Raw genomic sequence first — 71,062 nt, 5'->3', positions numbered from 1 at the left:
CCCCAGAGTCGGCCGCGACTGGACCTAATGGTCAGGGGTCCCTTTACCTTTATCTATTCTTGACCCCAAGAACAGGCAAGTTCAGTGAATCTGATTGTCCTTTTGCAAATGATCTAGATCCACACTTCTCACTGGTCTGCAGGGAAAATAGTGTTTTGTACCTCTGCCATCAGCGCCGGCCTACAACGTTTTGCTGCGTGTGAGCAAAACTGAGCTGGAATCTACATACATTGGCTTTTCCATAAAGCTCACCATCCCAATCTATTAAATAAATAAATAAATAAATAAATAAATAAATAATAAATTTTTATTTGTACCCCGGCCGGAGCCAGTCTAGCTGCCGCATTCTGGATTAGTTGTAGTTTCCGGGTCACCTTCAAAGGTAGCCTCAGGTAGAGCACATGGCAGTAGTCCAAGGCGCAGTAACAACAACAACAACAACAACATTTTATTTATATCCCACCCTCCACAACCAAAGCTGGGTTCAGAGCGGCTAACAACAGCAAAATAATACAGCATTCTAAAATCAATTCATTATAAAATCAGTTCAAATCAAATTGATGGCAACCATTGGGCTAGAGTTCTGTGAAGAATTACCAAAGGAGGGGGTCAGGCTGTGCCCTGGCCAAAGGCCTGGTGGAACAGCTCTGTCTTGCAGGCCCTGCGGAAAGATGTCAAGTCCTGCACGGCCCTAGTCTCTTGTGGCAGAGCGTTCCACCAGATCAGGGCCATGGCCGAAAAAGCCCTGGCTCTGGTTGAGGCCAGCCTAACCTCCCTGTGGCCCGGGATCTCCAAGATGTTTTTGTTTGACGACTATAAGGTCCTCCGTGGGACATACCAGGAGAGGCGGTCCTGTAGGTACGAGGATCCTAGGCCGTATAGGGCTTTAAAGGTTAAAACCAGCACCTTAAACCTGATCCTGTACTCCATTGGGAGCCAGTGCAGCTGGTATAGCGCCGGGTGAATGTGATCCCGCAGCGAGGACCCCGTAAGGAGTCTCACCGCGGCATTCTGCACCTGCTGGAGTTTCTGGGTGAGTCTCAAGGGCAGCCCCAAGTAGAGCGAGTTACAATAATCCAATCTGGAGGTGACCATCGTGTGGATCACAGTGGCTAGGTCAGGGTGAGAGAGGTAAGGAGCCAACTGCTTAGCTTGGCGGAGATGGAAAAATGCCGCCTTTGTCGTAGCTGCAATCTGCGCCTCCATGGAAAGGGAAGTGTCAAAGATTACACCCAAACTCTTAACGGATGGTGCTGGAACTAATTGTGCCCCCACAAGAGATGGGAGTTGTCCTCCCCAATCCCATATCAAACGTATTCATTCTTAAGGAAATCAGCCCTGAGTGCTCACTGGAAGGACAGATCGTGAAGCTGAGGCTCCAATACTTTGTCCACCTCATGAGAAGAGAAGACTCCCTGGAAAAGACCCTGAGGTTGGGAAAGATGGAGGGCACAAGAAGAAGGGGACGACAGAGGACGAGATGGTGGGACAGTGTTCTCGAAGCTACAAACATGAGTCTGACCAAACTGCGGGAGGCAGTGGAAGACAGGAGTGCCTGGCGTGCTCTGGTCCAAGGGGTCACGAAGAGTCGGACACGACTAAACGACAACAACAAACAACAATCCCATATCGTCCTGACCTAGCCAAAGGATCTAAGGATCTAAGAGCCAGCATGGTGTAGTGGTTAAGAGTGGCAGACTCGTAATCTGGTGAACCGGGTTCGCTTCCCCGCTCCTCCACATGCAGCTGCTGGGTGACCTTGGGCCAGTCACACTTCTCTGAAGTCTCTCAGCCTCACTCACCTCACAGAGTGTTTGTTGTGGGGGAGGAAGGGAAAGGAGATTGTTAGCCGCTTTGAGACTCCTTAGGGTAGTGATAAAGCGGGATATCAAATCCAAACTCTTCTTCTTCTACTGCGCCTGCCTGTCCTGACACAAGCTGGGATTTGGGCAGACCAGCCTGGAAGCTGAGAAGCGAATGTCCCCTGCTCCGCCGTGCCCCTGTCAGTCATGCTTTACTAACGCAGCCAGATGTCTGCCCTGCCCTGTGGAGTTATTCAATATGCTTCCTGGTGTTAAAAGTATCAGTTGAACAAAGACCCCCTGTTATTGATCATCTCCAACCTCTTTGGATCCAATTACTTCTGCTTTTCTCTCGTAGCTGGGAGGCCTCGGAAGGATGTGCCAAGAAATATTCCCCGAGAAAATCGATGACGCGACGAGGGAGGCAGGAAAAACTTGATTATTTGCAAATTGCTCATATTGTTAATCCAGCGCCCCACTTCTCCTAGCAGAGAGGGGCTCCCAGGGAGCAGCAACGCTTACCCAGCTTCGGAAGGAAGCCGCCAGGGGTTCATTGGCATTTTGTAATATCAGAGTTTATTTGCAAATACACAGATTGAGTGTTGGTGGAGAGGCACAGCTTGGCAGGCCAACAAACAGCCAAATCAAGGACCCCTCCAGACAGCAAAGGATTTGCAGTCTGTGGGGTCCTGTTGACAGTCCTTTGGGCCGGGGGGGTTGCTCGTGCACCTCCATAAATGTAACCATGTCCATAAATACAGTGGAGTTAAATGCATAAGAATGAGAGTCAGGGTGGTATAGTGGTTAGAGTCCATGCTGGCATAGGACCTGAGAGACCAGGGACTCGGCTGCACTGGCAAAGAAAAAACAAAGGTCCGTATAGTTGTTGTTTTTTGCCAACAAAGGTCCGTATAGTTAAAGCTATGGTTTTCCCAGTAGTGATGTATGGAACTGAGAGCTGGACCATCAAGAAGGCTGATCGCCGAAGAATTGATGCTTTTGAATTATGGTGCTGGAGGAGACTCTTGAGAGTCCCATGGACTGCAAGAAGATCAAACCTCTCCATTCTGAAGGAAATCAGCCCTGAGTGCTCACTGGAAGGACAGATCCTGAAGCTGAGGCTCCAAGACTTTGGCCACCTCATGAGAAGAGAAGACTCCCTGAAAAAAACCCTGATGTTGGGAAAGATGGAGGGCACAAGGAGAAGGGGATGACAGAGGACGAGATGGTTGGACAGTGTTCTCAAAGCTACCAGCATGAGTTTGACCAAACTGCGGGAGGCAGTGGAAGAGAGGAGTGCCTGGCGTGCTTTGGTCCATCGGGTCACGAAGAGTCAGACACGACTAAACGACTAAACAACAACAATTTTCATCAGAGAAATATTGCAGGGTATGGAGTTATGTCACACATACACACCCCGAGCCAAAGAGATAAGGAACTATACAACCTTTAGAAGACATCTGAAAGCAGCCCTGTATAGGGAAACCTTTTAATGTTTAATGTTTTATTATGTTTTTACATGTGTTGGAGGCAGCCTAGAGTGGCTGGGGCAATCCAGCCAGATGGGCAGGATATTATTATTATTATTATTATTATTATTATTATTATTATTAGATGTTGTTGTTGTTGAAACCCCATGGACAAAGGCAACAGGCATATTATTAGATAGGACATCCCTATTTTCATCAGAGAAATGTTGGAGGATATGACTTAGATGGCAGGCCACAAGCCACACACTTGTTCTCTAACAACTCACTGCCACTTCCACCCACCCTGCCCGCATCCAAACCGTCCCTATTTTCACTGGAGAAATGTCGGACATAACTAAACAACTAAACAACAACAATGCGTTGCTTGTGCATTCTAACACTGTGGCACCAGATGGCGCCATGGAGTTCTGTTTTTGCTAACCTGATCTCCCATGCAAAGTTTGCAACAAGTTTAAGTGAAATGCTTCTTTGATGTGTCGAGATCGAGCCCAGGGTTCAAATCCCCATTTGGGCATGAAACTCACTGGGGGACCTTGGAGCCATCAACTGCCTCTTGGCCTACCTCACAGGGTTACTGTGGGGATTAAATGAGGAGAGAGAGAATCACGTACAGCACCTTGACGTTCCAGCAGGGGAGGGGGAGAGTTCAGGCATAAATACAATCAATCAATCAATCAATCAATCAATAAAGGGGCTATATTTAATGCTATTACACTACTAAACAGCACTCCTCAAAGTTCAGTGCCCTGCAAGGATGCTACTAGCCCAAAGATGGAAATAACCAAAAGTCCCATAGGCCAAGCCAAACCACTGGGCTATGCTGAAATGGCAAAACTGACCGGGAAACCCGGGAATCAAGAAGATAAAGACTTTAAAAAAGAATGGGGGAAATTCATAACTTACTTTGACTATTGTAAACAAATAAAAATGTTAGCTGGACTTTAAAAATACCTTGTAAGGAAACGAAAGACATGAACAGTTTAGAGAAATGAAAACTGTGGACAATGTAATGATATGTAGTTTTAGGGAAATTATTTTAAGGACCCATGTAAGAGATGGGGGCAAGTCACAAGATTCAGAGAATCTCATGTAGGGATATGTTAAAAGTTTTTTTCTTCTTCACTATTTTAAATTTGTTCTTGTAAAAACCAATAAAAAGAAGAAGTTCAGGACCCAGCTCATTAGAGTACTTTTTGGTGAAGACCCCCGTTATGTGGAACTCCTTCATCCAAGTGGTGCGTCTGGTTCCATCTTCTGACAGATGCTGACAAGGCTTCACTTTACCCTGCCCTTTGCAAACCGAAGAATCTATTTTTGTGTCTTCCCTGAAATGTATTGAGGCTTGGTTTTGTGGCTATCGATGGGACTGTCCTTCACGGTTTTAATTGTGTTTCTGTCTGCTGCAACGTGCCCTGAGACTTTCCGGTGAAGAGCAGGGAAGAAATACAATGAATAAATTCCTACAAAGATGCTTACATGCTCCATGTTCTAGTGCACACCCTTTCAAAAAGCACAGAACATTTCCCCATGCTAAAGCCTTCCTGTGGCACTCCTGAATGCACATCAACCCTGGCTCTGTGCTCCTATTACAGTACCGGGGAGCGGGTGGCGCTGTGATCTAAACCACTGAGCCTCTTGGGCTTGCTGATAGGAAGGTCAGCAGTTTAAATCCCCATGACGGAATGAGCTCCCGTCACTCTGTCCCAGCTCCTGCCAACCTAGCAGTTCGAAAGCATGCCAGTACAAGTAGATAAATAGGTACCGCTGTGGCAGGAAGATAAATGGCATTTCTGTGCACTCTGGCACTGATCACAGTGTTCTGTTGCACCAGAAGCGGTTTAGTCCTGCTGGCCACATGACACGGAAAGCTGTCTGTGGACAAACGCCGGCTCCCTCGGCCTGAAAGCAATATTAGCACCACACCCCATAGTTGCCTTTGACTGGACTTAAGCGTCCAGGGGTCCTTTACCTTACCATTCTTACAGTACCACAAACAAACTTGGCAGACGTATTGGGCATAACTGGGCCTATTAACATTCACTGGGTTGGAGTGGGTGAACTTTAGGTGCCCCCTGTTAGAATTCCTGCTCCGTGATTGTAGTCATGGGATTGGTGTCTATCACACGGCGGTGTATGTTTTGACTCCACAGTGTGGGAAGTGACGGAGACAGGATGTTTGTGTTACTTTGTTCCGTGAAGTGGGACTATTGTCCTTTGTTCTTTCTCTTTGCTGTCTGGTGCTAGAGAGAGAGGGAGCCATGTTGCAGTGCTCCGTGTGTGTTTATATGTAAATAAAGTAGATTAGCCAAAATGCTAAGTGTGCTGATGTCTGTTGGCATCGGTCGCTGGGATGTTCGGGCTGAAGAAAGCTTTTGAAGCTCCCAAACGATCAACCTGGAGGGAGGGAACATGCCAGTCGGGCATGTGTCTCTGCCAGGGTCCTACTCAAGAGTAGGACGAGCTCCTGACACCCTCCAGCTGAAACTCATCCCAACTCAATGCATGGCATGGCACTGCAAGAGCTGTGAGCCTCTCCTTGGCTATCCATCAGCATTTCCATGCATTCAGTTGTTCCAGTGATATATGCATTTACCAGAGCTTATTCTCCTGATGTATGCATTTACCAGAGCTTATTCTCCTTATGAGATGGAGAGATCAATTACTGGAATTCAGATGAGTCTGTAAGGCCATTAGCTCTTCTGATTTTCAGTGACTTCTCTAACTTGTGCTTCTCCTTCTGCATCAACTGCGCAGCCTTCAAATCTCTAGATCCTTCAGCCTCGACCGGATGTCTGCTGAGGCATTCCACACATTTTATGCAAGCTGGTTGAGATGGAGTCGAACAAAACCCCTTTTTGCGTTTCCCTGACCCCATTACATTTCCCTGTGACCAGTTCTGGGCACCACAATTTGAGAAGGATGTTGACAAGCTGGAATGTGTGCAACCAAGATGATCAAGGGTCCAGAAACCAAGCCTTATGAGGAACGGTTGAAGGAGGTGTCAGGAGCTTGGCCTAAACTCGAGTAGTACCCTGGCAGAGACACATGCCTGACTGGCATGTTCTCACCCTCCTGGTCGTTCATTCAGGAGCTTCAAAAGCTTTCTTCTGCCCGAACATCACAGCGACCGATGCCAACAGACACCAGCACACTTAGGGATCTGCAGATCCCTAAGTTCGAAAGCACGTCAAAGTGCAAGTAGATAAATAGGTACCGCTCCGGCGGGAAGGTAAACGGCGTTTCCGTGCGCTGCTCTGGTTTGCCAGAAGCGGCTTAGTCATGCTGGCCACATGACCCAGAAGCTGTATGCCGGCTCCCTCGACCAGCACCGCAACCCCAGAGTCAACCACGACTGGACCTAATGGTCAGGGGTCCCTTTACCTTTACTATAGTATATAAAGAGCAGCAAGTAGCTCTCTCAGTACCCTGGCGGACGGGTCCTGCTTATTAATATATTGTAATTTAGTGTAAAATGATTTTTTGTTATTGTTATTTAAACCTAGCAAAAATTATTTTGCATTTCTTGAATGTGTGGTCTCCCCAGCACACCTTCTGTAGCGCAACTAATCTGAAAATAACCAACACAGAGACCCCTGGTGGATAGCAGGCAGAAAAGAATGGAGAGCTGGGGACAGAGCCCTCCAGAATGTGGCTGGTCGGCAGTGGTGGCAGCCCCCTAACAGGCTGCTCTGCCCCCTTCACCGGGGTGGGCAGGGATCCCCATGGAAGCTGGGCTCTGGTTGTGCCCCCTCAGAAATTGCAGCCGGGACCACGGCACCCCCCACGCTGTCTGTCGAGCACCAGGCCAGGGAAGTGTTGAGATGCTTCGGGGAGACGGGGGCATTTGGCAGGTCCCCAGCTGGCTCCAGCCCACTGGCCGGTAGCCGGGCGAAGTCCGGTTCTTGGAACAGCATCAAAAACTGTGACTCAAGCCTCAGAAGCCTTCAGAAGCTTAGCACACAAGCCAGCAGAGATAAGAACTCTTTGCAACGGAAGAGGCGGACAGAGGCAGATGTAAGCATATTCACAAGCGTTTTTTGCAGCATCAGGACAAAAGAAAAACATGTCTGCTTCCCTTCGTGTCCAAGCAAACAGCAGAGGCAAAAGCTATATTGAAATATACTCGGAGTCGAGAGTGGATTTCATGCTCTTTATTCAGCTCATAGTGGTGAGGAGGAATGGAAGTTCCCCCAGAATATCTGCTTTATATACATTATTTACACAATGGGCCCCACGTGATTGGCCAATTCCGAGACTCACCTATAGGCCAATCAGGTTGTGGATTCACTTCCACCTGGAGCTGGATTGGGTGGCGCCTGTGGACCAATCAGACTGCTGCATTCTGAATCCTATTCTAGGACCAATCAGACTGCTGCATTCTGAATCCTATTGTTCTAGGACCAATCAGACTGCTGCATTCTGAATCCTATTGTTCTAGGACCAATCAGACTGCTGCCTTTTGGATCCTATTCAACTCAGTACATAACATATATACAACGGAAGTTCCCAGCCGACTGTGCTGGAAGTAAACAGACATGTGACATACAACAACTCCACATGCCTGTCTTAAAGGTGGGATGGAACTATATCCTAACAGGAAGAAGGAGTGGGTGAAGATTGACATCATGAACAAGGGGGAAATAATTATTATCTATATTTATTTATTTATACCCCACCCTCCCCAGCCAGAGCCGGCCTCAGGGAGGCTAACACCAATAAAATTTCAGTAAAAACATAAGGAAAAAAAGGGGGGACAATTTAAAATACAGGTTAAAGTGCAATTTAAATTGCAGCCTCGTTTTATTTTTGCAGAAATAATTCCTGCATTGGGAACAAGGGGTGGAGGGAGACCAGCAGCACCTCCTGTTCAGCAAGAGACCATTGTAGAGGCATTGATTGATGGCTGCCAAGGAGCTGGCATTTCTGACTTCCAGTGTTTGCCGTAGCTTTTGCTGCTAGCAAGGTAGCAGCAGCAGCAGGTGATGAATTCCTCCGAAGACAGGTCTTCTGCCCCTGTGGATCTTGCCGCCTGAGGCAGTGACCTCATCTTGCTTCACAGGTATGCCAGCCCTGGGCAGCAGCCTCTTCTGGCTGGGGCTGATGGGATTTGTAGTCCAAAACTTCTAGAGAGCATCAGTTTGGTGGCGGCAGCTGCAGACCTTTAACTTATCAAGTTTGCATTTCCCCCGTGTTTCCTTAAAGAGAGCATGTCTGCTTTGCAACGAGAGTATATTAAAAGAAAAAGATGCAAATATCACAGGGGCATGCCTAGCAGAGGCTGGCTGAGATCCTGCAAACAGATTCTCCCCACCTCCTTCCTCCCTTTCTTTTGGCAACCGAAAGGAGCGCAGCTAATTAGCAAAACAGCAAAAAAATGTCAAATGTCTTTTTGATGCGCTGTTGCTGCCAGGGCTTTAAGAAAACCCGTTTTGCTGTTCTGGATCGCAGCTGGCCCAGGAAGGGGTCTGAGGGGGCAGGTGAAAGTGCAACAGCACCACCTTTTGGGGAAGCACCGATCCTGCACCCTTCTCTCTGGATCGACAGAAGGATGGTTGTCACCGCAAGGTGCGAATGCAAAAATCATGAGTTCTTAAGATCAAAAGTCACCAAATTAAAGGGCTCCCAAAGTGTGTCATAATGAGCCTTCCCACATCAAGGAGGGAGAAAAATGAGATTGAACCTGCAAAGTGTAAGGGATATATCATGTTAATGACATGGGAGGAGGGGGGAAATTCAATTCAGGTCACATTTAAAGGCAAATCTAACTAATGGGCACTTGACAAAAAAACAGGCAACTCAAAAGACAGTCATCCTCCCAAATTTGCACTTCCTCAAATTTTGCAATGGCAAGCAAGGTGTACAACAGTGCATACACTAAAGTGTGCATAAAATTGCATATAATCGTGCATATCACTTACAAAAATGCATGATGTTTAGGGGGGTAATTGCTTTGCAAAGATGTGTATATTATGCAAAATTGTATACTCAGCCTGTCAATAGCAAAGGAGAAATCTAACACCAAAATGCTGATGAAATTTTGGGAGGCTGAAATTTTTTGCAACAAAAAAAATTAAATGGAGGCAGAGGGTGGAACTTAAAACTTGAAAAATAACTGAGAGTAGCCAAAACTGACACCATCATTTGCAAAAAGGACACCTTGCCCAGCTTGAACTGGGGCATTGTGCAGTGCAAAGCAGAAAAGAGACAAAGGAGACCTGCAAGGAAAACAAACAGCACCTTAATTTTGGGAGGACCACATCTTCATCTTAAGAGTTCATGAGTCATAAATTAAAAGAGAAATCTTCATTGTCTGCATTAAGTCTGGTCCCTGCTTGCAGGAGTTGATAGCCAGATCTTCCTGGCAAATACAAGAACGAGTGCTCTGATCTTTTCTGTAACTGTTAGGGTCAGGATGTTAGCTCTTCCTTCCAGGTCACTTGTGAAATAACAGCTGTACCAGAGTACAAATAGCTCATCAGGGGGTATAAAAAGGTAAAGGGTAAAGGGACCCCTGACCATTAGGTCCAGTCGTGACCAACTCTGGGCTTGCGGTGCTCATCTCGCTTTATTGGCTGAGGGAGCCGGCGTACAGCTTCCGGGTCATGTGGCCAGCATGACTAAGCCGCTTCTGGCGAACCAGAGCAGCGCACGGAAACACCGTTTACCTTCCCGACGGAGCGGTACCTAATTATCTACTTGCACTTTGACGTGCTTTCGAACTGCTAGGTTGGCAGGAGCAGGGACCGAGCAATGGGAGCTCACCCCGTCGCGGGGACTCGAATCGCCGACCTTCTGATTGGCAAGTCCTAGGCTCTGTGGTTTAACCCACAGCGCCACCCGCATCCCATCAGGGGGTATATTTTATATTAAACATATGCCAGCTGTACTAATGCCATGATTCATAGGAATTAACCATGTGCTAGCAGCCATCATTGTATTATCCTGTCACTAACTGCAAAAAGTTCACCTATTTTAAAATGAATTGGTTGCCGAAGGCTGAGAGGGAGCTTTTATCCACCCTGTGCTAACATGAATTTCCTAGTATACAGTTGACTCCCTCCTGCGAAATCCTGCTAATCTGGAGGTACCCTAAGTGAATTTCCGTTGCATCCGTCACCCACTAAGATTTCTTCCTCCATACTAGGCTCCAGATCCTGTTGCCAAAGAAACCACACACTGCGTGTTCTGCTCTTCTGCTTTTACACATACATGCGAGAAGGGCATTTTCTCCAGCTCTGCAAATGCCACGTTTCCATTTTGGCACCCTAAATAAGCTGTTTCGTCTTCTGTCTTTTAATTCTAATAAACCGCTCTTGTTATTCCTTTGGAAAGGCACTGAGCTCCCAGATTCTTGTGAACAGGGTGCCTTTCCCCAATGATGCACAATGACTCAGTTTCTTTGGCAATCCCATATGCACGTTCAGGTTGAGCGTGCAAATGCACGTGTGCGTTTCGACCGACCCAAAGAGAGATGCTGCGCTTCTCAAAGGACAGGACTGATACAAACCACAATTGAACTCTAAGCCAGAGTGATTTGTAGAAGCGTCTGACCCTGAGAAGGAGGGGAGACAAGCTTGCCGTTCGACTCAGCAGACCATACCAATAATTGGAAAGGATGGGAAGAAAGGGGTGGGGGATCTGTGCATAGCTGCAGTGAAGTGTAGCCTTCTAGAAAACGGTGCAGTGGGGACATCTTGAGGAATCAAGAGATTATTACACTGCCCTTTTTTTTTGCAGTTACTCAGCTGCCCATAAGTTGTTGAGGGTGTGTTGTAGGCACCAATGCTTCTAAACACCAGTAGCTGGAAGCCACAGAACCAAGGCCAGATTTAAGTTTGATGAGGCCTAAGCTACTGAAGGTAATGGTGCCCTTTCTATGTCCAGCTGTCCTTTGTCAACAAGAAATTGTCGCTGTTTTTTGTGTGTTGAATATGTAAAAGGTAAAGGGAGCCCTGACCATTAGGTCCAGTTGTGACCAACTCTGGGGTTGCGGCGCTCATCTCGCTTTACTGGCCGAGGGAGCCGGCTTACAGCTTCCAGGTCATGTGGCCAGCATGACTAAGCCGCTTCTGGCGAACCAGAGCTGCGCACGGAAACGTCGTTTACCTTCCCGCCGGAGCGGTACCTATTTATCTACTTGCACTTTGACGTGCTTTCGAACTGCTAGGTTGTTAGCAGCAGGGACCGAGCAACGGGAGCTCACCCCGTCACAGAGATTCGAACCGCCGACCTTCTGATCAGCAAGTCCTAGGCTCAGTGGTTTAACCCACAGTGCCACCCATGTCCCGTGTTGAATATGTGCTATATGGTAATTTATGGACCTAATAGGCATCTCAAGCCATTTGCACATAACAAAATATGTATTTTATCAAAGTAATTGCTTAACTGGAATACAATCAAGAAGAAGTATATTAATAGTGAAATGCAATTAAGAAGAAGTATATTAATGGTGAAATAATGATTAAACTCTAACTTAAAATGGACCGTGTTCTTGAAGCTATGAACATGAGTTTGACCAAACTGCGGGAGGCAGTGGAAGACAGGAGTGCCTGGCGTGGTCCATGGGGTCACAAAGAGTCGGACACGACTAAACGACTAAACAACAACAACAAACTTAAAATGATTTTTTTATTCATAACAAACAATAATGCAAACACATTGGCATTTGGCAATAACAAAAGTTCCTTTAGAAACACAATTTACAAGGACTCATAATCTAGTCTCTATAAACTTGCTATGACATAAAATAATAGGTGATACATGATGCAAACTACTAATAATTATAAATAGCAAGCACTCTTTAATATTAGATAACAGGTACAACAGCTTGACCTACATTCAACTGTGCTGCACTGCACCATGCGACCAGTCCATGCAGAACGTAGGCACCCTATATATAGAAAGGAGCAAACCAGTGATATTTTAGGGAGCAGGCTAGCAGGCGAGGCCCATGACTTGCATCATAGGAACGTACACAACACAAAACACTGTTGCTGCATGTACGTTTTATTTTGTTTTTTATCTTATATTTTGGAAATGTACATCCAGGGGTTTTTTCCTTGAATTTTTTTTGGGGCCCCCAAGAGAGTGGGGCCCTAAGCTATAGCTCGTTTAGCTTATACATAAATCTGGCCCTGCACAGGAAGGGAGAGAGATCTTGTATCTGAATGCTGCTTGCAGATTTCCCATAGGTATCTGACAGGTCACTGCAAGAACAAGATTCTGGGCTAGATGGAATATTTGCCGCATCCAGCAGGCTGTTCTTTTGTTCTTCTGGGAACATTCAGACAATCAGTATTTAGCAGGAAGGAGCCAAGCACACACCGGAAATTTAGGTTTGCACAGTTCAGGTGATTAAAGCACTCTGTTGCTCTAGAGTACGTGTTCTTATCAAATATACTAGATATATATATATATAGCTCAATCAGTAGAGCATGAGACTGTGGAGGCAGAACTGTGAACGGAGAAACTTAATCAGGCAAGGCCTTCTTCCACCTGCCTTCCAGTCTCTGCTTCTCAATTTGTATTGTAGTATTTTATGCACTGTGGCTTGTCATTTTATTGACTGTAGTTTAGAAATTATTTAATGTACAGTGGTACCTCTGGTTGCGAACGGGATCTGTTCCGGAGCCCCGTTCGCAACATGAGCAAAACGCACCCCGCGTCTGCTCATCTGCACATGCGCGGGTCGCAATTCGCCACTTCTGCACATGCGCATGACGTCATTTTGCACGTCTGCGTATGCACGAGCGGCGAAACCCGGAAGTAATCCTTTCCGGTACTTCCAGGTCGCCACGGGACGCAACCTGAAAACGCGCAACCTGAAGCAAACGCAACAAGAGGTATGACTGTAATTGTTAAGAGTGGATTTCTGTTCAATTTTTATATGCTGATACTTAATATTATTCTATACTATTCTAATGATTGTTGAATGTTACTTTATTTGATGTAGGTTGCTTATTTTAAAGTTATGTTTAATTATCACATTTTTGTATTGCATTAGATTGTTATAAGGTGTACATTCTTTGTTTCTTCAGCTTGTAAACCGCCTTGGATATTGTAAGATAGAAAGATGGTATACAAATTAAAAGTGATGATGATGATGATGATGATGATGATAATCTCAAGGTTGTGAGTTTGAGCCCCACTTTGGGCAAAAAGATTCCCTCACGGTCCCTTCCAATTCTACAATTCTACGGTTGTAATAAATTCCATTTGTGCCCCTCTCTCTCTCTCTCTCAATTTAAGAGTTCTTAATAGTGTGTATTGCATTTAATATTCAAGTGGATTTGGTTAGACTTCCTCAACAGACCTCCTCAACAGTGCTCACCTTCTGAACGACCAGTTCTGGTGGGAGAAGCTAGACCACCTTTTGCCCACATTGGAAAAACCTTTACAACAGGATCCCCAGATTCTCCCCAAATAGCCAAATAGGGTCAGTGAGTACCAGAAAGCAAGGGCAGCATAGGATACATACAAGCAGTTGAAGTATCTTTCCATAAGGGCCAACATTGATGCCGAAATCCAGCATCGCCTGAGCTCTGCGAGTGCGGCTTTCTCCTGACTGAAGTGCAGAGTGTTTGAGGACCGGGACACTTGCAGGGAAACCAAATGCTTGTTTACAAAACTACTGTACTACCAACCTTACTGTATGCTTGTGAAACATGGACCATTTATAAACGCCAACTCCAACTCCTTGAAAGATTCCATCAATGGTGTCTCCGAAAATTTTTACACATCACTTGGGAAGACAGGTGAACTAATGGCAGTGTACTGGAACAAGCAAAGATCACCAGTGTTGAAGCAATGATTCTTCAACATCAACTTCGTTGGACGGGTCATGTTGTCTGGATGCCTGATGATCGTCTTCCAAAGCAACTACTCTATTCCCAACTTAAAAATGGAAAGCGTAATGCTGGTGGTCAACAAAAGAGGTTCAAAGACAAATCTTTAAAAGGCAAATCTTTAAAAATGTAGTATAAACACTGACAACTGGAAAACACTGGCGTGCGAGCACTCCAGTTGGAGAACAGCCTTTACCAAAGGTGTCATGGGCTTTGAAGACACTCAAGCTCAGGACGCAAGGAAGAAACGTGCTAAGAGGAAGGCACGCTTGGCAAACCTTCACCATGATCAACTCCCGCCCGGAAACCAATGTCCCCACTGTGGAAGGATGTGTGGATCCAGAACTGGCCTCCACAGTCACTTACGGACTCTGTGTTAAAACCATGTTTATGGAAGACAATCTTACTCGGCTATGAAGGATCACCAAAGAAGAAAGACATAAGAGCAGTTGAAGCCTCTGTCCCTATGGCTGGGTCTGAGGACACAATGCTAGGGCTGTCACCATAGAAACTTGCTGAGCTGATGTCAGGCAGAAGCTGAGAAGACTGAACATTCTGGAACAGCAAGCAGATGGTGTTTATATTGTTTTGTATCGAGGGTGGAGGCCCTTGAGAAGATTCTGGCAGAGGAATCTCAAAAGCCAACCTCAGAGTTGCAGCCTTGATAGACACAGGACCTCAGAGACAGTTCAGGGGGAAAACTAGAGACACATGTCACATTTGAATGACTCATTTTGCACCTGTTTCACCCTGGCAGTCCGAGTAATCAAGAGGCCGCTGTTCGCCCTAGATGGGGCCCTTTTACTGGGGCTTGCAGGTAGCACACCCCCAAGATAGTTTTCCGGGCTTCTTCAGTGATCTAATCTCAGAGCCTTGATGCATGTATTGATATTCAATTTCATAGAGAATACTATTTCTTGGCTTAAGCAAATCAGTCTCTTAAGCTTAAGCCAAGAAATTGGTAATTATTGTGTGTATATTAGTCACCAACCTGCTAAGGTAAGTAAGCTGCTGCCCTCATGTTCACCTTTGGCCAGTCTCCGTTGGGCTGCTAAGGCTATCTATATACAATAAGCTTAAAAAAGTCTTTAAGTATACCTTTTTTAAAAAACCCGAAGCCTTTCTATTGGGATTGACAGGGAAGGAAATTAAAAGGAAGGATAAAAATCTTTTTCTGTATGCCATGACAGCAGCAAGAACTATGTTGGCCCAGAACTGGAAAACAGATGCAATACCCACTATAATGGAATGGCAGGTTAAAATGATGAATTACGCAGAACTGGCTAGAATGTCAGGAAAAGTACGGGATCAGGATGAAAAGAAGTTTGCTGAAAGTTGGAGTAAATATTTGGTGTATATAAGAGAAAATTGTAAAACTTTAAAGACACTGGCAAGGTTAGAATAACTCTAGCGGCATAAGACAAAACAGTAGCTAATAGAATACGTGATGTAAAAACTATATGATACTTACCGAAGGGATGGAGGGAAGTCCGAAGCTCGGCAGAGCTAAAGGTATATGTGGGATGTATAAATGTATAACGAGTCTATGTGCACTAATGAAAACTAATAAAAAATTATTGGGGGGAAAAGAGAATACTATTTCTTGGCTTAAGCTTAAGTGTGTCCCTTGATAACTTGGACCGCCAGGGCCAAACAGGTGCAAAACGCTGGCCCCCTGTCTACAACTTCCTTAACATCCATCTACAACTTCACTAGCATCTCTTGGTATTGTGAACAACACCGAACTTACCTTTTGTTATCTTCATCAACTTACCTAAAAAGATAAAGAAAACAAAAGACGGAGTTAAGCATTTGAAAAACCCATTGAAACCAGACATTGTAAGTTCATCTTAGGTTGGGTAGTTCACAAGTCTCTGTGGCTTTGCACAAGCTTTTGTATTTTTCTCAGAAGATTGATAAAGAATGTATAATTATTTTGGTAATTATTGTGTGTATATTAGTCGCCAACGTATGAGTCGTACTACTGCCTCCTGTGGCAGCAAGTTCCACAGTTTAACTCTGCGCTGTGTGAAGAAGTCCTTTCTTTTTCTCTCAGCGTTCAGCTTCAATGAATCTCCACCACTTCTAAAGTAACATTTTTATATGTAACTGCGGTTTTTGTGGTATTTTGTTTAAGTCGTCTGCGGACGCTTCAGTTTTTTTCACACCGCTTAGAAATATTTTTAATAGATTAAGCTGTATAGAAAGCAACGAAGCAGCATAGGAATTAAACAATGTTGTTGGCACCCGTCTGTCTCAGGAGGCGGGAGAGGAGAGCACCTTTGAGGGTACAGTCATACCAGCGGCGTAGCGTGGGTTGTCAGCACCCGGGGCAAGGCAAGTAATTTGCGCCCCCTAACCCGGGGCAAGGCAAGTAATTTGCGCCCCCTAACCCCTAACCTGCCGCCGCTGCCAGCTTCTTCTTGCTGCTGCCTGGGCTGGGCTGGTGTGGTTCTCTCCCGCGCTCAGCGCTGCGCTGGGTGGCCGCTGCACTGTCCCTCCCCCAGATAGTCCCTCGCTCTCTCTCCGCATCGCACGCCTGGCACCCACCCCCTCCACAGTGGGCGGCGACCCAGTGGCTCGGATCGGATTCGCACAGCCAGCACTGCAGTGAGAGAGAGTGAGTGAGCCAGGTAGGGGCAGAGAGCTGCGAGTGCGAGCGCGCCCCCCCCAGATGTTGCGCCCGGTGCGGCCGGCCCCCCCTGCACCCCCCACGCTACGCCACTGAGTCATACTGCTGAAAGTCAAAGTGTCTCTTTCGTATTGGTCTCTACAGCCACAGCTTAGCCATGCAAAGTTTTAAAGACATCTTTCATGTCACTTTTATAGACTTCTGTCATGTCATTTCTTCCTCATATTTTTTCTGAACTAGGAACTCACAAGTGCTACAACCTTTCCACATGGAGGAAAATGCTTTGACCATTTGGCTTGCCCCTTTCTGAATTCAGAATATGCCAGAATTACAGAATCCATTTTTTAAAATTCAAAAAGAGAGAACCAAATGGATACTCCTAAGAGTCTTGAGGAACAAGAGCTAAGAAAAAGTGAGACAAAAACAAGACAACTCCATCAATAAAACTAAGCTAAAAAAAAACCTAAACTAAACTAAACAAGTTAGAATATCCAATTTATTCAAATAGCCTAGTCAAACTGTTAAGTTGTGGGTGAACATATCAGACGACACAGCGATTCTTCAAACAGCTCTTGTTTATTCACAGGCCAGGACAGAACTGAACTGAAGGGTTCAGTCAGCCTGCTTATATAGAGCTCCAGTACAACGTAACTGTAACAATTTTCTAAAACTATCCAATCACTGAACGTCACTTTCGATCCCTTATTTTCATAACTATCTACAGTATCCCCCTGCTGGCCCAGGGTGAGAACTTCAGTACATAACACAAACAAACAGGACCTCCAACAGATTAAGTAAAGAAAATAGATATAGCAATAGCTCCCACCCCATCTTTTGTGTGGTGAGTTCCCGACACCCCCAAGGTGGAAATAATGACACATGACAAAATTATTAAGGTTAATGGGCGAAAAAAGGCCACAACTTTATTGGTTACAGGTGATGAGCAGTACTGGCTTAGGCATTGGTCCTAACCGACTATATCCGACTCCAGCCCGTCCGGGAAGTCCGGGAAGGGTTAACCACCAGTAGGGGGAGTCCTGCTGATGCACATCACTAGGAACTCCCCCGGGGTCACCGCTAGGGGGCGTGCCTTAGGCCCTCAGCTCCCTAGGCTTCGGACAGGGCCACGCCCCTCAGAATCCTTTAACGGACTACCCTTCAATATGCGGGGCAGGTGATGGCGCTTCCTCCCCTCTTCCATCTACAGAGCAATACCAATGCCTAACCGCCAATACCAAGAAAGTTGTAATGATTTGCCACGAGGTAGGCAAAAACTGTGGCTGGTGCCAATTTGCCAAGTGGGAAAATTCCTAGCAGGCCCCTCAACGGCAACCGACTGAGGTCCATGGCAAGGTCAAGGAACGAAAACCTTATAGGGTGGGAGGGTGGGGAAAACAGGAACAGCTGGCGGGCGGCAAAGAGGGAGATCCCCGGCCGCATCCTGCTTTAAATAGGGCAGGCCACGCCCCCAGAGCCAGCTGATTGGCCAGCCAGGGGGTGATGCATCCGGGAATTCCCCCAATCGCGCGGGGCTGGCCTCCACCCACCGTGCGCATGGAGGGGCCATGAAGCCCACAACCCCACCTCCTCCTAAGGCGGAAGTGACTGAAGCAGTGAAACTTCTCCACAGAGACAGGAAAATATATCTCATTTTGAATACTGCTCTGCTGCTTAATTCTTTTTTTCTTTTCTTTTTTGAGAAAAGCAGAGAAATTTAATACCGGGCCAAACAAATAACTATGGAATTGGGGGTGACTCAGTGTCGATGTTGTCATAGATTCACACTCTTGCACACAGTGAAAAGTGAACCAGGCTAACCGGGCAGCACCTGTGCCCTGGCTGCCTGATGATCCAGGTAGCAAGTATTTATGACACTTCACCCAGCGCTGATGTCAAATCCTAGCAGGCTGCTGAACCAATAGGACTCAGAGCCCAAGAAGGACCCTCCTTTGCAAGACAGACAAGTCATCCAATGTGTGCCCAGTAAGTTGGCTGGATTCGGCCGTAGTTCAGTGGTAGAGTCCCTGCTTCTCCATGAGGATGGTCTGTGGTTGAATCCCTTGTCTCTCCAGTTCAAGGATCAGGGCCAAAAAAACAAACCTTCTCTGGCTCACTAAAGGAGGATAGTATAAGGGGCAGTATAGTAAAACTTGCTTTCCTGTTCTCTCTGCGTTGCTGTTCTGCGTTACAGGCAGCTGCAGCAACCTCCAGGTCTGGGTGTGAGTTCAGGAAGCCCCCGGTTCAGATCTTACCACACAAGGCTCAGCCTTCCATCTGTAAAATGGGCGCAACGTTGCCAAATTTACAGGGCTCTGTTGCAAAACATAATGAGATTTGAAATAGACTATGGCAATTGATGCTGTTGGTGATGATAGCTCATCCACACAGGTCTGCCACACACAAGAGCAGCTGAAACAGAAGGACTATTACTGCCTCTACAGTGGTACCTCAGGTTAAGTACTTAATTCGTTCCAGAGGTCCGTTCTTAACCTGAAACTGTTCTTAACCTGAAGCACCACTTTAGCTAATGGGGCCTCCTGTTGCCACCGCGCCACCAGAGCACGATTTCTGTTCTCATCCTGAAGCAAAGTTCTTAACCTGAAGCACTATTTCTGGGTTAGCGGAGTCTGTAACCTGAAGCGTATGTAACCTGAAGCATATGTAACCCGAGGTACCACTGTATTATTGTTTGCATTGCATAAATATGGACTCTGTGTTCTCAAAAGCCAAAGTGGTGTTTACAGCTATGAGCTTAGAACGTCGTCAAAATCCTTCACCAAGGGAGACCCAAATTTGGCAGTAAGAAAAAAAAACGGATCTCCGTAACACATACAAATTGAGCGAATGCGCATAATTTCACTCATTTCACGTAATTTGCTCGACAAATTTGCAACACTCATTCAGTTCTATGGTAATAATAATAATAATAATAATAATAATAATAATAATAATAATTTATTATTTGTACCCTGCCCAGCTGGCTGGGTCTCCCCAGCCACTCTGGGCGGCTCCCAACAGAATATTAAAAGCACAATCAAACATGAAAAACTTCCCTAAACAGGTCCGCCTTCAGATGTCTTCTAAAAGTCAGATAGTTGTTTATCTCTTTGACATCTGGTGGGAGGGCGTTCCACAGGGTGGGTGCCACCACCGAGAAAGGCCCTCTGCCTGGTTCCCTGTAGCTTTGCAGGGAGGGAACCGCCAGAAGGCCCTCGGTGGTGGACCTCAGTGTCCAGGCAGAACAATGGGGGTGGAGACGCTCCTTCAGGTATACTGGACTGAGGCCATTTAGGGCTTTAAAGGTCAGCACCAACACTTTGAATTGTGCTCGGAAATGTGAGTAGACCTGCATAGAATTGCACTGTCAATGCTAGAGTAACAGAGCAATTAACAACAACAAGAACCTTATGCCAGACTATGTAGAGCTAGAACAAGCAGGTCTTGCTGCTAAGCAGGGAAAGGTTAGGACGGTGCCCTGAAGGAACCCTTGGTTTCACCTCTACAGGCAGCTCTTATGTTGTTATAGAGCATTGCTTAAGAACATAAAAGAGCTTGCTGGATCAGGCCCATGGCCCATCTAGTCCAGCCTCCTGTTCTTGCAGGGGCCAAACAGATGCCTCTATTGGAAAACCCACAAGCAAGATTCAAGCACAAACGCCCTCTATCTTCCTTTGATTTACAGCAACCGGGATCCACAAGCATTGCTTCCTTCGACTGTGGAAGTCAGAGCATGCTAGCCATCACAACTAGCAGCCTTTGATAGCCCATCGCTATCTTTTAATTTGTCTTTTAAAGCCGTATAAGTTGGTGGCGATTTCTGCCGCCTGCGGGAGCGAGTTCCATAGTTGAACCATGCACTCTTTGTTTCTAAGATTCCAACACACTTCCAACCATATTTCCCCAACCTTAATAATAATAATATTTTTTTATTTATAACCCGCCCTCCCCAACCAAAGCCGGGCTCAGAACGGCTAACAGCAATAAAAGTAATACAGCATTCTAAAATCAATTCATTATAAAATCAGTACAAATCAAATTGATGGCAACCATTGGGCTAGAGTTCTGTGAAGAATTACCAAAGGAGGGGGTCAGGCTGTGCCTTGGCCAAAGGCCTGATGGAACAGCTCTGTCTTGCAGGCCCTGCGGAAAGATGTCAAGTCCCACAGGGCCCTAGTCTCTTGTGGCAGAGCGTTCCACCAGATCGGGGGAAAAGCAACTTCATCATAAAGTTTTACCAAACCCCTCCATTAAATATCTCCACAGTTGCTCCTTTCCTCAAGTACAGTGGTACCTCAGTTTTTGAACATAATCCATTCCGGAATACCCTTCGACTTCTGAAATGTTCAAAAACCGAGGCACAAAAGGCGGTCTGCAAATTCAGTGGAGAAATTGGGGGGGGGGGGGGACTTCAGCCGTTCGACTTCCGGGGCACGTTGGAAAACAGAAGCATTTACTTCCGGGTTTTCGGCATTTGAAAACCGAAACGTTTGGCTTCCGAGACATTAGACAACCAAGGTACCCCTGCTATAAACTTTATTTCTTTAAAGGAGAAAAAGAAAGTCTGAAACGGCCATTCTGCAGCAGCTGACCCCTGGCTCAAATCCTGTGGCTTTTTCAGTGTGTGTGGCGTCGTGGCAAACATGCCATGATTCCACGTAGTTTGTGGCAGGGAGTCTTCAGCTGGGCATTGCAGGGGGTTGGACTAGATGACCCCTGGAGCCCCTTTCAACTCTACCGTCCTATGACTGTATGCAATCCTCCTCTTGGGTCCAACCAGTTCTTCCTCTGTCTCCTTTGGATACCAACTCCTGATGGCAGCATGTTAGCAGCAAGGCCTGTGGACTTTGCATTGCTTTAAGGTGTCTTAAGGTGTGGAAATAGCTTTCAGGTATAGATAAAGGTTAACCTGTTCTGACTTAGATGCCCTCAGGCATCCTCCAGCCCTAAGCCCAGATTGAATTCGGCGGCTCATAATTGGCATCTATGAAAGCCAACAGACCAAGGTATGCAGGTCTGGGTGGATAAAGCGTCATCGCTTAGACATGTGAGCAGGAGAAATCTCACCCGCCCTGATCAAGGAGGGAAGGGACCATTTGCCCCAAAAAATACCCACCACACCCTATGCCCACCTCATTCTTCATCTGCTTAGTTCCACTGCTGTGCACTGAGTTGCCTAAGGGCACTGCAAGGGCAGGCAGGGGAACTCCTGTTTGGAGAGAAGGATTGGTGATGCCTCACATTCCTGGTGAGAAGAAGCCCCATTGGTCCTGCCAGAAGCTGGACATCACCCTCCCAGTCTCATGTGGGCCAACAGTTACTTTTCAGAGTATATAAAGCAGCCCCAAGAAGTGAGGATGTTCCATTCCCCGCGCGACGAAGACATCCACCAGCGATGAAGGCCCTTCTGATCTTCGTGGTGGCTGGAAGCTTCTTCATGCAGCCGAGTAAGTCTTTCAATTGGTTTTTCTTCATTCTGAGCGTATTTCATCTAGGAAACTCAGCTCTGTGAGCTATCAAAACCTTAATTCATCCTTCATAAGCCAACGAGAGCCAGTGGAGTGGAGTGGTTAAAGCTTCAGACTAGGACCTGGGAGTTGTTGTTGTTTAGTCATTTAGTCATGTCCGACTTTTCGTGACCCCCTGGACCAGAGCACGCCAGGCCCTCCTGTCTTCCACTGCCTCCCGCAGTTTGGTCAAACTCATGCTGATAGCTTCGAGAACACTGTCCCACCATCTCGTCCTCTGTCGTCCCCTTCTCCTTGTGCCCTCCATCTTTCCCACCATCAGGGTCTTTCCCAGGGAGTCTTCTCTTCTCATGAGGTGGCCAAAGTATTGGAGCCTCAGCTTCAGGATCTGTCCTTCCAGTGAGCACTCAGGGCCGATTTCCTTCAGAATGGATCGGTTTGATCTTCTTGCAGCCCATGGGACTCTCAAGAGTCTCCTCCAGCACCAGAATTCAAAAGCATCAATTCTTCGGTGATCAGCCTTCTTTATGGTCCAGCTCTCACCTGGGAGACCAGGGTTCAAATCCTCACTCTGCCATGAAGCTCAGTGGGTGACCTTGGGCTGGTCACTGCCTCTCGGACTAACCTACCTCACAGGGTTGTTGCGGAGATTAAATAAGGAGCGGGAGAACCATGTGCACCACCTCGAACTCCTTGGAGGAAAAGGTGGGATATAAGTGCAATAAATAAACGGATTGAGCAATTCATCAATCAATTGCATTGCATTTATATCCCATCTTTTTTGTTCTCCAAGGAGATCAAAGTGGCAAAAATGGTTCTCAACCTCCCCATTTAATGCCCACAGCAACTCTGTGAAGTGATTTGGGTTGGGAGACACGGACTGGAACCCCAGGTCACCCAGTGAGTTTCACAATGCCCAAGTAAGGATTGAAACTCTGGTCTCTGGCACTTGGAAGTTAAAGACCTCCAAAACATAACTTAAACGAGTTTGCTCCACAGCCCTTATTAGGGTTATTTCCTGTTAAGATTCCCCAAGCATTCTCTGAAACTTTGACTCTTAGTCAAACCTTCAAGATGGGAATTTTACAAATGCCTCAAATGTCAATATTTGCCAGAGTTTTATCGTTGGCGTGCAATGGAATTTAGCATGTTACGGTTTTTTATATTTGGCATGCCAGATACTGTCGTTTGAAATTACTGCGTTAGATACTTGGCACCAGAGATGGGGTAAGAATTCAATCCGGTTCACGTTGAAAGGAGAACCTAACTAATTTGCAGTTTCTGAAACAATCTGTGGATGGGAATAGAGCCATCCTTCAAAATCTGGAGAAATGCAGTTTTCCAGCCAAACGATACGTTTAAAAAAAAAAAACCAGACTAGGGCAAGGTGTGCATAAAAATGGATATATACAGGAATTTGGGCTATCCTGCTTGCTCTGAGTGCCACAATATCTCCCCACCCCAGGCCTCCCTATTTCTCACCAACAGCTCAAAAATGACAATTGTATCTCTTCTCCTCAACTTCTGAACCCACAAAGGGTTCTGATATCTTCCCCAGCCTCACCCCCTGGCCACCCTCTCTCCCACCCAGAGTTTTCCCCAAAGGACAATGATGTCTGCAGTCTCTCTCTCTCTCTCTCACACACACACACACACACACACACACACACCCACACACCCACAAGCCTTCCTCAGCACCAGCAGAAAGAGAGGGAGGAGAGCCCCCCTTCTAGCTGGTCACGGCCGCACCTCTTCTTCCTCCCGAGGTGACCCATTCAAGCTCTGAGGTATATCCTTGCAAGAGCCTGCTTCTAAGTCTCAGCTCAGGCCTTGTGCCTCTTGCCCCTCCTGGTGGCTCAGACTGTCATTACAGCATGACAACGATCTAGTGCAAACATAGTATAGAGGGAAGTGATATTCAGACAGTCAATCTACTGGGGGAAATTGGTTTGAAAACCTATGTGCGCTAGGTTTAAAATTGCATTGTGAAATGTGCATATTTTGGCAGAGACGTCCAGTGCCCTAACACACAGGAGCCGAGTCAAAGAACTTGTTGACTGATTTACCCCTGCTTCCCCTTAACTGTGTCATTTCCCCTGGTTTATTTTTTGATTATAAGATTGTCAAGGGACGCTCCTATCCTCTTGTACTCATGCAAAGCACTGGGAACACTGATAGGCTATGTATCAATTAATAAATACTAAGGTTCCAGGGAGGATGTAAGATTGTTCTTGAACTCTCTCCAACATATTAGATATGGAAACTGACAGCGGTCTGATTTTGATGGCCCGTAACCTTAAAACAGTTTACAAAAAAAGGGGGATAAAACAATCATTAAGAAAAATTGACAACAGTAATTGAAGACTTTTGAAAAGTGAACATAACAATAGAGGGGGAAACAGCTTAAAACTTGCACCAGTTTCCTAAACCTCTGGTAGACTTGCCCAGTGCTTTTCTTTTCTGGGATGAACGCAGGGTACGCATACCCCTAAACATTTTGTGAATCTAACTTTGGCCTCATTAAATTTTCAATATGAGTTGGAAAAGGGGAGTACCCCTAAACTTTTTTTTTTTTAAGCACTGGACTTGCCTAAACAAAAAAAGTTTTTAACAGGTTTCAAAAAGAGTACAGTGAAGGCACTTGCCTGGTATTATTAGTGAGCACAGATCCCTAGCATGAATCTTACTTACATATTCTGTTGAAAAATATCAGCTGACAAAGACTATTACGAAACAGCAGTATCATTCCGGAGACACTGTCCTTTTGAGGCTTTTGAGACGTCTTCCGCTGAAACTGTTGAAAGACCCTTGAGAGACTTTGGAAACTTTCGAAAGACTATTGTGAGATTGTCCTTAGACATCTGTTTTGACTACACAGCTTGGCGGTCCTCGCTACCACTCTGTTATATTGTGCATATGAACTCTGACTGGCTTATTCCTATAATTTGAATGATATCATTATTCAATTATATACTCTCAACTAACTATTAGCCTACATGTTGTGTTTGTATTGTTGTGATTGGTTCTTGTCAAAATTACAAATACCTAAATACAGACGGTCATTTACCCTCGCTAGATTCAACGTGCTGCCATCTGCCTTATTGCAGGGCAGATTTGAGGGTAAACCGTATGCGGAACGAGTCTGCCCCTGCAGCTTGATGGAGGTAGAAACTGTCTCTCATGCAAAAATCTCCAAATGAATCCAAACTTCAGTGTCTAAAATCCCTGGTAGAGGACAAGGATCCTGAGATCACGTTAAGGGTAGCCAAATTCTGTGTGATTGCCATAAAGCTTAGGGAACAAGCTGCGCTATCATAATGATTAAGATTTTAAATGATAATTTTAGGTTATATGTTAGTGACTAAGTTTTAATTTATACATTTTTTGACCGTTACTATATCTGTATTGTCCCTGTTATACCTGATTGCAAATTCAAATATATGTCTATCGTGTTTGAAGACTTCCTTGATATTATATGTGGACTGGAACTGGTCTGTGACCGAAATAATAAAATTCAAGATTCAAGGTTCTTATTGCAACACAGGGGTTTGTTTTTGCTATTAATAGGCAGGAATTTCCAAAGTGTAGCTTCTTCACTTTGTCCCCCCCCCCCCCCATTAAACCGCTTCCCTCTTTTATAGCTGGTTCACTGAAGTGTTACACCTGCAACACCCAGGTCAACAATAATAACTGCAAAGGACAGCAAAACTGTGATGGAACTGGACAAGTATGCAAAACAGATGTCATTGGTAAGACCATTTCTTAGGTGCCCTTCTTCTTCTGTTGGGTTTGTTATTCCTTCCTCAATTCCTCAAAAATTGAAACCAAACTTTTTAAAAATCCTGCTTTCAAAATAAACCTTTATGCCCCCTTTTTAATACAAAAGCGGCAAGAAAGGCAATTCTTTCTCTGTGTCCTTTGATTTTCGCTATTCTTATTTTCGCAACTATATATATATATATATAGACACGGGTGGCGCTGGGGTCTAAACCACTGAGCCTAGGACTTGCCGATCAGAAGGTCAGTGGTTCGAATCCCCGCAACGGGGTGAGCTCCTGTTGCTCGTTCCCTGCTCCTGCCAACCTAGCAGTTCGAAAGCATGTCAGAGTGCAAGTAGATAAACAGGTACCGCTCCGGCAGGAAGGTAAACAGCATTTCCGTGTGCTGCTCTGGTTCAACAGAAGCAGCTTAGTCATGCTGGCCACATGACCTGGAAGCTGTACGCTGGCTTAAATAACTGTTGGAAATGATATGTTTAAAAAAATGTATTAAAAAAAAGTTCAACATTTTTGGGATTTCCTAAAAAAAAAATAATCAGGTGATTTTGGGGTGTCCTTTTTTTTACTTTTTGGACTATGGCAACCCTATGCTTGCAGGTTTCCCACTGTTTGGTGAGAACAGGATTTATTATTATTTTTATTATTTTTATTTTTATTTATTTTTTAACATATAAATTCCAACAACCAGTTAACATAACTTCTTATCTTATACAGTATTTTAGACTTCCGTCAACAACCTCTGAAGATTTTCCATTAATTATCACTTGTTCTGCATTTCTGAATTTCTCTATCACTTTAAATTCTCCTTAACTAATCATTCTCTTCAAAGTCTTCCTTGCAATATTTCACAAAGTCCTCCTTACAGAACTTCTTGCAGTCCTACTAGCGTAATCTGTTTATCACAACTGCTTTTCAAATAGTTCAAGTATTTACTCCAGTCCTCTATTGAAATATACTCGGAGTCGAGAGTGGATTTCATGCTCTTTATTCAGCTCATAGTGGTGAGGAGGAATGGAAGTTCCCCCAGAATATCTGCTTTATATACATTATTTACACAATGGGCCCCACGTGATTGGCTAATTCCGAGACTCACCTATAGGCCAATCAGGTTGTGGATTCACTTCCACCTGGAGCCGGATTGGGTGGCGCCTGTGGACCAATCAGACTGCTGCATTCTGAATCCTATTCTAGGACCAATCAGACTGCTGCATTCTGAATCCTATTTTTCTAGGACCAATCAGGCTGCTGCATTCTGAATCCTATTCTAGGACCAATCAGACTGCTGCATTCTGAATCCTATTTTTCTAGGACCAATCGGACTGCTGCATTCTGGATTCTATTGTTCTAGGACCAATCAGACTGCTACATTCTGAATCCTATTGTTCTAGGACCAATCGGACTGCTGCATTCTGGATTCTATTGTTCTAGGACCAATCAGACTGCTGCATTCTGGATTCTATTGTTCTAGGACCAATCAGACTGCTACATTCTGAATCCTATTGTTCTAGGACCAATCGGACTGCTGCATTCTGGATTCTATTGTTCTAGGACCAATCAGACTGCTGCATTCTGGATTCTATTGTTCTAGGACCAATCAGACTGCTACATTCTGAATCCTATTGTTCTAGGACTAATCGGACTGCTGCATTCTTGATTCTATTTTTCTAGGACCAATCAGACTGCTGTATTCTGAATCCTATTTTTCTAGGACCAATCAGGCTGCTGCATTCTGAATCCTATTGTTCTAGGACCAATCGGACTGCTGCATTCTGAATCCTATTTTTCTAGGACCAATCGGACTGCTGCATTCTTGATTCTATTTTTCTAGGACCAATCAGACTGCTACATTCTGAATCCTATTTTTCTAGGACCAATCGGACTGCTGCATTCTGGATTCTATTGTTCTAGGACCAATCAGACTGCTACATTCTGAATCCTATTGTTCTAGGACCAATCGGACTGCTGCATTCTTGATTCTATTTTTCTAGGACCAATCAGACTGCTGCATTCTGAATCCTATTTTTCTAGGACCAATCAGGCTGCTGCATTCTGAATCCTATTGTTCTAGGACCAATCGGACTGCTGCATTCTGGATTCTATTGTTCTAGGACCAATCAGACTGCTGCATTCTGGATTCTATTGTTCTAGGACCAATCAGACTGCTGCATTTTGGATCCTATTGTTCTAGGACCAATCAGACTGCTGCATTCTGGATCCTATTGTTCTAGGACAAATCAGACTGCTGCATTTTGGATCCTATTGTTCTAGGACCAATCAGACTGCTGCATTTTGGATCCTATTGTTCTAGGACCAATCAGACTGCTGCATTTTGGATCCTATTGTTCTAGGACCAATCAGACTGCTGCATTTTGGATCCTATTCAACTCAGTACATAACACCTATGAATCTCTGGTCCCGCATGTTTCGAATCCTCCCTCTTAATTTATCTAATTCTACATCGTCCATTCATTTCATTTGCCATTCTTCTTTCGTTCGGTAATTCTTCTTGCTTCCATTTTTGTGCCAATAACATTCTTGCTGCTGTTGCTCCCGATCTTCTTCCCAGGTGTCGTGGGCCTTTTCAACGTCATCTCGAAGGAATGTACCGCGTCCTGTGATCCTTACTTCAGCGACTTCAAGGTGGGAAGAAGGAATGTCTCCTGCTGTTCCACCGACCTCTGCAACGTCAACGGAGCCTCTGACTTCAAGATGGGTTACGTCCAAGTGGCCTTGACCCTTTCCGCCAGCCTTGCCTGCATCCTTCTCAGAAGCAGGCTCTGAGGAGAGGGCTGCCTGTGTAGCTGTACAGAAGAGAAACCAAATCTAGATTCTTTCCCACTAAATTGACATTCGAAACCTTATAGATCTGTTGAACGGCACTGACGGGTCTCTGCTGCTGCGAATGTGGATGTCTTTCTAGAGTTACTTATTAGGGATTATGGGAGTTGCTGGGCACACCCAAACCCCATTCCGGTGTAGGGCGTAGGTGTTGGCCAACTTGATGATTCTTCAGGTGTCATAGCAAAGTATTAGAAAATAGAATTGTAGAGTTGGAGGGTCATCTAATTCAACCCTCTTCAATGCAGGAATCACAGCTAAAGAACCCCTCTGTTTGAAAACCTCCAACAAAGGAAAGTCTATCACCTCCTGAGAGCCATTCCACTGTCAGACAGCTCTGTCAGAAAGTTATTCCTCGTATTTAGTTGAAAATCTCCTTTAATTGCAATTTGAATCCATTCGTTTGAGTCCTACACTCCAGAGCAGCAGAAAACAAGCTTGCTGTGTCTTCCCTATGACCGCCCCATAGATTTTTGAAAATGGTGATACTATATTTAAATAGATTTTGGCTGATGATGTCCCAGTTTTCTATAACAAGCAGGGCTGTCCCCAACCCTCTGCAGGCTCAAAAGCTAGGGGTTGTGCAATCAAGTTAAATGCCACTTCTGAGTGATGTTGACAGACAGGAGTATTTGAGAACCTACCTTTCACTTGGGCAGAGATGATCTTACCTTCTGCTCACCTTGTGAGTGAGCATGTGGTCCAGCGACAGAGCTCCGTCAAAAGCTGGATTTTTAAAACGTCTTCTAAAAAAACTCCCAACAGCCTAGGAAGCAAATCATCATACCTAGATGTTGCGGCTCTAAGCTCTAAAATATTCAGAATCCGCTCCCCTCTAGCAAATTTCCCAATAGCATTAGGGTAGTAAACTCATTCGTGCGTGATCTCTGCCGCTTCAGACTGCAGGAAGTTAGATATTGAAATTGTTGAGTGAAACTGGGAACTGACTTGTCTGTTTTGAGTGTCGGATCCATCCTCTTCAGGAAATGCAATGGCGCCCAGCGCGCTTTCGCTGCGCGGTGCTGAGTCGTTGCGCTTCTCCCGGCTATAGCAGAGTTTCTTCAGCAGCCGTGTGTCTGTGTGTAAGGATTTATCAGCACGGCAGTACAGTGGTACCTCTGGATGCGAGCGGGATCCGTTCCAGAGCCCCGTTCGTATCCTGAAGCAAACGCAACCTGCGTGCGCAGGTCGCGATTTGCTGCTTCCGCGCATGCGCGTGACGTCATGTTGAGCGCATGTGCGAGCAGCAAAACTCGGAAGTAACGCATTCCGTTACTTCCGGGTCGCCGCAGAGCGCAACCCGAAAACGCTTAACCTGAAGAATATTCATCCCGAGGTAAGACTGTAAAACTCTCGTACACAGCTTCTTCTATTCTGCGAAGCTTTAATGGACAGCAGCAAAACAATAAGTCAGCCAGGTGAGAGCGACGACATGTTGCCTTTCCTTTGCAACCAAAACAGAAAGTGAAAGTAAGTTCACAATCAGGGGAACAGGACGTCATTTCCCTTGAGCTATTAACCCTGTAAACTCTGGGATTCCTCACGGAAATGCCCCTTCATGGAGGATGAGAATTAAGAACATCAGGCCAGTGGTCCATTTAGTCCACCATCTTCTTCTCACAGTGACCAACCAGATGCCTCTATTGGGAAACCCAAAAGCAAGATCTGAGCGTAAGATCTTGGAATGCTTTGCTATCTCTATGGAGGCAGAGCAACAGGCAAGGCAGGGAAGGAAGGAGGAAAATAAATAAAAATGGAGGTGTGATTAGGGATGGGAGACGAATTCAATTCATTCTGGATTTCAAGGCAAACATACGTAATTTGCCCTTTTTGGAACAATATAGGAGCTGAAATACAGCCCGCCTTCAAAGGGAGCACTTTGCTGGATTTTGCAACATGGGTGTCTAGCTCAGAAAAGTTGTACTGGGATTAATATAAATAGGGTGAGATGTGGATACAAATGAATCTGTTGGTGGAAATAACTTACAAAATTGCAAGGTCGTGAAAATTGTTCTGCAAACACATGAAAGTCACACTAAAAAGGCTTGTGAATTTTCATGAGGAATTATTGGTACAGTTGGGTTTAAGATTGGGAAAATGAGAAAGCGGGAGAAAGCGAAATTGACAGATTAACTGCTATCCCCACAGCCTGGTGGGCTTCCTTGCACCCTTTTGGCAACCTCTCCCCGAAACAGACAGGCCACCCTAGATAAGGAATAAGAAGAAATTAAGCAGTTTTCATATTATCAGGCTTTGACTCCCTGCTCAGACATTGCGGTTGATTCTGTGTTGTGTTTCCTTCTTCTTTGCATTTGTATTCTTCGTTGCAAACTACCCAAAAGCATCCTACCTTTATGAGCGGCGTAGAAAACCTTTATTTAAAAAAGTAATAAAGAATAAGATTTCGAAGGATCTCTACATGCTGAAAGTTGTGGCTGTTTTCCTCCAACGTATCCCTAAGATGCACACCCTTCAACCAACTCACTGCACCCAAAACTCTCACGGCATTCCTACAAATTCAAAAGTTTGCTTTGAGCAATTTCACTACCTTTTCCCAAACTCATAGGTAGGCAAACTAAGGCCCAGGGGCCGGATCCGGCCCAATCACCTTCTAAATCAGCCCACAGACGGTCCAGGAATCAGCATGTTTTTACATGAGTAGAATGTGTGCTTTTATTTAAAATGCATCTCTGGGTAACTTGTGGGGCATAAGAATTCATTTATTTATTTTTCCCCAAAATATAGTCCGGCCCCCTGCAAGGTCTGAGGGACAGTGGACCGGCCCCCTGCTGAAAAAGTTTGCTGACCCCTGCCCTAGCTGGAAGTTCTCAGCACTGACACAATCTGATGAGACAAATTCCTGGCTATCTGGAGACTGTCTCCTACCATTAACTCCCACTGATGAACCATCAGCTGTTATCAAGCTACAGATGGGTAGCCGTGTTGGTCTGCCATAGTCGAAATAGAAAAATTCCTTCCTGTAGCACCTTAAAGACCAACTAAGTTACCTTTGAAAGGATGGCCATCTAGCAGCCATAAAACTATTTGGCCTGTGATCATAAATAGCTGCAAAGGAGGGTGGATTGGGGGAGTGCGTTCCAGGAGACCAATATGTTCTCCTTGAGGTCACTGGGTCAGCAGCCTTCCTATTGCAGGAATTTAATGTTAGGATCCTTGCAATGGGTTCCAGAGTTTGATCAGGAAGCTCCGCAAAACATCCTTTTTTACTGGTTCTTAGAAGTGTGTCTCTTGCCGGGTGTACAATGCAGTCGGAACAAAGGAGGTCATGGTTGACACAAGCTTTATGGCTGTTGAAAGATACGTGCACGCAGCTTAACGCAAGCAACAAAAGGATAAAATCACACAAGCATGTGAAGAATGAATAAGAGGAATTTCTTGCGCAGCAGAGATTAAAAGTAGTAGGGGTGACCTGTCAGCCAAGGGTCTTACACATGGATAGGCAAACTAAGGCCCGGGGGCCAGATCCGGCCCAATCACCTTCTAAATCCGGCCTGCGGACGGTCCAGGAATCAGCGTGTTTTTACATGAGTAGAATGTGTCCTTTTATTTAAAATGCATCTCTGGGTTATTTGTGGACGCAGATGGCGCTGTGGGTTAAACCACAGAGCCTAGAACTTGCCGATCAGAAGGTTGGCGGTTCGAATCCCTGCGCCGGGGTGAGTGCCCGTTGCTCGGTCCCTGCTCCTGCCAACCTAGCAGTTCGAAAGCACATCAAAGTACAAGTAGATAAATAGGTACCACCCCAGCGGGAAGGTAAACGGCGTTTCCATGCACTGCTCTGGTTCGCCAGAAGCGGCTTAGTCATGCTGGCCACATGACCCGGAAGCTGTACCCTGGCTCCCTCGGCCAGTAAAGCGAGATGAGCACCGCAACCCCAGAGTTGGTCACAACTGGACCTAATGGTCAGGGGTCCCTTTACCTTTAAGGAGTCTCAAAGCGGCTAATATTCTCCTTTCCCTTCCTCCCCCACAACAAACACTCTGTGAGGTGAGTGGAGCTGAGAGACTTCAGAGAAGTGTGACTAGCCCAAGGTCACCCAGCAGCTGCATGTGGAGGAGCGGAGACGCGAACCCGGTTCACCAGATTACGAGTCCACCGCTCTTAACCACTACACCACACTGCCTCTCTAATAGGTAACCCTCAAGCAGGTCCTGAGTGGAAGAGCCACTTTCTCCTCCTGTAACTTCCTGCAACTGGGATTCAGAAGTGCTCCAGCCTCCAACCATGGAGGCAGAGAATAGCCACCGTGACTGGTAGCTGGTGAGACCCTCCCACCAGGATTCATGCTGGAGATGCAACCTGCGATCTTCTGCATACAAAGTACGTAGGTGTTCTACCACTGCAAAGTCCCCAAGTTCCCCAGGAAAACCAGGACATCCCATAGATAGATAATTTATTACGGTCAAAGACCAGCTCTCATAACACAAAAAAAAACAGCGTTCATAAAGATAAAATATACAATCGGAGCAGATTGCAGCAATAGTTCATGAGTTAAAATTGGGATATATACATACACCCGTACAACTGAGATTTGGGCTACCATAAAAATTGTTCCTGAGGCACCCCAAAGGGCGACTTCATCATTTCCTTAGTAAGCTATTTTATTCTAGAGGATGATCTGTGCCTACAAATCTGGGCGCAGAATCTGGCTACCAGCCAGGTCATCTTGTGATCTTTGCCTAAGACACCCCATATTTCACCACAAGAGAACGGCTGCCATTTTGCTTGCCACAATCTCGCATGATTTCGTGGCGCAATTCCTCCCTGAGGAAAGCTTTTGGGGGGCTGCAATCTCATGCGGTGCCCCAAAAAAGAACGTGGGTGGCGCTGCGGTCTAAACCACTGAGCCTAGGGCTTGCCGATCAGAAGGTCGGCGGTTCGAATCCCCGTGACGGGATGAGCTCCCGTTGCTCGGTCCCTGCTCCTGCCAACCTAGCAGTCTGAAAGCACGTCAAAGTGCAAGTACATAAATAGGTACCACTCCAGCGGGAAGGTAAACGGCGTTTCCGTGCGCTGCTCTGGTTCCCCAGAAGCGGCTTAGTCATGCAGGCCACATGACCCGGAAGCTGTACGCCGGCTCCCTCGGCCAGTAAAGCGAGATGAGCCCCGCAACCCCAGAGTCGTCCGTGACTGGACCTAATGGTCAGGGGTCCCTTTACCCTTTATCTAATCTATGTGGTGCCCCAAAATGTGCGTTCTTGGGCATTGTGCCCCCCCCCAAAAAAAAAACTTGGAGGGGGGAACCACAGTGCGAGATCACAGCAACCCAAATGGCCTCCATGTTCTGGTGATAAAAAACGGGAAGATGGCACCCAGGAAGATAGCATCCTGGATTTTGGCCTCAAAGTGTTGGCTGCTGTAGTGGATACTGATCCTGCACTGCAAGGGGTTGGACTAGATGATTACAGGGGTCCCTTCCAGCCCTGTGATTGTATGAGAGACAAATACTCTGACCTTGCATAAAGCAGCCTTCCTTCGTTGCAGCCAAATTTATCTTACCTGTCAAAGCAAGATATTATTTCGTACGGCTTGTTACCCTTTAACATTTCCCCATGGCTCTTGATTAGTCACGCAGACACCCTGGATCAAGACTCCAGGGTCCAGTGACTTTGCCGCCTGGTGCAGAGTCTCAGCGGACGGTCTTACGCAAGTGCAGAAGGCTGCAGGCGTTCATGGGTGGCGATGCAAAGGGAGAGGCGACATTCTGCCTGGGCGGCTTGGAAAAACACCAGCCGGCTGCAACACCCTGCCCCAGGGACCGTATCGTGGCCCCTGCCTTGTCACCCAAACAAGAGGAAGAAGGTTCTATTGTTCCACATAATTCTCCCTGGCAGAAACCGAGAGCTGTTTTACGAACGCCTGGTGAAAAGAGAGCCCTGCCCTTTCGTTACGAAACCAAAGCACTCATGAATGCAAACATTAATACCCCCAGAGGGAACATTAAGTCCAGAGCTTTGTTTTCCCCCAGCCGGAACTCACCAGAACGCAGTTCTGGCACCTGTCAAGGTAGGCACCATTGGCATTGTAAGAGAAGAAGAGAGGCATTCATAGAGAGTTTTTGCACCTCTTTTTCTAGAAAAATAGCACTGGTTAAGTCCCTTTCCAAGTTCACATAGAGATATCACAGAAATATGGCTGCATTGAGTGGACAAGCCCAAGAGCTGGCCCAACAGTCAAGAAAGTGGTTTCTGCATGTGCTATTGTAATGGCCTGGGACTCAGGCTCGGACTCAGAACCAGAGGAGTCTCAGTCTGTACTGGATCCTTTGCCTCGGGCATCATCTGAACCAAATCTGGGGCCTGATCCTGAAGAGTCCCAGTCTGCACAGGTTCCCCTGCAACAAGCACCAGCAAGGCCGAGTCAGGGGCCTGAGCCTGCCCTGGCTCCAGATGTGGGGATGACCTCGTTGCCTTCAGCTGGGCCATCACTTACAGCTGCTCCACTACCGGTTGGGTCAGGGTAGGCTGAGGCGGCCTCTGGGTCTAGTAACCCACCAATGTATCCCGAGCTGCAGAGACTCAGGTCTGAGAGAAGGAGAGACCTGAGTACTCGCAGGAGTGTTCGCCTTCGGATGAAACAGGGAGGTGAGTCACCAGGGGATCAGGACTGGCCGTTACCCAGACAAAGATAAAAGGCTGTCGGACCTCGCCCCAGGTTGCGGGAGCAACATTGCTGTATGCTAGATCTTGCCTGAGATTCTGTACCTGTCCCTGCCTGGTTTCCTGCCTCGTGTCCTGCCTTGGCCCTGTCGAACTGACTCCTAGCGGAACCTTCAGATTCTGGACCCGTCCTGGACCACATTTCATGGGTTACCCCCGGGCCCAGCACAGCTATGGAGGGAAATGAGGGGCAGGTGGAGCTTGTCAACCTGAGAAAGGAGCCCATCTAGAAGAAGGAAAACTCTGCTCCTCAACCTCTGCTGCATTGTAGGGTATCTTCAGGAGAAGAAAAGGCTAAGGAGTAAACGCTGTACACATCCAGAGTGGAGTCCTTAAGGCTGGATGGCACCTTGTACGCCTCCTTCCAGCAACTCCTGCAGCCAAGCTGGTGCCAAACATTTCGCTCTGCTTTCCTTTGGACCACAACAGCGAGGCAGAGAGGGGTGGGGGTTTGTCGCCTTGGTAGCCCAGGACCCCCACACACTCTGCCCAGGCTTCGCCCTTGGTGATGCACTCCATTGTCTTTTGAGTCAGACGGATGCCAAGAATTGCTCTAGTTATCTCCCACTTGGGCTACTGCAATGTGCTCTTTGTGCGGCTACCTTTGAAGGTGACCCGGAAACTACAACTAATCCAGAATGCGGCAGCTACACTGGTGACTGGGAGTGGCCACCGGGACCACATAACACTGGTCCTGAGAGATCTGCACTGGCTCCCAGTACGTGTTGGTGCTACCTTTAAAGCCCTAAACAGCCTCAAAGGCCCAGTATCGTCTCCACCCCTGTCGTTCAGCCCAGACACTGAGGTCCAGCTCCGAGGGCCTTTGGCGGTTCCCTCACTGCGAAAAGTGAAGTTACCAGGAACTAGGCAGAGGACCTTCTCAGTGGTGGCGCCCGCCCTGTGGAACGCCCTCCCACCAGATGTCAAGGAAATAAACAACTATCTTACTTTTAGAAGACATCTGAAGGCAGACCTGTTTAGGGAAGTTTTAAATGTTTGATTTTGCTTTTAATATTCTGTTGGGAGCTGCCCAGAGTGGCTGGGGAAACCCAGCCAGATGGGTGGGGTATAAATAATAAATTAGTAGTAGTAGTAGTAGTAGTAGTAGTACATCTTTTCACCTCTCTCTCCCTGTCTACCCACCACCACCCGAGGCCCACCTTCAAAATTATGAGCAACCTTCAAATCCCCCAAAGTGGAAAATTCTGCCTTTCCCTCAAAGCCACTGCCTTACGTTCCCCCACTCACACTGATGCAAATAAATGTGTCATTGTCTTTCCTTTTGCTTCCAAGGTTCGGGCACAAGTACAGCAGAGGTTGGCAGCGCAGAAATGAAAGTGGGAAGGGGGTTGCAATGGAGTATCCTGGCAGTGGGCAGGGCTGACTGGCTGGAACGTCAGGCGGGAGCAATCCGCATTAGAGCATGGTTTTATAGCTTAAAAAGCTGGAGAGTCTTAGGTCAACCATGCATGCTGTTCCCATCATCATCCTTTCCCAATTGACAAGTACTGGGGCTGAAGGGGACATTCTGCTCTGGAAAAACACTAGCTGGACTTCTCCAATCCATAAACCACGGACTGACCTGAGTTTAATGGACCTGTTTCATAACTTTCCCTCAAGGCTGCTGAGATAAGGCAGGCGTTTCGGGACCCCAGGACCTGGGAAATTATTACCTCTGATAATGCAGGAGGGTGGTTTTTTCCCCCCAGAAGACAGGGTTTACGCGATTTCCATCACCAAACCTTTACAGAAGCCGCTTGCATTGTGTGTTTGGATCGCCTGCTCAGCGCTCAACATACAAGTGAAACTCGGAAAATTAGAATATGGTGGAAAAGTTCATTTATTTCAGTAATTCAACTTAAAAGGTGAAACTAATATATGAGATAGACTCATGACATGCAAAGCGAGATATGTCAAGCCTTTATTTGTTATAATTGTGATGATCATGCTGATGAAAACCCCAAATTAACAATCTCAGAAAATTAGAATATTAAATGAAATCAGCAAAACAAGGGCTGCAAATAGAGCAATATTGGACCTCTGAGAAGTAGAAGCATGCACATGTACGCAGTACTTGGTTTGGGCCCTTTTGCATCAATTACTGCCTCAATGCGGCGTGGCACGGATGCTATCAGCCTGTGGCACTGCTGAGGTGTTATGGGAGACCAGGATGCTTCAATAGCAGCCTTCAGCTCTTCTGCAATGCATTCCAATATTGCTCTATCAGCTGTACGCCACGATCATCACAATGATAACAAATAAAGGCTTGACGCATCTCGCTTTGCATGTCATGAGTCTATCTCATATATTATGAGTCTATCTCATATATTAGTTTCACCTGTAAGAGCAAGAGAAGAGCCTGTTGGATCAGGCCAGCTTCCTGTTCTCACAACCAGGTGCCTGCGTGGGAAACCAGCACGCAGGATTCTAACCTGAGAGCAAAATGTGATGGGTGCAAATATGCCTTTTAGCTGATTGTATACTGGATGTTATCTTCTGACTTGTTCTTGGTTTGGTAGGAATTATGGCCTATTCACAAATGTGTCCACCCACCTGTCAAATGTGGTCCATTGGGTGGGGTGGGTGGAGAAGGTAAAGATCTGGGTCACTGCCTAGATCCAGTCTCCCCAACCCTGGATTAAAGGGTTTAGTGAACGGCTCAAGCAGAAGAAGTGGGTTTTAATCATTTCAACCTCCGTGATCAAGCAGTGATGGGAAGCAGTCTTTGAGCTATCCCAGATCAAAGTTGCTAAGGACCTTGCGAATTAATAGGTAAAGGTAAAGGGACCCCTCACCATTAGGTCCAGTCGTGACTGACTCTGGGGTTGCGGCACTCATCTCGCTTTACTGGCCGAGGGAGCCGGCGTACAGCTTCCGGGTCATGTGGCCAGCATGACTAAGCCGCTTCTGGCGAACCAGAGCAGCGCACGGAAACGCTGTTTACCTTCCCGCCGGAGCGGTACCTACTTATCTACTTGCACTTTGAGGTGCTTTCGAACTGCTAGGTTGGCAGGAGCAGGGACCGAGCAACGGGAGCTCACTCTGTCATGGGGATTCGAACCTCTGACCTTCTGATCGGCAAGTCCTAGGCTCTGTGGTTTAACCCGCATCGCCACCCGCGTCTCTTAATTAATTAATTTATTACAAATTAATACAAGACCCTTAAACTGGGCCAGGTAGCATATGGGCAGCCCGTGGAAACATTTCAGAACCGGTCTCACACCCTCCAACATTTGGGCTTGCACTCTAGTGGTACGGCTAAGGGAGCTGGGCATGTTTAGCCTGGAGAAGAGGAGGTTAAGGGGTGATATGATAGCCATGTTCAAATATATAAAAGGATGTCACATAGAGGAGGGAGAAAGGTTGTTTTCTGCTGCTCCAGAGAAGCGGACACGGAGCAATGGATCCAAACTACAAGAAAGAAGATTCCACCTAAACATTAGGAAGAACTTCCTGACAGTAAGAGCTGTTCGACATTGGAATTTGCTGCCAAGGAGTGTGGTGGAGTCTCCTTCTTTGGAGGTCTTTAAGCAGAGGCTTGACAACCATATGTCAGGAGTGCTCTGATGGTGTTTCCTGCTTGGCAGGGGGTTGGACTCGATGGCCCTTGTGGTCTCTTCCAACTCTATGATTCTATGATTCTATGATTCTATAGTGTGAGCCAACTGACTTGCACCACAAATCTGTATGAGAAAACACCCGACTTTTGGTCTTGCGCCTTGGTGCAGCCCAAGCATGGGAGCCAAAATGCAACCTCTGGGATTGTCATCCTAAACCGTGGAGGCTTCTGTCAATCCAGATTGCCCCCCTTAAAATGTGACAGTTGTGTATTATGCTGTCTGCCCCCATCAACAATCTAGCCGCAGTGTTTTGCAGCAGCTGTAGTCTCCAAGAGAGGACCCGCTTAGAGCCCATTGCAGTAATCCAGCCTTGAGGTTACCGGAGGATGAATCGTGCATTTGAATGATTTGAAGGAAGAGAAAGAGGTCAAAGTCTTAGGAGGCAGTTTCAGGATTAGGGGTCAGCAAGGGAGAATGGGAGGTGTAGTATCAGAAAATAATAATAATAATAATAATAATAATAATAATAATAATAATTTATTTATATCCCGCCCTCCCCAGCCAAAGCCGGGCTCAGAGCGGCTAACAACAGTAAAAATAACACAGTTTACATAAAATCACAATCAATTGATTGAAATACATTCTAAAATAACTTCATTCTAAAATCAATTCAGAGTCAAATTAATGGCAACCATTGGGCTAGAGTTCTATGAGGATTACAGAAGGAGGGGGTCAGACTGTGCCTTGGCTAAAGGCCTGGTGGAACAGCTCTGTCTTGCAGGCCCTGCGGAAAGATGTCAAGTCTTGCAGGGCCCTAGTCTCTTGTGGCAGAGCGTTCCACCAGATCGGGGCCACAGCCGAAAAAGCCCTGGCTCTAGTTGAGGCCAGCCTAACCTCCCTGTGACCCAGGACCTCCAAGATGTTTTTGTTTGAAGACCGTAAGGTCCTCCGTGGGAGGGAGAGGCAGTCCCGTAGGTACGAGGGTCCTATGCCATAAAGGGCTTTAAACAGAGTTTTCTTCCAGTTTTCTGACGATGGTTGAGTTGGAGGAATGAAGGCAGGGGCGTAGGAAGCGGGGTACAGTCCACCCCAGGTGTCATCCTTGAGGGGGGTGACAAAATGGTACACCACAGGGGTCGGCACTTACCGCAGGGCCTGGCCTGCAGTGCGCCCGAGCCACACGTCTCTCCCGGGAGTGACATGGTGCCCAGGCGAACTCCATGGGCAGCTTGCCGCCTTGCCCCTCTGGGTGGAGTACCAAGGCACCCCAATGCACGGATCATCGTAGCACCCTGGAACACAAATCACCATGGCGCCCCCGTGGGGGGTTGCTCACGCCTGTGGGCGACTCGCCCCTCCCTCACCGCTCCGGGTGCCAGAGCAACTAGCTACGCCCCTGAGTGAAGGTCAGAGGCAGGGATATAACAGCATATCAGGGCAGGGAAATGTGAGTGGGGTGGGAGCCATGAAAAGTGCTGGATACAGAAGGATCTAATTAATCTCAAGAACACAGTAAGAGTCTGTTGGATCAGGCCAATGGGCCATCTAGTCCAGCAATCAGGATTTGAATTCAAGAGCACTCTCCATACGGCTTCTACTTACCACTGTGCAATAGCTAAGATAAATTCCTGCAGGCTCCATAGGGTCTCGATTTATATTGATTATTCACAGTACAGACATACCTCATGTTACGTCCGCTTCATGTTACGTTCTTTAACGTTACGTCCCGTGGCGATCTGGAAGTACCAGAAAGGGTTACTTCCGGGTTTCGCCACTCGCGCATGCGCAGATGCACAAAATGACATCACGCGCATGCACAGAAGCGGTGAATCGCAACCCATGTGTGCGCGGACGCACCGCTGCGTGTTGCGTTCTTTTCATGTTGCAAATGAGCCTCTGGAACGGATCCCGTTCGCAACCAGAGGTACCACTGTGGTGCAGTAATTTCCCTTCTACATCAGTCACAGCAGCCAACAGGGCAAACTTATCCATAGGCGCTAGGGGTGCGGGGCACCCGCATGCCAGGCTCTCAGGGGCACCAGGCTGAGAGTCCAGGGCCAAGATTTGGAGTCCAGTGATGAAGAGCCAGGCCAGCCGACAGCCGCTGCCGAGCTGCACAGAGCCCATCAGAACGCCGCAGGCTTTTCTGCTGCGGGCACTGAGGCCGCCGGCCGGCTCCGCCCTCCTGCGCGCCTGGGATTGGCAGACCGTCGAAAGGCCCGCCCAGTACATGCCTGCTGCTCACACGAGGCACACAGCTTCCCTTCCAAGCCTCTGCAGGGATTGCTCTCCACCCGTAGCGGCATGGGAGAGTGTTGCGTTGTTGTTGTTGTTTAGTCGTTTAGTCGTGTCCGACTCTTCATGACCCCATGGACCAGAGCACGCCAGGCCCTCCTGTCTTCCACTGCCTCCGGCAGTTTGGTCAAACTCATGCTGGTAGCTTTGAGAACACTGTCCAACCATCTCGTCCTCTGTCGTCCCCTTCTTCTTGTGCCCTCCATCTTTCCCAACATCAGGGTCTTTTCCAGGGAGTCTTCTCTTCTCATGAGGTGGCCAAAGTCTAGGAGCCTCAGCTTCAGGATCTGTCCTTCCAGTGAGCACTCAGGGCTGATTTCCTTCAGAATGGAGAGGTTTGATCTTCTTGCAGTCCATGGGACTCTCAAGAGTCTCCTCCAGCACCAGAATTCAAAAGCATCCATTCTTCGGCGATCAGCCTTCTTTATGGTCCAGCTCTCACTTCCATACATCACTACTGGGAAAACCATAGCTTGAACTATACGGACTTTGTTGGCAAGGTGATGTCTCTGCTTTTTAAGGTGTTCTCTTGGTTGTGTGCCTCCCCCCAAACAACTCTGAGCTGCCCCCCTAAAAGACGCTCAACAACTTTGGCCTCCCCCCCAAAAAAAAATAATTGGGGGCACCGGGCAGTTTTTTGCAGTCTGGCGCCGCATATGCTAAAGGCATATGGAGAAATGATCTTAACACTTTGAACTGAAGCAGACCTTGCATGGATGTGACTTGAATCTGTACCGTAAAGTATTTCCCAAGCCCATTTTGATGCCATGTGTACGACTGCATGCAAGACTTAACATCTGTACATGCATTCTTCCCAGAAGACAACACTTGGTTGCTCTTTTTTATTTTTATTTTTAAAATAAAGTTTGTTTGTTTTTTAAAATTTTTATTTTTTATCAACAACCAAAACACAAACAGTGAACCACCACCACCCCAGGCGGCTGATACATTGGGTATACATAATCAATAATAACATAGTCAAATCAACCATATGTACAATTTTATATACGTTAACACTCCTCCCTCCACAAGGTTTATTTAACTTTTAACATTTTAATTACCCCAAATTGTTCACACCTACCTACATAATTCAATATCTTCTCAAACCAATCCTCCTCTTTCTCACTGACCTTAATCGCTTTCATTCTGTGTATCTTCACAGTTAGATATTCTAAAATTATAATATTATTCAGTTTTTTTCCTCCATTGGTACACCCCTAACTCACCCCTACTTGCTATAACCTGTCTGGCTGCAGTTACCATCCATTTTGCCCATTTACATTCCTCTTTTGTTTTTAACTCGGTGCTACTCAGACTAATAAGAACCATTAATTTAGATATTCCCACTTTCCTACCAAAACAATTAAATTTGTAATGAAAATTTTAAAAAATTCTTGCAGGCTCTTTGCTGCTCTGCATATTTTCAGTGGAGATTGGATAAGAACTTGCTGCGGACTCCAGTCTGCTACACCCAGAGCCAATTACCTGTTGCTTTTGGGGACATGAAATACCGTGAATCGGCATAAGAACTTGCTGCGGACTCCAGTCTGGGGCACCCTGAGCCAATTACCTGTTGCTTTTGGGGACATGAATCACCGTGAATCGGCACAAAAATTAGGCGTTTTACGAGGTCACCCAGAAGTGCTTGTAAAAATATTGAACCTCGTGAATCATTGTCCTCATAGCGGCATGTCACTTTGGGTTTAGGAGAGGCCGTTCACAGCAGATGAGCACCAAAGCCTTGACAAAAGGACAGGTATTTGTGAGAGAGGTGTGCCCCTCTCAGGTGGGGCCCTTATCCTCTATCTCTCCAGATCACCCTGCCCTCCCAAAAATGTACCCAAAAAAAGGAGTTTTTTCTGGCCTGAGGCCTAGGAAGGTGTGTCGTTTCGAGACAAAACATTTCAAGAGAAACTCAGCCAAGAGCAAAGAATGCTTTTCTTTTTATTCCCAGTGTCTCCCCATCTTGGCCCAAAAGATTGACTAGCGCTTAGGATGGAGTGATTTATTACCGTACAACAAGGCTGGGAAAAACGAGCAGCGAGAAAATATAAAGCACCAGCAGAGTTTGAAGGCCCTGGGGAAATGGAATAAAAAGTCTGCTGTGCTTAAGGCTGCAGTCTTAGTTACACCTGGGAGCATGCCGCGTACACCCACGTTGTTATCGTTAATAATAATATTTTATTTATATCCCGCCCTCCCCAGCCGAAGCTGGGCTCAGAGCGACTAACAACAATAAAAGTAACACAATTTACATAAAATCACAATCAATTAATTGAAATGCATTCTAAAATCAATTCATTCTAAAATCAATTCAGAGTCAAATTAATGGCAACCATTGGGCTAGAGTTCCATGAGGATTACAGAAGGAGGGGGTCAGGCTGTGACTTGGCCAAAGGCCTGGTGGAACAGCTCTGTCTTGCAGGCCCTGCGGAAAGATGTCAAGTCGTGGGAGAGCATTCCACCAGGTTGGGGCCACAGCCGAAAAGGCCCTGGCTCTGGTTGAGGCCAGCCTAACCTCCCTGCGGCCCGGGACCTCCAAGATGTTTTTGTTTGAAGACTGTAAGGTCCTCCGTGGGACATACCAGGAGAAGTATGTTGTTATTGTTGTTGTTGTTGCTGCTGCTGCTGCTGCTGTTGTTTATTGAATTTATATAGTGCCCTATGCCCGCAGGTCTGAGCTGCCTGTGCCACAGTGGGAACTTGCCAATGAAAATTTTTCCTGGTTTACCAGCAGACTGCTAGGTTCTGTACACATGCAAAAAACGGTTGCCAAGCTGGAAGGCTTTAAAAGAGGATTTGGCGGATTCACGGAGGGGGAGAGGACAATCGCAGGGGGTTGGACTAGATGACCCTCAGTGTCCCTTCCAACTCTACAATTCTGTGATTGATGGCTACCAGCCCCAATGGCTATGCTCTGCCTCCACAGAAGGAGGTAGTAATACTTTGGAATCCCAGTTTCTGACGGAAAAAGATATAAAACAAACTGTGTGATAAAATCAAGACAATAGAAAAAGTAGAATGAGAACGATTGGAAGACTTTATTGGATAAGACATGATGTTGTATAAATATCTGGTGCTTTTAGTTGTTATTTTCTTTTTCTTTTCTAGTTACTTTTAAACTTTTTGTACTTTTTGAGGCGGAGAATTCCTTTTTTCTTCTTCTTCTTCTTCTTCTTTTTCTTTTCTGTGCTTAACTTTGTTGTACTTTACACTTTGTTGTAACCTTACACTTTATTGTAAGGTTGTATTTTAAACCAATAAAGATGTATTTATAAAGAGAAAAGAAAAAGAAAAAGGAATCCCAGTTTCTGGAAAGCAGAGGAGCTGACAGATGCTTTTGTGCTTGAATTATGCTTGGGGGTTCCCTCATCTGGCTGGCCGCTGTGAGAACAGGAGACCGCTCTTCTTGTGTTCTTATGTACACAGGCTCTGATTTTATACTGAATTGTCCTGCGTGGGTGTTGCATTCATCCCCTCGAGATACTTCTGCCACCAAAAGCCCACCTCTCCTCGCCAAACCCTCATCTCCACATTTCCATCCCTCGAGACTCGTCTACTGTATGAAGTCTCCGTGGGCTCTGATTTTGTACGAAACTGAGCCATCCGCATTCACCACCTTGAACACAGTGATGGAATAATAATCTTAACGGGCCAATATTTTCAGAATATCGCCTCTACGCAGCATTAACGAGGCTGCATTAATAGAGCGTCTCATTTCAGGGGCCAAAATTTAGCGTTTGCAAATTTCTTCTTGCAAAATATGCTTTGGGGGTTTGAGGAATTCAAATTTGCTTTTGTTTTTTGATGATTGCACAATATCTAGCTTGGTGAGTCTACGTGACACACAGAAACAGCTTTCACAAAACGAAAGACTTTTACTTTTCCCTCCTAAAATGTCAGGCAAAATCCTAAATATCGATCAATCAATCAATCAATAACAATACATAACTGCAAGTACTGGGGCAATCATTTTTAATGGTATCGGTGCAATTTTACATACCAAGCAAAACGAAATTGCATTGATTTGACCAAAATAGGCCAAAGTCATGCTACCAGTTTTTCGCACCCCTCATTTGGGGAAGTGGAAAGTTGAAAAATTCACCGGTATCGATAACCCTCACCACAAATGGCTTTTGCACCGTCAGAGGCCCAAGACCCCAGCAGACAAGAAGGTGCGTCAGAGATATAGCTGTCAATGTTTCCCATTTTTTAAGGGAAATTCCCTTATTACGAATAGGATTCATCGCAAAAAGAGGGAAAAGTTGACAGCTATGGGACTCAGAGAGGACTGTCTGCCCAGATTTCCAACAATGAGCTCCGGGTAAACCTTCAGGTCTACTTCTGTCCCAGATCAAGCCTGCGTGCTTTTTTCTTTTCTTTTTTTTCTGACTGACACCTCTCTGTTCCCTCTTGTTCGCTCCTGGGCATGTCCCTAGAAGAATAGGGTGGAGGGTGGAGGAGGTGTGGCCGCAAACAAAGGCATATCTTCTTCTCACCGACTGAGAGAGCCCTTTCTCCTTGACAGCACAGCTGAGCGCAGGACAGGAAAAGGGCTGTGGCCAGGTATATAATAAGGTCCCAGCAGAGCCTGGCAGGGACTGGGAACGGGCACAGAGGAGCCGCCTGGGAGTGTTCAGAAGCCCTCCAGAGTTTGCCTGCAAGGATGAAAGCATTCCTGGCTGTTGCGCTGGCCTTCCTGGCATCCTTAAAACTTGGTAAGATTCAATTCTATCTCGGGGTGTTGCCGGTGGCTTGGCTGTGAAACTGGAATGATTGTGTGAAGGAAAGAGAAGCTGAACCCTGCCCTCAAGGAGGTGTTGTGGCCGGCTATGGCCACCCAAGGACTGAGAATCTGGAGCTGCACTCTGTACAATCTCAGGGGTGCTCTGCGATTTCTTAAATGGCTTTTCCATGCGCTGCTCTGGTTTCACCAGAAGCGGCTTAGTCCTGCTGGCCACATGACCCTGAAGCTGTACGCCGGTTCCCTCTGCCAGTAAAGCGAGATGAGCGCCACAACCCCAGAGTCGGCCACGACTGGACCTAATGGTCTTTACCTTTACGGTTACGATTTCTTAGAAATCGTGGAATTGTAGAATTGGAAGGGAACCAACGGGTCTTCTAGCTCAGGGGTTAGCAACCTTTTTGAGCAGGGGGCCGGTCCACCGTCCCTCAGACCATGTGGTGGGCCAGACTATATTTTGGGGGGAAAATATGAACGAATTCCTATGCCCCACAAATAACCCAGAGATGCATTTTAAATAAAAGGACACGTTCTACTCATTTGAAAACACACTGATTTCCAGACCGTCCGTGGGCTGGATTGAGAAAACAATTGGGCCACATCCAGCCCACGAGCCTTAGGTTGCCTACCCCTGTTCTAGCCTAATAATAATAATAAATTTTATTTATACCCTGCCCTCCACAGCCAGAGCCAGGCTCAGGGCGGCTAACACCAGTAAAATTACAATAAAAACATAATGGGGGGGACCAATTTAAAATACAGGTTAAAATGCAATTTAAAATGCAGCCTAAGCACCTTCGATGCTGAAATCACATCTAAAGTGGGAGGGGTGGGTTGGTTATTGTTTTTTTCCCGTCCTTGTTTTCATTATGCATTTCGTGTTTTTTATCTTGTATTTCTGTTGTGAGCCACCCTGAGATCTACAAATATACAAATAATAATAATAACAACAACAAGAATAGAATTGACAGGGCTCAGCCTTTTTTGTGAAGCTGTGGGGTCCTCATAAGTAAGTTCTTGAATGGCTTCTGTGACAGAGGAATTAACAGAATTAATTATTAGTAATAAGAACTTTCAGTCTGTGATTTGACAGAGGGGAAGAACATGGGGTTGGAGCCGGTGTTAGTGCTACTCAGAGTAGACCCATTGGCATTAATGGACGTGATCCACCTGGAATTATTAGTTTCAGTGGTTCTACTCTGAGTAAGCCTCCATGGCATGAACCCATGGTTTCTTGGTGCTTGATGTCTCAGGATGAAAGACAAAGGAAAGCTTCAACTTACGACTCATGAATCTGGGCTCACTAGATAGATCTGTCCAGGACGCAGGTGGCGCTGCGATCTAAACCACTGAGCCTCTTGGGCTTCCTGATTGGAAGGTCGGCAGTTCGAATCCCCGCGACGGAGTGAGTTCCCGTTGCTCTGCCCCAGCTCCTGCCAACCTAGCAGTTCGAAAGCACGCCAGTGCAAGTTGATAAATAGATACCACTGTGGTGGGAAAGTAAATGGCATTGCTGTGTGCTTTGGCTTACGTCACAGTGTTCTTTTGCGCCAGAAGCGGTTTAGTCCTGCTGACCACATCACCTGGAAAGCTGTCTGTGGACAAACGCCGGCTCCCCCGGCCTGAAAGCAAGATGAGCGCCGCAACCCCATAGTCGCCTTTGACTGGACTTAACCATCCAGGGGTCCTTTACCTTTACCTTTACTTAGATCAGCCTTTCTCAACCTTGGGTCCCCAGATGTTTTGGGACTACAACTCCCATCATCCCTAGCTAGCAAGGCCAGAGTTCAGGGATGATGGGAGTTGTAGTCCAAACAACATCTGGGGACCCAAGGTTGAGAAACACTGACCTAGATAGATCTATAGATCAGTGGTTGAGCAGCTGCTTTAAATACAGAAATTCCTGGGTTCATTCCCCTGCATGTCTAGGGAACAGGAACCTTCCTGAAACCATGGAGAGCAGCTGCCAGCCAGTGTAGGAACTACCAAGCTTGATGGAGCAATGTGGTTTGACTCAGTGTATGGCAGTTTCTGACAATCCTTGCAGCGATTTGGCACATTTAATGGCAGACAGAACCAAAGCCCCTCCGCCGGAGGTGAAGACGCAGCTCCAAGTCTGGCGTACCAATTCCCTTTCCTCCTCTTACAGGGCTCTGTTTGCAGTGTTATAGCTGCCAAGAACCCACCGACCTCAGCAACTGCCTGACTTTCGTCAACTGCTCCGCAGACAGCACACACTGCAAGATAACGGTGCACTCGGTGGATTCAGGTAAGGACGTGGGGACGCAACCCAAACCCTGGATCAGCCCTCCGCCAACCAGGGGCACCCTGGTTTCGGACCTCAAATCCCATTTGGCCATTGGTTGTGCCGGCTGTTGCGAGTTGTAGCCCAGAACCCTGCGGAAGGGGCACCGAGTTGGCAAAGGCTGGCCTAAAGTGACCCTTTCCCCTGTTCCTGCATTGGCCTTTTATAGAATCGTAGAGTTGGAAGGGACCTCCAAAGCTCATCTAGCCCAACCCGCTCCAAGCACAGTTAAAGAATCACTTTCATGATTTGCATTCAAAACCACTGGTACTTGGGGTATCTTCCTTGATCCTGCAGCCACTGGCTGCACGCAAGTGATCCACTCTGGGCGCACCGGCCAGCGTGAGGATCTGTTCATCTCAATAGAAGGGGGCAGTTTCACGAACTGTGTTGCCTCCCTCCACTGAAGGCAGTGGGGTGTAGTGGTTAGTGTCGGACTGGGACCTGGGAGGCGGGGGTTCAAATCCCTACTCACTGGGTGACCTTGGGCCAGTCATTGTCTCTCGGCTTAGCCTACCTTGGAGGAGAGTTGTGATATAAATGTAATGATGTTCATTACGACACTGGTTAAATAAGAAATCAAGACGGCAAACTTTTTATAAAAGAAATGGAAAATGGTTTATTGAATATTTACCAAAAAAAGGCCACCTGTAAACAGATAAGATCATTGGCAGGATTACTGTAACATAACAGTTATATATTATATATTAAATATTATATATTAAATATTATATATTATATATTATATATTATATATTATATATTATATATTATATATTATATATTATATATTATATATTATATATATATTATATATTATATATTATATATACTGTATTATATAACAGTTATTATATATTTAAAGCAGATGAATAAACGATCAAATTAAGTTAATTTGGATATGCGGAAAATATTAAAAATAAATTTAAGGAACCGCAGAAAGAAGGAAGTCAAGTTCTAACATGTTAAAATGAAGGTAAAATTATTGAAATGTATAAAACTGAAAATCATAAATATAAAAAAATTATGAGACTGGAGCACTACAGGAGCTCGTAACAGGGGTGTAAGAAGCTCTAAGTGATTAATTAATCTATATATTTTAAGCCCACTTGCGATTTGCACCCCCTATTATTCAAGCGAGGCACACATGGCCTTGACAACTGATCCAGCGCGCACCTGAGATGCTTCCGCCGATGCACCCTTATCTCAGTCTTTCTCTGCCTCCCCATTCCCAAGGGAGTGTCACCGTCCCAAACTGTGGTATGCATTGCATTCCAAGGTTGCAGAGAGATTTCTAGCCATCAGAAGTGCATCTCCTGTTTATTAGCTCCTGTTTATTAGCTGACCTCGGATAGGTCATCCGGGACATTTGGCAAGCCGTCAGCTAAACAAAGAACGGCCTCCCAACATCCCTAACAATAGGAACCAGGATATTTCATAAAATCACAGAATTGTAGTGGTTGGAAAGGACAACATGGGTCATCCAGCCCAACCCTCTGCATGTCGAATGACTTTGTCAGATTATTATTTACAATCAATTTAGCTGTTTGGTCAGAATATACAGCTCTTATAGCCTTCATAAATGTGCCCTCTATCCCCATTGCCTCCATACTTTTTAACAAAAATTGCCATGATACGTTGTCAAACGCTTTTTCTGCGTTAGTAAATATTAACGCAGCTGGTATTTTGTTTTTAGCTTCTAAATATTCTATAATATCTACAATATGTCTCACATTGTCTTTGAGCTATCTGTCCGGGAGAAACCCAGCTTGATCCTTGTGTATAAGATCTTTTAAACTTCTTTTCAGTCTGTTTGCCAAAATTTCTGTGAAAATTTTATAATCATTGTTTAACAATGAGATGGGTCTATAATTTTTAATATTTAGTCTGTCAGCTTCTGGTTTAGGAATCAAAGTTATGCGCGTTTCTTTCCATGTTCTTGGTATATTTCCTCCTTGCAAAATCACACAATACAGGGGTTAGTTGGTCCTCTAAGATTTTATAATATTTTGCTGAAAATCCGTCCGGGCCTGGGGCTTTACCTATTTTCATCTTTTTTATTGCACTTTGAATCTCTTCTTTTGTTATTGGTTTATTCAGTTGTTCTCTTTCTTCCTCTGTTATTTGTTTCCCTTTGTAATCTTCTAGATATTCTCCTATTTTACTTATCTCTTCATTCTCTTTCTTATATAGTTCTTAATAAAATTTCTGAAAGGTTTTCTTTATTTCCTTCTGATGTTCTCTTTGGTGTTCTCCTACCCTCTGCAGTGGAAGGATATTTTTGCCCAATATGAGGCTCAAACTCATGGCCCTGAGATTGAGAGTCTCATGTTCTACCGACTGAGCTACCTTGCTTTGAAGAACAGCATCGCTGAAAAGCCTAACTTCTCCACCTTCTCTCATTCTCCCTCCAGGATACCCCTTTTTCGGAAACATCACCGTCACCAAATCCTGCGCCAAAAACTGCGTGCCTTCGGAGCCAGATGGGATCGGTGAAACTCGCCCGGTCTACTGTTGTGACACCGAGCTTTGCAACGTTGGCTCCGGGCAACAGGCCAGGGCTGCAATCTCCGCCACGGCTTTTATAGCTGCCCTCGCTTTCGGCCTCCTGTGGACCAGACTGTAAGGCTTCAGGAAGAGGGCGGGTGGATTTTGGAGGAACATCGTCCAGGGAACAGAAGAGGGGAAGGGGGAAAAAAACTTGGCCATGTAATCTAGAGCAGGAAAACTTCAGCAATTTCCAGACTGCTTCCAAAGGTTTGTTGCCGTTCTCCCTTCAAACGGACATCAAGGGGTCAAGAAAACTTCGGGGAAATAATTGCACAAGAGAGTGAATATCAGGGCTGTATAATCACCACCCGGCACACCTTCAGCCTGTAACCTGCTTAGCAGTTAAAAACATTAAAAATTATTTTAAGACCTACCCTACAGGGTTGTTGCGAGGATGGGCCAGATCAGGATTGCAAAACCATTTTGCATGCCTAGAGTGCTAGATATCCTTAGCAGTAAATAAGCCAGGGTGGTGATATTGGATATAAATTTGCTTCCTCCCTAACCAAGTGGTGTGATTTAAATATCAGTGGAAGGAAACGACATTTTGCAATCTGATTTCTGGAAGAGAAGGATTTCTGAAATAGGAGGTTGTGACAGGGACGCTCCAGGTGTCCCTGAAAAGTCATTGTTTTACAGGGTGGGCTTGAGATGGCAGGACCCTAGAACCACAAGTGGGGACTGAGCGCCTCAAGTACAGCGTAAGAGGGATCATTCAGGAGACAGGCAGTACTTGAAAACTGAGAACGGTTTGCAAATAAATAAATATCTTTCTGCTCCTACAGCACTTGCCCCTTTCTTGTTGCAATGCTGTTAGCATTTGTAAACAGATGTTTTAGTGTACCTTATTTGTTAGAATTGGCTGTTTTAAGGATTTAAATAAAAGTGTTTTTTTAAAGAATCCCGTCTGTCAATCACATTATGTTCTGTATCCATCATCACACACACACACAACGCATTCGACATTCAAACATATTACTTAATGTAACCTCGCCACTGAGAAGATGGAGCTATTGATATAACAAGGTCTTGATTTTGGTCATTAACATTGTTAAAGAAAGGGGTCCACGTTTCTTCATTTCATTTGAATGCTTATATTTCTATGCAAACCTTATAGAGGCACAATTACTAGTCCGTTTATGAAATCTTGTGTTTCTTCTTCCCCAGTCTTCAACAGGATTGCTTTAGTAATACTTACAATTCTAGTTGTTTTAACGTGCTGTTCAGTGACTCTTGTCTCCCTGATCTTATTCTGGCTTATTCTTATAATTATTGTAACTTGTAAATTGTTGTATTTTTAGCTATTTTTAAACTGCTGGATTCTGACCGTAATAAACTGGTTGGTTGATTCTATTTCTATGCTGATTTTCACTCACACGAGTCACAAAGCAGCTTACATACAATGAATGATAACATCGTAGCACATCACAATCACAACATAAATCATATAAAACAATTAACAAATCATCAGTAAAACAATGACAAGAATCATCAGTATTTATTTTTATTATTTGTTTGTTGAATTTATATACCGCCCTGTACCCAGACGTCTCAGGGCGGTTCACAGAAAAGATCGCAATATATAAAATAAGAATAAAAACAATAACCCAATAACATCCCCCCCAAAAAGAGCCACGTTTTACAAGCGTATAGGATGTCAATCAGGTCAACCAAAGGCCTGGTTAAAACGGAACGCTTTTGCCTGGAGCCTAAAGGTGTATAATGAAGGTGCCAGGCGAACTTCCCTGGGGAGAGCATTCCACAGACAGGGAGCCACCACAGAGAAGGCCCTGCTCTTGTGTTGCCACCCTCCGGACCTCTCAATGGGGAGGCACATGAAGAAGGGCGTCAGAAGATGATCTCAGGGTTGAGAACTTTAAAGCATTAAGACCAGAAGGTGGAAAACATGGAAATAACGAGAAGAGGCAGGACTGAAAATTTGGAGATAGGCTTCAGAGGTCCGGACTTTGGGGAGCCCCGAAAAATCAATAATTACAATTTGGATTACAATTTGGTCTTTTTTTATTTTATTTTCTTGTTTTTAATTGGATATTGATGTGGATATGTTGATTGGCTGTTTTTATTGGAAAATCAATTAAAATAATGTTATTTAAACAAAAGAGATGACCTCAGGGTCTGGGTAGTAAAACAATCACCTTCTATTAACAACGTAAGTAATAATAAAAAAATGGCTAAATAGCACAACCACCAGAAAAGGCATATGATAAATTTCACATATTATAAAATTCCTGGAAGGTGTCTCTTTGCATGGCATTTAACTGTTGAAAAAATAATAATAATAATTTTGCAGAGAGCTGGCGGCGCGCAAGGGGGAGCTGTCCAGCAGACTCGTGCAAGCGAGCAAGCAACATCATCGTTACATAAGGCCGGCCGAGGAAGACGCTGAACCTGCGCAGGAAGCCGGAGAGGCGGCTCCGCGCGCAATGGAAGAGGAGGGCGGAAGACGGCAGAAGGAAGAGGAGGAGGAGCCGTGCCGGTGACCTTCGCTCCCCGGCGCCGGCTTTGCAAGACGGCTGCAAGCGCAGCTTCCCACGCGCGCTGCCCGGCTCCTCTGCAAGCACCGCCTCGACGGCGCGCCCAGCTGCTTCCCTTTGCGCCATGGCGGAGCTGGCGTGGGCTTTGGGGGCCTTGGCCGCCCTATTCGCCCTGCTGGACGGCTGGTACTTGCTGCGGGTGCCCGTGACGCTGCTGTACGCGCGCTGGGCGCTGCCCACGGTGTGGGACTTGCTGGAGGAGCAGAGCTTCGCCAGCCGGGTGCTGCCGTCGGACCTGGACTGCCTGGTGCACATGAACAACGCGCGCTACCCGCGCGAGGCGGACCTGGCGCGCCTGGCGCACCTCACCCGCTGCGGGCTGCTGCGCGCCGTCCGGGGCTTAGGCGCGCACACGGTGCTGGCCGCCTCGACGTGCCGCTACCGCCGCTCGCTGCACCTGCTCGAGCGCTTCGACGTGCGCACCAGGCTGCTGGGCTGGGACGCGCGCGCCTTCGTCCTGGAGCAGCGCTTCGTGCGCGCACGGGACGGCTTCGTGTGCGCCGTGCTCCACGTCCGGCTGCACGTGGTGGGGGCCAGCCCCGCGCAAGCCGTCGAGATCCTCTGCCGCAGGAAGGTGAGTCGGAACCGGGCGGGGGGAATGAGCTTAGCCAGGATTTGAGTTCTTGGGGGGCAAACAAAGTTGCTGAGCTTCTTTTGGGGTTGGGGCAGAACATCAGGTAAAGATAAAGGGACCCCTGACCATAAGGTCCAGTAGTGACTGACTCTGGGGTTGCGGCGCTCATCTCGCTTTATTGGCCGAGGGAGCCGGCGTACAGCGACTAAGCCGCTTCTGGCAAACCAGAGCAGCGCACGGAAACGCTGTTTACCTTCCCACGAGAGTGGTACCTATTTATCTACTTGCACTGGTGTGCTTTCGAACTGCTAGGTTGGCAGGAGCTGGAACCGAGCAACGGGAGCTCAGCCCGTCACGGGGATTCGAACCGCCGACCTTCTGTCCCACGTCCCTGAACCTCAGATAATGGGGTGCTTTTCAGTGATATTTGTGGATCTGCCCCCCCCAAACAAAATCCTGCAAACCCCGCTCCAAAAAAGAAAAAGAAATTCTGGCTACGTCCAAGGGCTAGGGCAGGCCGAGTGGGTGCAAAATTGTTCTTCGGATCCTAATAATTCACTAAACCTAAACATTTAGCACCATTATTTGTTTGTATGTTTGTCTTATTGAATTTATATACCACCCTTTCCCCCCAGGGGTCTCAGGGCAGTTCACAGAATAAGATCAAGATATAAAACCATAAAATACCTAATAAAAATAAAAACAACAACCCAATAGCACTCCCCCATTAAAAAACACACACATTTTAAAAAGGCAAAGGATGTAAATCGGATCAACCAAAGGCCTGGTTAGAAAGGAATGTTTTGCCTAAGGCCTAAAGGTTTATAATGAGGGTGTCAGGTGAACTTCCCTGGAGAGAGCATTCCACAGGCAGGGAGCCACTGCAGAGAAGGCCCCGTTCTCATGTTGCCACCTTCCGGACCTCTTGAGGAGGAGGCACACAAAGAAGGGCCTCAGAAGATGATCTCAGGGTCTGGGTATGTTATTACGGAAAGAGGCGGTCCTTGAGGTATTGCGGTCCTGAGTAATTTAAGGCTTTACAGGTCAAAACCAGCACTTTGAATTGGGCCCAGAAACTAATTGGTAGCCAGTGCAGTCGGACCAGGATCAGTGTAATATGCTCAAACCGTCTTGCCAGTCCGGTGAGCAACCTGGCTGCTGAATTCTGCACCAGCTGAAGTTTCCAAACTGTCTTCAGAGGCAGCCCTACGTAGAACACCTTGCAGTAGTTCTGCCACAGTATTTCCATTGTTTCATTTGTTTCTTATATTGAATTATACCGTATTGCAGTTTGGGATTCTGTGGAGTGCAAACTGCAGTACGATACAGTGCAATCTATAAGAAATGGAAGTGTGATTAGAAATCGTACAACATCTGGAGCAGTGCATTACAATGGTAGGGAAATCAGCAGATTCCTAATTTCTTAAGCTCCTCCGCTTGGTCTGTGCTTTCATGCATCTGAAGAAGTATATTGCAGGCCCCTACAAATTCATTATTCAGGAAGACTTGGGGAATAGTAGGCCAGTTGGAATGGTTTTTACAGAACCTCCACGTGTCCCTATTTTCCAGGGACAGTCCTGGTTTTACAGAAGCCGTCCCGGTTCCTGATTTGATCCCAAAATGTCCTGCTTTTCCTTAGGATGTCCCTATTTTCATCAGAGAAAATGTTGAAGGGTATGGAATTATGCAACCCTTGACCCAAGGAGAAAACAATACAATCTATAAAGGCAGCCCTGTTCAGGGAAGTTATATAAAAACATAACAAAACATTAAAAATTAAATACGTTGGGAGCCACCCAGAGTGGCTCGTCAGATGGGGGCGGGTTATAAATAATAAAATTATTATTATTATTATTATTATTATTATTATTATTATTATTATAAATGATTTTTATTAAAGTTTTAAACAATAAAAAAAGAAAAGAAAATCATACACAATACATATCTCAAAAAAAAAAGATAACAAAAACAAAAACAAAAATTATTATTATTGAATTTGTTGTTTAGTCGTGTCTGACTCTTCGTGACCCCCTGGACCAGAGCACGCCAGGCACTTCTGTCTTCCACTGCCTCCCGCAGTTTGGTCAAACTCATGCTGGTAGCTTTGAGAACACTGTCCAACCATCTTGTCCTCTGTTGTCCCCTTCTCCTTGTGCCCTCCATCTTTCCCAACATCAGGGTCTTTTCCAGGGAGTCTTCTCATGAGGTGGCCAAAGTATTGGAGCCTCAGCTTCAGGATCCGTCCTTCCAGTGAGCACTCAGGGCTGATTTCCTTAAGGATGGAGAGGTTTGATCTTCCTGCAGTCCATGGGACTCTCAAGAGTCTCCTCCAGCACCAGAATTCAAAAGCATCAATTCTTCGGCGATCAGCCTTCTTTATGGTCCAGCTCTCACTTCCATACATTTATTATGGAATAGGATGTCCCAATTTTCATCAGATAAATATTGGATGGTACATTTCTATGATTCAGAAGATCCCTTTGAGGTGACAAATTTTGGCCTCCCACAGAGCACCATATTACGAAAGATTACCACTTTGGGCGGCTTCCAACTTAACATAAAAACATAATGTTATTATTTATTGTTATTTATTAAATTTGTACACCGCCCTATGCCCGCAGGTCTCAGGTGCAGTTCACAGGATAAAAGCACAGTATAAAAACACAAAATACATAAAATAAAAGCAACCTGATAACTCTCGCCTTCCCCAACACGTTTAGCAAGGGTGCAATGGATAACAGTCGACCAAAGGCCTAGTTAAAGGTGAATGCTTTTGCCTGGTGCCTGGCTTCATTATTCTATAAAGCTATACAGATGTTTTCTAAAGATTGTAGAGCTACTTACTGTGGTACCTCGGGTTAAGTACTTAATTCATTCTGGAGGTCCGTTCTTAACCTGAAACTGTTCTTAACCTGAAGCACCACTTTAGCTAATGGGGCCTCCTGCTGCCACTGCGCCGCCAGAGCACGATTTCTGCTCTCATCCTGAAGCAAAGTTCTTAACCTGAGGTACTATTTCTGGGTTAGCGGAGTCTGTAACCTGAAGCGTATGTAACCTGAAGCGTATGTAACCCGAGGTACCACTGTATATCCTTGGCTGAGGGGGTCACATAACTCCACTGCTTTTTTCTGGTGGGATGCAGGGGTATGCGTACCCCTAAACATTTTGTGAATCTAATAAGTTTGGCCTCATTTGAGGGGCAGTATTTCAATATTAGTAGGAAAATGAGAGTACCCCTCAACGTTTTTTTAGAAAAAAAGCACTGCATAACTCCATATCCTCCGACATATGCTGTCCAGGGTTGTAAAGAGTGCAGAGAGAATAATTGGGTGCACTCTTCCCACCTTGGATCAAATCTCTTTTTTTTTAGAATAATATTTATTAAAGTTTCAAAAGGAAAAAAATCACATTAATAATAATAAAAAAACAATAAAAAAGAAAGATACAAAGTAGAAAAACAAAGAAAAAACAGTTAAAAACAATTCCATCTTTTCCTCACTTCTTTTACGTTTACTTGTTTCCCGGACCTCCTCATACCTCCCTCTTTTGTATTCCAATTCAATTTGTTAATCCAACAATTCCTTTCCCTCCTTTTTAATCCTAATCCTTAATCTTGATATATTATGACATTAGATTTTTACAAATTAAAAACCAATTTTTCCATATTCTTTTGTACCTATACAGCTAGAAACCACTTAACTTCAATCCAACATCATTCTAACATTCATTTATTTTGCAATATTTCTGTAAATAGTCTTTAAATTTCTTCCAATCTTCTTCCACCGACTCTTCTCCCTGGTCACGGATTCTGCCAGTCATTTCTGCCAATTCCATATAGTCCATTAATTTCATCTGCCATTCCTCCAGTGTGGGTAAATCTTGTGTCTTCCAGTGCTTTGCAATGAGTATTCTTGCTGCTGTTGTAGCATACATAAAGAAAGTTCTATCCTTTTTTAACACCAATTGGCCGACTATGCCCAGGAGAAAGGCCTCTGGTTTCTTCAAGAAGGTATATTTATATACCTTTTTCATTTCGTTATAGATCATCTCCCAGAAAGCCTTAATCTTTGGGCACGTCCACCAAAGGTGAAAAAATGTACCTTCAGTTTCTTTACATTTCCAACATTTATTATCAGGCACATGATAGATTTTTGCAAGCTTGACTGGGGTTATGTACCACCTGTATATCATTTTCATAATATTTTCTCTTAAGGCATTACATGCCGTAAATTTCATACCTGTGGTCCACAACTGTTCCCAGTCAGCAAACATAATATTATGTCCAACATCTTGTGCCCATTTAATCATAGCAGATTTCACCGTTTCATCCTGAGTATTCCATTTCAACAGCAAGTTATACATCTTTGACAAAATTTTAGTTTTAGGTTCTAACAGTTCTGTTTCTAATTTTGATTTTTCCACCTGGAAGCCGATTTTCTTGTCCAAATTGTATGCCTCCATTATCTGGTAATAATGAAGCCAGTCTCGCACTTTGTTTTTTAGTTTTTCAAAACTCTGCAGTTTCAATCTATCTCCATCTTGTTCCAAAATTTCCCAGTATTTCGGCCATTTGACCTCCATATTGAGCTTTTTCAAAGCTTTCGCTTCCATCAGTGACAGCCACCTTGGGGTTTTATTTTCCAATAAATCCTTATATCTTATCCAAACATTAAACAATGCTTTCCTGACAATATGGTTTTTAAATGCTTTATGTGCTTTGACCTTATCGTACCACAGATATGCATGCCATCCAAATACATTGTTAAAACCTTCCACATCCAAAATGTCAGTGTTTTCAAGAAGCAGCCATTCTTTCAACCAGCAAAAAGCTGCTGATTCATAATAAAGTTTGAGGTCTGGCAGGGCAAATCCACCTCTTTCCTTTGCATCTGTTAGTATTTTAAATTTTATTCTGGGCTTCTTGCCCACCTTGGATCAAATCTACGCTTCCAGGTGTCATAAGAAAGCGGCAGAGATGGCACAGGATAGTGTGCACCCTGGAAATGATCTCTTTCAGCTTCTGCCTACTGGAAGAAGGTACAGTGGTACCTCAGGTTACATACGTCTTTTCTAGAGAGTCTTCTCTTCTCATGAGGTGAGGTGGCCAAAGTCTTGGCGCCTCAGCTTCACGATCTGTCCTTCCAGTGAGCACTCAGGGCTGATTTCCTTCAATTACAGCAAAAGGCCGCCATCATAGGTAGCTGCCTGGGCCCAGCCACTGTAGAGGAATCAGCACAGAGTGTTTCCATAGTTTTATCTATGGAACTCCCTGCCACAAGAGACAATGCTGGCCACCAGCTTTTAAAAGAGGGCTAGACAAATCCACAGAGAAGAATTCTTCTTATGTCCCCATGCATGTTGAATTGTCTGAGGAGATGGAAACTTTAAATTAGACAGTCCGTATTTCCGCCCTGGCTAAGCTGAATTCGCTGGCACATGCCTTTCGAATTGGTGGCGTTCGATTTCCATAGATTAACCAGACTTTTGAGTGAAGGAGTAACCTCCTCTTGTCTGCCCTGAACCTTATTTAATTCCATTTATGACTCCCTTTCCATAAAATATCTGGAGGCGGTTTCGCAATAAAAAGCATCAGCAGTAAAAGACAATTACCCGGTTCCATATATGAAAACAATTAGAACAATTAAGAATGCTTTCATACGTAAAAATAAAAGTTATTTAAAATCCAGTTTGGAAGCCAACCGAGATAAAGGTCTTCCAACATTCAGCTTCGTCGGAGGCAGCAAGGCTCCTGAATACAAGTCGTTGGAAGTCATGGGAGGAGAGAAAATGCTTTTGTGCTTAAATCCTGCTTGCAGATTTCCCTTTGGGGCATGTGATTGGGCAGTGTGAGAACAGGATCATAGAGAGTCCACCGCCTTCCAATGGGATGGGTAAAGGTAAAGGGACCCCTGACTATTAGGTCCAGTCATGACCGACTCTGGGGTTGTGGCACTCATCTCGCTTTATTGGCCAAGGGAGCCGGCGTACAGCTTCCGGCTCATGTGGCCAGCATGACTAAGCCGCTTCTGGCGAACCAGAGCAGCGCAAGGAAACGCCGTTTACCTTCTCGCTGGAGCAGTACCTATTTATCTACTTGCACTTTGACGTGCTTTCGAACTGCTAGGTTGGCAGGAGCAGGGACCAAGCAACGGGACCTCACCCCATCATGGGGATTCGAACCGCCGACCTTCTGATCGGCAAGCCCTAGGCTCTGTGGTTTAACCCACAGCACCACCTGCGTCCCCAATGGCATGGGTAAAGAGGCCGTAATTATACCCACTATGACAAGCACGGCTGCGCCATTAGGATCCAAACATGCTAAAATCCTGCTGGCCTTTTTTTTAATGTATACAGTCGTATCTTGGAAGTCAAACAGAATATTTACGTATGCAACTACGGCGGCAAGGTTATTGATTGCCAAAAATTGGAAAAGCAGCAGCGTCCCAACTAAAACAGACTGGTTATCTAAAATGATGGAATACTTCCATATTGCCGAACTAACAGGGAGGATAAGAGGAGATATGGTACAAAAAGTGAATAAGGAGTGGGCTATCTTTAAGGAATACATCCAAATTTGTGTCGAAAAAGTAGAATTTCTGACAGATATTGAGTGAATCCAGAAAAGAATTACAGTGAAAGGAGAGTAAAGTCAAGATAGAAGAAGAGATTAAAGAAATAATGAAATGCGTTTAAGCTAGTTGGGAAAATAAAGTTGCATAACAAGAATGGCTGGAAGTCAAGTCACTTGGTGGGTGTCTGTGTGGGGTAGGTGTGTAGGTATGTTGAAATGTACAGTATAGGTAGGTATTATATAGAGTAATGTAGTACTGTATTATATAGAGTAATGTAGTAATGTTTTATGTTATGAAAATTAGGTAGTGTGTTGTGTATGTGTATTGTGTAAATGTATATGTATGTGTTTTATATGTTAATTTAAAAAAAAAAAAATTTAAGGAAGTCAAACGGAATCTGTTCCAAAAGTCCGTTCGACTTCCAAAATGTTCAGAAACCAAAGCGTGTCTTCCAGCTGGCTGCAGGAGGCTCCCGCAGCCAATCAGAAGCCCCGTCGGACATTCGGATTCCAAAGAACGTTCACAAACTGGAACAGCCACTTCCGGGTTTGCGGCATTTGGGAGCCAAAGCGTTCGACTCCCAAGACGTTCGGGATCCAAGGTCCTTCTAAAACTGCTGATTTTTAATTGGAACATTTTCAGGGAAGCGTTTTCTTGACACCTGATTCCATCAGCGTTTATAACGTGTGTATTACGTTTTGTGTAACAGCTTAGAGGTTTTGATCAGAGGTCGGCAAGGCTTACCGGACATGGGCCGGATCACTCCTGTGGAGATCCTCCGTGGGCCGGGCCGGCGAGCGCGCCGCCGGAAATCACTTCTGCGCATGCCCAGACGCCGGAAATCATGCCTGCGCAGAAGCAATTTGTGGCGTCTGGGCATGTGCAGAAGCAATTTCCGGAGCCGTGGAAGAGAGCCCCCACGACATGCTGCACCAGTTTAGTGCAGCGCGGGGACTCACTGAGCGGGCAGCTCGGGGGCCGGTTAAGCAGCCCTCATGGGCCGCTTCTGGCCCATGGGCCTTAGGTTGCTGACCTCTGCTTTTGTGTTGTTGATTTTTTGGATATATCTTTATTAATTTAAAATAAATGCATTTATGAAAAAACAGACGGACAAACAAGTAAACAAACATACAGTCAAACAAACAAATAACAGAAGAATCAAACAAACCACCGCACTATAAGATACAACAAGATTAATATAACTATCATCATAGATACTCCTGGTACTGAAAACAATTATAAAACTTATAGAGAAGAAAATTAAAACTGACTTCCAATTAATCTCACTGTACTTTTATCTATCCATTACTTTTTACCGCACAGTTACATATTTCTTATATAGTTTCTTTTTACCTCCCTACGAACTTCTATTTATACAATACAGGGACCAGCCTAATTCTGCCAAGATGTTTCCTTTTAGTCCATAGTTTTCTAAAGATTCTTTAAAAATTCTCCAATCCTTATAGACTTTTTGTTTTGGGTGGCCTCTTACTCTTCCTGTCGCTTTCGCCAGCTGCAGATATTCTACCATTAGGATCTGCCAATCTTCCGTGTTTTTCCAATTTCTTGCTACTAAAATTCTGGCCACCGTTATTCCGTACATGAACAATGTTCTTTTGCTGACCTCTGCTTTTGATGATGAAGCATTGCGTAAATCCTATATAATTAAAGATTAAATTGCTGCCACCCGCAAATGCCTTTCATCTAGAAAGCTAGCATGTCAGGGACAAACCGTGAGCTCCCTGATATCACCATGAGCAGAAAAGCAGAATTCATAGGAGAAGACAAACAACCTTCTAATCACCAGTGGTTAACAAATGAGCCAGCTATGTAATTTACAGAGCTTCTGGCAAGGAGAAATTGCATTAATAAGGCTCTTGGAAGATGCTCAGGGGAGAATACCATTGCATGCTCACTCTTATGCGCATGTCCCTGTTCTACCCATGTGTGAGTTCCTGTGTCCCAGTGGATTGACAGGAATCTGCAACATAGGATTATAGAAACAGCAAACAGTCTTTGTTGTTGTTGTTTAGTCGTTTAGTCGTGTCCGACTCTTCGTGACCCCATGGACCAGAGCACGCCAGGCACTCCTGTCTTCCACTGCCTCCCACAGTTTGGTCAAACTCATGTTGGTAGCTTCGAGAACACTGTCCAGCCACCTTGTCCTCTGTTGTCCCCTTCTCCTTGTGCCCTCCATCTTTCCCAACGTCAGGGTCTTTTCCAGGGAGTCTTCTCTTCTCATGAGGTAGCCAAAGTCTTGGAGCCTCAGCTTCAGGATCTGTCCTTCCAGTGAGCACTCAGGGCTGATTTCCTTCAGAATGGATCGGTTTGATCTTCTTGCAGTCCATGGGACTCTCAAGAGTCTCCTCCAGCACCATAATTCAAAAGCACCCATTCTTTGGCAATCAGCCTTCTTTATGGTCCAGCTCTCACTTCCATACATCACTACTGGGAAAACCATGGCTTTTACTATACAGACCTTTGTTGGCAAGGTGATGTCTCTACTTTTTAAGATGCTGTCTAGGTTTGTCATCACTTTTCTCCCAAGAAGCAGGCGTCTTTTAATTTCGTGGCTGGTGTCACCAAACAGTCTTACTACACCATAAAGACTTAACAGGCAGGGTGGATTTGATTTCAATCAAATCAATTTAAATCATGATTTAGATCAAGATTTGAAACACTAGTCAGTAAGGCTTGATTTAAATCACTAGTCAGTAAGACTTTATTTTAATCTTTTTTTTCCCCCAGAAAGACTCATTCTTGCTGGTCTAATCTTAATATTTAACAACCCAATGAAGGTTTCAATTTTTGGAATAATAAACTTTCAGAGTAGTTTTTACAGTAATATCAAAAATTACTGATTTGGTTATACTATAAGAAATACGTAGACAGATAATTATGAAATTATTGTTAGGTTTAATAAGTTAACTGTTTATATTTGGACAACTTTTCTGCTGTACTTTATTGGAAGGAGAAAAATAATCATTTCCTTAATAACAATTTTTAAAAATTATTTAACTAAAGCAATAACATAGCATCCATGTTTGTTAACTGATGCAGTTAAACAATTAATAAAAAAAAACTTAGACTGAGTTTTACCATACACATGAAAAACTTAAAACAACCCTTGTTTCCTGATGAATAGCCTTTGGACTATAATGTAACTTAAATAGAAAACTATCTTTAGAAAGATTTTTCCTCCGAAAGCATTTTATTTTAAAAATCTGATTTAAATAATAATAATTTAAAAATTAATTATTATTTTTTAAATCATTGATTTTTATCCACCCTGTTACCAGGTTTCTTGTTGTTTAGTCGTGTCCGACTCTTCGTGACCCCTGGACCAGAGCACACCAGGCACTCCTGTCTTCCGCTGCCTCCCGCAGTTTGGTCAGACTCATGTTGGTATCTTCGAGAACAGTGTCCAACCATCTTGTCCTCTGTCATCCCCTTCTCCTTGTGCCCTCCATCTTTCCCAACATCAGGGTCTTTTCCAGGGAGTCTTCTCTTCTCATGAGGTGGCCAAAGTCTTGGAGTCTCAGCTTCAGGATCTGTCCTTCCAGTGAGCACTCAGGGCTGATTTCCTTCAGAATGGAGAGGTTTGATCTTCTTGCAGCCCATGGGACTCTCAAGAGTCTCCTCCAGCACCAGAATTCAAAAGCATCAACTCTTCGGTGATCAGCCTTCTTTATGGTCCAGCTCTCACTTTCATACTTAAAATGTTGGTGGACTCAAGCCTGCCTTGTCAGTTTCTTGAAGTGATCTCTTAGCTGGCAGGTATATAAGGGAAGAAATCTTGAGCGGAACGGCAGTGAGTTGCAAAAATTAGTGAGTGGCTGCGGTGGTACAGTGGTTAGAGCAGAGGTTCCCAAACTTATATGGCCTCTTGCCACGTTTCCAGAAAAAAATTACTCGGCGCCCCCCTGGAAACCTGCCTTCTTTAAGCGAACAAACAGAGAGATACAGTGCCAAATTTGCATTCTTTTATGTATCTGTATTTATACCTACGTCCGACAACATTGGCCAAATCCTGGTATGCCCCACGGAGAACCTTAAGGTCCACAAATAATAACATTTTGGAGGTCCCAGGTCGCAAGGTAGTTACATTGGTCTCAACTAGGGCCAGGGCCTTTTTAGCACTGGCCCCGACTTGATGGAACGCTCTGTCACGAAAGACTAGGGCCCTGCTGGACTTGACAGCTTTCTGCAGGGCCTGCAAGACAGAGCTGTTCCACCTGGCCTTTGGTTTGGACTCAGTCTGACCATTATGTTTTCCCTCCCCTTATGGTCTTGATTTATCGGCTACTTTTAAAATGAGGCTGTATTTTAAATTGCATTTTAGCCTGTATTTTAAATTGGGGTTTTTTTTCCCCTACTGTGTTTTTTACTGGTGTTAGCCGCCCTGAGCCCGGCTCTGGCCGGGGAGAGCGGGGTATAAATAAAAATTATTATTATTATTATTATTATTATTATTATTATTATTAAATAGACAGGCAAGCTGTGATCCATTTCCTGGACCTGGGGAAGCTGTAAAGGGTTTCCCCAAACCTGAGAAAACCCCTCGCCTCCAGCACAATGGCCAGATCCAGGGGAAATCTATGTCCCCGTCCCACAACGGCACCCAAGCTGGTGGTTACCATCATTACGCAACCAAACTTGGCTCTTTTTTCACATTTAGAAATCAGATTTTGAGAATTGGATTGCTTTTTCTTTTTTTCCCACATGAAAACCAGCTTTTGTTCCTCGGATTCATATTGGATTCCGCCACCCCTTGCCCCCTAGGCCTAGTTCATCTTCTTTCTCTGCTCTTTTTTTAAAAAAAAATCTTTATTAATTGAAATTACACACTTATACAAAGAATTTACAATCTCATACTACAAAAAGAAAATTAAAGAAAAAACAATTAAGAGAAAAGAATAGAAAAAGCAAATTTACGTACATAAAAAACCCCTTAACCTTCCTAATTAATACTTAATTAAACACTTAAATAAAAAAGACTTCTGACAAAACGAGTCTTCCAGTCATTTGCATGGCTGTCAACGTTTCCCTTTTTTTAAGGGAAATTCCCTTATTCCGAATAGGATTCCTCACAAGAAAAGGGAAAAGTTGACAGCTATGAATTCTCATTGTACTGTTTATACTTTCGTTTTTTCCACACAGTTTTATATTCTTTAATATTGTTCCCGTCTATTCCACAAACGGTATTTGTTGTGTTTACAAGTATCACTCAAGTTCTGCTAATATGGTGTGGTTGGTACAATATGATCTTACATAATCCTTAAATATTCTCCATTCTCCAAATATTTTCTGGTTCAATACTCCTCTAACTATTCCCGTCAGTTTTGCTAGTTGTAAATATTCTAACATGAGTATCTGCCAATCTGTAATTGTCGTTACTGTTTTGTTTTTCCACTTCCATGCCACAAGAATTCTTGCTTCTGTGGTGGCATACACGAACAGCGGTCTTATGTCTTTCTTAATTTCTAATGGTAAAATGCCTAAAAGAAAGATCTGGGGGGGGGGGGGTTAAAGGTAAGTCTGAATAATTTCTTAAATTCATTATAGATATTATCCCAGAATTCCCTCTAATGATTGCACAAGTCCGCCATGTCTGGTAGTATGACTCCACATCTATTTTACATCTCCAACAAATCGGTGGCCCTCTTTTATGCATTTTCGCTAGTTTCAAGGAGGTAAATTCACAGCATGCTATAACCTTAGGGAGATCATGAAGATGTTATATACCGTATTTTTTGGACCATAACACTCACTTTTTTCCTCCTAGAAAGTAAGGGGAAATGTCTGTGTGTGTTATGGAGGGAATGCATACGGGTGGCGGGGGGGATCTGCTGCAGTCGTGAGCAGAGGATCCATGGTTCCCCTTCCTTCCCTCCTCCGTGGCTCGCTTTGAAACAGCAAAGTGGGAGAAGAGCCGCTGAGTGGGGAGGAGAGAGGGACAGAGAGCCTCCTTCTTTAAAGGAGCAAAGCGGGAGAGGAGAGGAGCCGCTTACACGAGTGTAAGTGGCTCCTATCCAGTTGGCTCCTTTAAAGCAAGCAGGCTCTCTGTCCCTCTCTCCTCCCCACTCAGTTCGCTAAATAGCATTATTAGCAGCATCCTTCTCCACACACCCCATGCGTGCTCCTTGTCCCTTAAGTGCTTTTCCTTCCCTCCCCACTTAAAACGTGGTTACAAAGCACGGATCCACATGGATCCTCAGGATTTTTGCACTGGGTCACCCCAAATTCACCATCAGATCACATAGCATGTCCATGGCTACATCTTGCACCCAAAAAAATCACGCACCCACTGTTGCCTGGGGTTGCAGTGGTGCAAAAACGTGGTTACAAAGCATGGATCCACATGGATCCTCAGGGTTTTTGCATTGGGCTACTCCAAACTCACTGTCAGATCACATGTCTGTGGCCACAGCCACAGTCTGTGGCCATGAACCACAAAAATCATACATCCACTGTTTCGTTTAGAATATTTTTTTTCTTATTTTCCTCCTCTAAAAACTACGTGCGTGTTATGGTCGGGTGCATGTTATAGAGCGAAAAATACGGTATATGGCATAATATCCCCTTCTTTCTCTGATCTTATAGGTGGAGTCTCCTGAACTTCCTGAGGAAATACTACACTGGTTGAAATACAATGAAGTCAACAGCCAAAAGTTACGGGCAGAGAGCGATTTGCAGGAAAACAACAAGGAAGAGTAATGGGATACCTCAAACCCGTTATGACCTCAGTGCAGGATCCTTCCTTCGGAATCGCTGAGGATTATTAAGACTCCCCTTTCCAGCTACCGTGAGAAATATAAAGTTCTTGCACCGCAGCAACAACAAAGCCAGCCAATTTGATAGTCAGCCCCAAAGGATTGGGACCACGCGGATCAGTCTTATGGTTCCACCCTGTCGGCAGCCATACACAGGGAAATAAGGTCACGCCAACCCAACTGTAGTATAGCACTGGATTTAGTCACGATCCTGTCCTCATCCCCTGGGCATTACTCGAGAACAGGAATGCCGTCCCCCTGTTCTTAACCTGTACTTGTTTACGAAAGCCAGCCCTGATAGTTCTGTGGTGACCATCACAGCCCAGAAAACTTAGGAGAGATGTGTTTTGGGTCTATGAAAGGGGAACCCAGTTGACTTTTTGATTTGAGATCACCACAGATCCAGGGCTCTGCAGAAACCAAAGTATAAATGGGCAACCTAAGTCTTGCGGGGAAGCCTGAGTTGGCGTCTGCTTACAAACTGGAGCCAGCGACATTGCTCTCCAGATGTTGTTGAACTAAAGCACACCTCGTTGGCTGAGGCTGATGAGGGTCCACAACATCTGCAGAACATCGTTTTGGCTACCCCAATCTACTGTGACGGATCTGCTGCCATTTCGCATTCGCACACGGCTGGCTTCATGCAAACGCTTGAAATCGGAGGTGGGGGACCTGTGGTCCTCCAGATGTTCCTGGGACTACATCTCCCATCATCCCAGGCCATTGTGGCTGGGGCGGATGGGAGTTGGAGCTCCAAACAAGATCTGGAAGGCCACAGGTTCCACATCCCTCCAGTGTTTAATGGAAACAGGTGTACATCCATCAGAGTCCAGGTGAACCACAGAAGACCTTCAACTCTTTCTGCTGGAAGGTCTTGTAGGCCTCCTAGCAGAAAGAGTTGTGCCAGGCAGGCCCCACCCGTGGCCAGCTGATTTTTCTTGAAGTGGGGGACATTCCAGTATTAGGACTTGGCTCAGGCTTCCTCAAACTCGGCCCTCCAGATGTTTTTTTGGTCTACAACTCCCACTATCCCTAGCTAGCAGGACCAGTGGTCAGGGATGATGGGAACTGTAGTCTCAGAACATCTGGAGGGCCGAGTTTGAGGAAGCCTGACAGCTGAAAGGGAATTCCGTGTAACACATCCGATTCCCACAGCCTTGCATGAGCTAGCACCAGTTTAATACAGCAGAGACAATCAGGGTATGATGTTCACAGCACCAAATATACAAAACAGGCACAGACTTATTTCATTCTACATGGTTCTTCTGTTCCAGAGAAATTTTTTCTCCCGTACATCTGGTGAACCAGGAGAAAACCAGCGTGGTTTAAAATAGCTTTGAGGAAAAATTGTTGTTCGTTCTTTATTGTTATTTAATTTCTCAGTGCTGAAGATTGGTTGGTGGTTTTCAAAAGGGTTTTTTTTTAAAAAAAAAAGTTCATCTAGTGGAATAGACAGATCAACCATTTTGCGCAGGAGAGAATCAGCACTGTCTTCAAGTCTTATTTATTTAACTTATTTTCTTTTGCACTGATACGTTGCTTTTTTCCGTTTGAGGCAGTTTGCAGTCTTGAAGCGAGAGCTTGCAGCCCGGCAGAGGGAGGAAAACAGAGAGGAACATGATAAAAATTGGGTACCAGTTCCCGCACAATTTAATCAATTCCGTACTGACCACAGAGGGAGCCATGTTTGGGAGGAGAGGGGTGAAATTACAGTTGGACCAGTCTCACCTGCATAGATTATGTGGGCAGGTGAAATTTAGGCATCAAGTTACACCAAGGATGGCTAATGTCGTTGCCCTGCAGATATTGCACTATAACTCCCCATCACTCCTGACCAACCGCCATGTTGGCTGGGGGCTGATGGGAATTTGGAGCAATGCCAGGGGACACAGTTTGGTACAGCTGAGTTTGAAAATACAACTTCAGGCATGTTCTCCCAAGCTGACTTGGAAATGACCTGAGATCTCCCCACAAAAAAAGTGCTTGGAAGTCATTCTTCCAAGCTACTCCATTTTAAAAAAATTTCCTTGCCAGTCGCCCTCCTACTGTGGTACCTTCAACGAACAGTGGTAAATTTTACATGTAACGTAAATGCAGCTAAATAAATATGGGCTGGTGCTACCGTGTTTGTCTTCTTTGTTCCTATTTTGTGGGGTTTCCAGGGCAAATTCGACCACGTTTCACCCATTTGCACAAGGCACCTTTTTGGTTCTCATTAGGTTTGTGGAGTTAAACTATGGAACTCCTTCCCACAGGATGCAGTGATGGTCCCCCCGCGTGGGTGGCTTTAAAAGAGGATTGGAACGAATCTGGAGTGGAGTCCAACCTTGTACAGTGGTACCTCAGGTTACATATGCTTCAGGTTACAGACTCCGCCAACCCAGAAATAGTACCTCGGGTTCAGAACTTTGCTTTAGGATGAGAACAGAAATCGTGCTCCGGCGGTGCAGCGGCAGCTGGAGGCCACATTAGCTAAAGTGGTGCTTCAGGTTAAGAACAGTTTCCGGTTAAGAACGGACCTCCGGAATGAATTAAGTACTTAACCCGAGGTATCACTGTACTTCTGGCAAATCCTGCAGCCAGACTGGCACCAGACGTCTTGCTCTGCTTTCCTTTGGAACACGTCGGCAAAGGGCGGGAGATACAGGGGCGTAGGAAGGTGGCGGTCCACTCCAGGGGGGTGACAATAATAATAATAATTTATTATTTATACCCCGCCCATCTGGCTGGGCTTCCCTAGCCACTCTGGGCGGCTTCCAACAAAATATTAAAATACAGTAATGCATCAAACATTAAAAGCTTCCCTGAACAAGGCTGCCTTCAGATGTCTTCTAAAAGTCTGGTAGTTGTTTTTCTCTTTGACATCTGGTGGGAGGGCGTTCCACAGGGCGGGTGCCACCACCAAGAAGGCACCCTGCCTGGTTCCCTGTAACTTGGTTTCTCGCAGTGAGGGAACCGCCAGAAGGCCTTCGGTGCTGGACCTCAGTGTCTGGGCAGAACGATGGGGTTGCAGACGCTCCCCCCCCTGGCACGGCACCAGGTGCACGGGCGCCGATGAAGCTAGCTTTGCCACTGTCCGGAATTTGCAACCATAGGATAGCTTGGGTGGCTTTAGAAGGGAAATAGACCATTTGTGGCAGTAGATGGAAAGGGCTGCTTTGAGACTCAAGTGGTGAGAAGTGGGGTACACCAATTAAAATAAATAACAAGTGCCTACTAGCCGTGATTTTTATTCTTTGCCTCAGCAGATGGCGACCGTATACCTCCGAGTCCTTGTTACTGGGGAAACACAGGTGGAGAGAGGGATGTCATTGCATTTTAAATAAAAGCACACATTCTACTCATGCAAAAACAACCTGATTCCCGGACTGTCTGTGGGCCAGATTTAGAAGGCGATTGGGCCATATCCGGCCCCCGGGTCTTAGTTCGCCTACCCATGCCTTAGTTCAGGGGTCAGAAAACTTTTTCAGTAGGGGGCCGGTCCACTGTCCCTCGGACCATGTGAGCCAGACCATTGGGGGGGGTGAATGAATTCCTATGCCCCACAAATAACCCAGAGATGCATTTTAAATAAAGGCACACATATAAAAACACGCTGATTCCT

General features: G+C 45.5%; 3 protein-coding genes across 3 annotated transcripts; all 3 read left to right on the top strand.

The window, feature by feature from the left end:
* Nucleotides 1-18,609: 18,609 nt before the first annotated feature.
* Nucleotides 18,610-28,873, top strand: PSCA (prostate stem cell antigen). The gene is made up of 4 exons (XM_081012918.1): nucleotides 18,610-18,751; nucleotides 22,083-22,212; nucleotides 25,875-25,982; nucleotides 28,579-28,873. Exons 2-4 carry the CDS (start codon nucleotides 22,161-22,163, stop codon nucleotides 28,791-28,793), a joined length of 375 nt encoding a protein of 124 aa, XP_080869044.1. The 5' UTR covers nucleotides 18,610-18,751; nucleotides 22,083-22,160; the 3' UTR covers nucleotides 28,794-28,873.
* Nucleotides 28,874-45,913: 17,040 nt separating this feature from the next.
* Nucleotides 45,914-51,124, top strand: LOC308480919 (ly6/PLAUR domain-containing protein 2-like). Its single transcript, XM_081012913.1, has 3 exons — nucleotides 45,914-46,103; nucleotides 48,279-48,398; nucleotides 50,849-51,124. Exons 1-3 carry the CDS (start codon nucleotides 46,052-46,054, stop codon nucleotides 51,058-51,060), a joined length of 384 nt encoding a protein of 127 aa, XP_080869039.1. The 5' UTR covers nucleotides 45,914-46,051; the 3' UTR covers nucleotides 51,061-51,124.
* Nucleotides 51,125-53,321: 2,197 nt separating this feature from the next.
* Nucleotides 53,322-69,584, top strand: THEM6 (thioesterase superfamily member 6). Its single transcript, XM_081012869.1, has 2 exons — nucleotides 53,322-54,113; nucleotides 67,289-69,584. Exons 1-2 carry the CDS (start codon nucleotides 53,604-53,606, stop codon nucleotides 67,400-67,402), a joined length of 624 nt encoding a protein of 207 aa, XP_080868995.1. The 5' UTR covers nucleotides 53,322-53,603; the 3' UTR covers nucleotides 67,403-69,584.
* The last annotated feature ends 1,478 nt before the right edge of the window (nucleotides 69,585-71,062 follow it).

The sequence above is a fragment of the Podarcis pityusensis genome, assembly GCF_964106645.2.
Source record: "Podarcis pityusensis genome assembly, chromosome: 7".
NCBI classification, from domain to species: domain Eukaryota; kingdom Metazoa; phylum Chordata; class Lepidosauria; order Squamata; family Lacertidae; genus Podarcis; species Podarcis pityusensis.
Note: the sequence above shows the minus strand (reverse complement) of the source record. Positions and strands in the feature narration are given on the sequence as shown.

What these genes read in the sequence shown, in the direction of transcription:
- PSCA (XM_081012918.1), top strand. Translation starts at nt 22,161, where the DNA reads ATGAAGGCCCTTCTGATCTTCGTGGTGGCTGGAAGCTTCTTCATGCAG. An exon ending in AAGCTTCTTCATGCAGCCGA is followed by an intron (nt 22,213 to 25,874) that starts GTAAGTCTTTCA and finishes CCTCTTTTATAG; the next exon opens with CTGGTTCACTGAAGTGTTAC. An exon ending in ATGCAAAACAGATGTCATTG is followed by an intron (nt 25,983 to 28,578) that starts GTAAGACCATTT and finishes TCTTCTTCCCAG; the next exon opens with GTGTCGTGGGCCTTTTCAAC.
- LOC308480919 (XM_081012913.1), top strand. Translation starts at nt 46,052, where the DNA reads ATGAAAGCATTCCTGGCTGTTGCGCTGGCCTTCCTGGCATCCTTAAAA. An exon ending in CCTGGCATCCTTAAAACTTG is followed by an intron (nt 46,104 to 48,278) that starts GTAAGATTCAAT and finishes CTCCTCTTACAG; the next exon opens with GGCTCTGTTTGCAGTGTTAT. An exon ending in GGTGCACTCGGTGGATTCAG is followed by an intron (nt 48,399 to 50,848) that starts GTAAGGACGTGG and finishes TTCTCCCTCCAG; the next exon opens with GATACCCCTTTTTCGGAAAC.
- THEM6 (XM_081012869.1), top strand. Translation starts at nt 53,604, where the DNA reads ATGGCGGAGCTGGCGTGGGCTTTGGGGGCCTTGGCCGCCCTATTCGCC. An exon ending in AGATCCTCTGCCGCAGGAAG is followed by an intron (nt 54,114 to 67,288) that starts GTGAGTCGGAAC and finishes CTGATCTTATAG; the next exon opens with GTGGAGTCTCCTGAACTTCC.